The sequence below is a fragment of the Trifolium pratense genome, linkage group LG7 (assembly GCF_020283565.1).
Source record: "Trifolium pratense cultivar HEN17-A07 linkage group LG7, ARS_RC_1.1, whole genome shotgun sequence".
Lineage (NCBI taxonomy): Eukaryota > Viridiplantae > Streptophyta > Magnoliopsida > Fabales > Fabaceae > Trifolium > Trifolium pratense.
In genome coordinates, this window is record NC_060065.1 from 12,737,316 (window position 1) to 12,808,490 (window position 71,175).

General features: G+C 32.2%; 4 protein-coding genes, 1 long non-coding RNA gene and 1 pseudogene across 9 annotated transcripts; 1 reads left to right on the plus strand and 5 right to left on the minus strand.

Moving 5' to 3' along the window:
- Positions 1 to 9,578: 9,578 nt before the first annotated feature.
- LOC123897058 (F-box protein At1g70590-like) lies at positions 9,579 to 10,937 on the minus strand. Its single transcript, XM_045947558.1, has 3 exons — positions 10,928 to 10,937; positions 10,559 to 10,741; positions 9,579 to 9,984 (listed from the first exon to the last, which is right to left on the minus strand). Exons 2-3 carry the CDS (start codon positions 10,727 to 10,729, stop codon positions 9,820 to 9,822), a joined length of 336 nt encoding a protein of 111 aa, XP_045803514.1. The 5' UTR covers positions 10,730 to 10,741; positions 10,928 to 10,937; the 3' UTR covers positions 9,579 to 9,819.
- Positions 10,938 to 11,203: 266 nt separating this feature from the next.
- LOC123895867 lies at positions 11,204 to 12,804 on the minus strand. Its single transcript, XM_045946341.1, has 6 exons — positions 12,727 to 12,804; positions 12,545 to 12,674; positions 12,346 to 12,406; positions 12,199 to 12,270; positions 11,999 to 12,071; positions 11,204 to 11,731 (listed from the first exon to the last, which is right to left on the minus strand). The coding sequence occupies exons 1-6, from the start codon at positions 12,802 to 12,804 to the stop codon at positions 11,681 to 11,683; spliced, it is 465 nt and encodes a 154-aa protein (XP_045802297.1). The 3' UTR covers positions 11,204 to 11,680.
- An 11,171-nt stretch (positions 12,805 to 23,975) lies between these two features.
- Positions 23,976 to 26,757, plus strand: LOC123897059 (homeobox-leucine zipper protein ATHB-13-like). The gene is made up of 3 exons (XM_045947561.1): positions 23,976 to 24,637; positions 25,125 to 25,504; positions 26,274 to 26,757. The coding sequence occupies exons 1-3, from the start codon at positions 24,520 to 24,522 to the stop codon at positions 26,628 to 26,630; spliced, it is 855 nt and encodes a 284-aa protein (XP_045803517.1). The 5' UTR covers positions 23,976 to 24,519; the 3' UTR covers positions 26,631 to 26,757.
- A 5,681-nt stretch (positions 26,758 to 32,438) lies between these two features.
- On the minus strand, positions 32,439 to 34,238 carry LOC123895869 (annotated as a pseudogene).
- A 6,024-nt stretch (positions 34,239 to 40,262) lies between these two features.
- On the minus strand, positions 40,263 to 41,620 carry LOC123895870. The gene is made up of 2 exons (XM_045946343.1): positions 40,378 to 41,620; positions 40,263 to 40,303 (listed from the first exon to the last, which is right to left on the minus strand). Exons 1-2 carry the CDS (start codon positions 41,618 to 41,620, stop codon positions 40,263 to 40,265), a joined length of 1,284 nt encoding a protein of 427 aa, XP_045802299.1.
- Positions 41,621 to 48,220: 6,600 nt separating this feature from the next.
- On the minus strand, positions 48,221 to 52,937 carry LOC123897060. 5 transcript variants are annotated; one of them, XR_006804773.1, is made up of 9 exons: positions 52,521 to 52,937; positions 50,626 to 50,765; positions 50,335 to 50,484; positions 50,115 to 50,189; positions 49,795 to 50,027; positions 49,579 to 49,704; positions 49,265 to 49,329; positions 48,827 to 48,963; positions 48,221 to 48,623 (listed from the first exon to the last, which is right to left on the minus strand). It is a non-coding gene; the product is annotated as an uncharacterized LOC123897060 (long non-coding RNA). The 5 variants fall into 5 exon arrangements; XR_006804771.1 differs by lacking the exons at positions 48,221 to 48,623; positions 48,827 to 48,963 and having other exon boundaries at positions 49,016 to 49,332; XR_006804774.1 differs by lacking the exons at positions 48,221 to 48,623; positions 48,827 to 48,963 and having other exon boundaries at positions 49,019 to 49,329; positions 50,458 to 50,484.
- Between the last annotated feature and the right edge of the window lie 18,238 nt (positions 52,938 to 71,175).

Sequence of the window (71,175 nt, forward strand, 5' to 3'; positions counted from 1 at the left end):
ATCTCTTCCCTTAACTGCTTCAATTTCTTTTCTTTCCCAATTCCATTGTTTTGCTTCATCAAATCTCACATCTTTGCTCACCACAATCTTTCTTTTCAAGGGATCATACAGCTTGTAGGCCTTGGATTCATCACTTATGCCCAAGTGAATGTAGACAATGCTTTTGTCATCAAGCTTTTTCCTCAGATTATCTGGTACATGAACATAAGCAATGGAACCAAAAACTTTAAAGTGGCTTACTGAGGGTTTGATTCCACTCCAGGCCTCTTCTGGTGTGACATCTTTTACTGCAAAAGTAGGGCATCTATTGAGTATATGGACTGACCATTTGACTGCTTCAGGCCAAAAATTCTTTGGTACATTCTTGTCTGACAACATGCTTCTCACCATATTCATAATAGTCCTATTCTTCCTCTCAGAAACTCCATTCTGTTGAGGTGTATAGGCAGCTGTAAGTTGTCTTCTGATCCCTTGAACATCACAGTATTCATTAAATGCAGTAGATGTATACTCACCACCTCTGTCAGTTCTCAAGCATTGTATCTTGAGTTTAGTCTCATTCTCCACCATAGTCTTGAACTTCTGAAAGGCAATGAATGCTTCAGACTTTTCACTCAAGAAGTAAGTCCATGTTTTTCTGCTTAGATCATCAATAAAGGTGATGAAGTATCTTTTCTTGCCATTAGATTCAGGATTGATAGGGCCACAGATGTCAGAGTGTACCAGCTGCAATTTCTCACTAGCTCTCCAGAGGGTTTTCTTTGGAATGGATTCTCTCTGTTGCTTTCCCTTCATGTAGCTGTCACACTTTTGATCTGGTTCCTTCACATATGGTAGGCCTTGTACCATTTTCTTCTGGGCCAAGATGTTGATCCCTTTGAAACTCAAGTGTCCATATCTTTGATGCCAAAGCTGAGCATCATTGGATTGGGTTGCTTTGTAACAATTTGGAATCAACACTGGTGCTTTGATTATGTACATTCTATTCATTGACATGTGAGTGAACATAATTAATCCCTTTTCTTCATGGTACACCTTGCAAGTGTCATTCTTGAACACTATTGTGAGATTTTTCTGCTGCAGTTGGCCTATACTTAGCAAATTGTTCTTCAAACCAGGAAGATAGTACACATTGGTGAGAATCTGAACATATCCTGCAATGTATAATCTCAAATTCCCTTTTCCAACTACAGCCATTTTGGAATCATCTCCTAATTTTACTGAATCTTTGAAACTATCATCATAGTCAAATAACCAATCTTTATTTCCTACCATATGATTGCTACATCCTGAATCTAGAAACCAAATTTCATACTTACTATCATTGCTGCTTTCAAAATCTTTAGTACCTTGAGCCATAAGCAAAATTTCTCCAGCCTCATCAAATTCAAACTCTGCATAGTTTGCATTATCTTCATCCCAGCTTGGACATTCAGACTGAAAATGGCCTAACTTGTGACATTTGTAGCATTCAACATTTTCTTTGTTGAATCTACCTCTGCCACGTCCTCTCCCTCTACCACCATCTCTTCCTCCACGCCCTCTCCCTCTACCACCATTGTTACTTACTTTCAAGACTTGTTCTTCATCTCTTTGACCTTTCATTCTATGTTCATGAACAAGCAAGCTGCTTTGCAATTGATCCACAGTCCAAGTAGTGACATCGTTTGATTCCTCAATTGAACAAGCTACATAGTTGAATCTTGAAGTTAAAGAACGCAAGATTTTCTCAACTACTGTACCTTGAGTCATAGCTTCACCGTGCATCTTCATTTTGTTAACAATGGTTAGGGTGCGTGAGAAATAATCATCTATTGACTCACCAATCTTCATATTCAGAGATTCATATTCTTTTCTCAGAGCTTGCAGCTGACCTCTCTTCACTTTCGATGATCCTTGTTACTTCAATCGCATAGAATCCCAAATATCCTTAGCTGTATCTCTAGAAAGGATGGTTTCAAGAATCGTGCGATCGATTGCTTGAAACAGATAATTCTTTGCTTTCAGATCTTTCAATCTACTTTCTTCAGATGATTTCAATTGCTCCTGCGTTGCATTTGCAGGTGTTACAAACACACCATTCTCGATCAAATCCCAATATTCCTTAGAACGTAACAAATTTTCCATAAGCATGGCCCAATGATCATAGAAGCCATCAAATCTTGGTATAGAAGGTTGCATATAGTTGCTTGATTCAGCCATGGAAGCTAGAATCGAAGCTTTCTTGAAACAGAAAAGAGGAAAAGTTTGTTGTAACTAACTATTGTTTTTTGTGTAACTAACTACGGTTATTATACAAAGAAGAGGTTTGGATCGATTCAAAAGGTATACTGATACCAATTGTTGAAGTAAACTGTACTTCTCATTGATCACTAATAACAATACAAGCCTATATATAGGCAAAGTTCCAAACACACAAACAGCTTTGGGCTTAGGCAAGGCAAGCCCACAGGCAAGCCAAGCAAGCGCGTGCGCAGGCAAGCTGCTATAGGCCAAGCTGCAGGCCAGCTTTGCTTGAGGGCCAAGCTATCAACTAAAACACAATTTATACATAACATTTGAACTATACTACAATACAAGTGATCATCCTAACAGATTATACCCGACGAAGCTTTGAAGAAGTAATTAATTTATTTTTTTCCTAATAAAAATTTGTTTACTCGTTCTTTAAATAAATCAATTTTATCTTTCTCAAGGACCAATTTTTCATATCTTTACAAGAGCATTTCCTCTTTTTGTCAAAAAGATAAATTAGAGCATTTACTCTTTAATACATTTCCCCCTCTTTTTGATAAAGTAATATAGTTTCTTGATCTATACATAAAAAAACACTTTGAAGATGTATCCAATCAACAAGTGAACTATCCTCCGCAATGGACGGTTCTGATAAATGGCCCATCTGTTATCTGACAAAGTGAAAATAAATAACATGGTCACGAGAAAACATTTTAAAAAATAAAAAAACATAACTGGTCTGGTAGTTGACATATCACTATCAATGTTCAATTTGTTATAGGAAAATACCAAAAATTAAATTATTCGAAAATTTGACACAAACACTAGAAAAAGATATGCCAAGCAAAGATAGCACATGGGATTTTGAGTAAACTGAACGCACTAGAAGCATAAGAGCATGTGGCCATAGATGAGAAGATTCATTAGCTATTTCTTTTCTTCTTTTTTTCCACTTCAAAATTGAATTTTTATTTACTTGTTACTTATTTAATTGATGAAATTAAAAGAATAATTAAGAGCATGGTTCCACTCAATTTCCAACTAATAAATGCATGTGATTGTCTTTGGCTGGTTTTTATTTTTTTTAAACAAACTGTGTTTGGCGCCTTATATCAAAGTAGTGTATGCACCTTATCCATGTCCCAACATCACAAATGTTTCCAAGACATTAAAACTTGACATCCGACATAGTATCTTATAATATGGTTTTTGCTTTTTTAATAAAGTTTAACTACTAGAGATATTATTAGAAAGACTAGAATTGCAAAAAGACAAGTCTTGAATTCGAAAGGTCTCAGGTTTGAGTTTCGCTAGTATTTTTGGAGAAAGATAAATGTTAATACTTTTGTAAGTGTTTTTTGAGCCCTAAAGTATTCTCTGCTTTAGACTGAGGTATCATTCTCTTACCCTAAATTTTCATAAAAGAAAAAGCAGAAAGACCAGATTTCAAATTCTGAATTTCACATTTCTCAACACTTATAATGTGTGAATTTAATCACTAAACTATTAAATATTTTTTTTTCTTCTTTCGTTCAAATCCAACCAACACGCAATCTAAAATATATTTTATAGTATTGAGTATACTGTATGAGATTTGTGTGTCTAAATATCATTAATATACACACATATTCATCACTCTATACTACTTTTCTCAAGACTATGTAATACAGTTTCCGTTGTTTTAAAACATACTATTCTTTTGAACCTGACTATTTCTAAGTCAAGTTGAGTCGGGTAAATTCATATAAAGGGACAAAAATATGTTAACTTTTATTTTTGTATTCACATACTCAAACAAAGACATAAGGACATTAATTGATTAAGGAAAATTTAACTCATTACCAGTTAAAAACTCACATATATACTATTCTTGAAGTTGAAGGTTTAATGCTAACTCCGACCTCATTAACGTTTGACATCCAACAAATAAGTAGTGCGCATTTTTTGGTTACAAGACATCACTATGCCATTATACTATTTATCCATCATTATAGAGTCTTAGTTTATTTCATAAGCACTAATTCAAATATGCTTAAAATACATGTTTGAGAGGTTGTTAAAAATAATATTTTTTCACATTAAAATCCACGTTTGAGAGATTGAAATTTTTTGAACGTACATAGCTGAAATCGTCTAATGCAGCTCCTGACGCGGTTATGATGTAGTCGTACACATGAATGAAAACCACACCACAATTGCGAGGCGATACGATTGTGGAAGCTACAGCATTAACAATACTACAATCGCAATTGCGGATGCGGACTGCAATTTAAAACCATGCTATATATACAACTTTCTTTTAAAAAGAAAATACCGAAGGGAGAAATTACTATTATTATTTAAAGTGATATTATTGATCATATTACTGACAATTTAGAAGAAGATTACTACATCACATGAAATGCTTTTCTTACCACTGAGCTAACAACATTGCAATGACAAGTAGGACTACGACATGAAATTTTCAATAAGAGATATTACTCTTATGTATATATAACAGTTAGTTCTATACAGGAATCAGTTTTGTAAAAATATCCGGATTTATATTGGTACTGTCAAAATCACACCATCAATTATAAATGTTAAATCAAGTGATGTACTCATGAGAAAGTCTCCAAGGCATCAAATCAAAGAGGAACTTATGGTCATCCATGTTTATGGCTGCTGATCTAGCGAATTTGGGACCATATATTACAAATTTAATTCCTTTCATGGGTCCTATGTGTCTCTTAAACTTCCTGTTGGAAATTTTAGATATATATCAAGAATAGATGGCGACAGAACAATAACGGAAAAAATAACAGTAGTAAAGTTGATTGTACTTTTTACTTTCTTAAGATTTATTCTGTAGATTAAGATTCATTTCCCCTATATTGACACTATCATGGTCATGTACTTATTGATCAGATACTGTTTTCATCTCCATTGTATGCAAATTGGAAAATACTACAATCATTCATAGCAAAATTGATCATGTTGGTGGCCGAGCTAGAAAAATTATAGAGCTTAGGCAAAATTTCACATGTAACATAATATATAAATAGTCCAACAAAAAATCTCAGTTTTGTCCTAAATTAACCTATAAAAATATCAGTTTTGAACAAAAAATCTCAGTTTTGTCTTAAACTAAACCCTAAAAATCTCAGTTATGCAATAAACTAACCACTAAAAATACCAAAACTTTTGGCCAGAACCCGAGCAACTGCACAGACTTTCTGGGCCTTGGCTCTACCCATGGCCATGAAGAGGAGTCTTATTGGATTGAATCAACATTGGACTAAGAGTATCTACAAGTGAGTTAGAAACCACAACATCACATCTCCACCACTTATTTATTAGTGGTTTTAGATTCTGATTCGACTTGACGAGGGAGCAGAAGAGATTCAGAGTTGGATCACGGGCCTAGAGAGTCTCACATTTAAGGGAGAGATGTTGTGATATATCAAGTGTAACTTAAAGTTTCACATGGATGAATTGCAGTTGAACAACATATAAATAAGAGAATTCATAAATTCAATGATTTAAAGTTTTGGTGAAGATGTGATGTTTAACCTCACATGTACGACTGCTCTTAGATCATAAGACATGAGTTCGAGTTTCGCTGCCAATGTGAAGACATGGATATACCAAATACGTAATATGTATTATGTATAATTATTTACGTGAGCTAGCGCTCTCTGAGCTTTTAGAATTTTTCTGACTCTGGTGAGAGCCATTGTGATCCAACTCATTATGGAAAAAATAATAGACCATAGACTCTAGCAACTTGTAGTTGAGGGGAAGCTACAGCAGTTTTCAACAGAAGTCAATATATAAATGTTGTTGCTTCGATAAATGAATGTAATTTTGTCCAACCTATGGTAGCCAAGCCCTGCATTAGTTGTGAACAGAAGAATTACGCAGAATACGGATTTGGAATTTCTATGATTGCAAGTATCCTGAATCTCAACTGTTAGATGAAGCCACTAGGATTGTCTAGTGGTGAGGGATTTGGTTAGTATGTTGTAGGTCCCGAGTTCGATTTGCAGCTCATTGTAAGCCAAAAAAAAAAGAAAATGAAGATCTCATGGTTTTTATTTTGAGTTATTCATCTATTGAATACAATTATATTGTTTAATAGGTACCTGCAAACAACTAAAACTTATTTTATTCAAAACTTTTTTTGTTTTTTTTGGTCTTGTTGTTAATGCATTTTCCTTGCACCAATAGGTTTTACCTTGTTATCTAATAAGAAATCATCAATTTGTTATAATATAAGTAATTTCAAAATATTATATTTTCATGGTTAGACGGAATATAAGAAACTTAAAATGTTATTTATTTAATTAAATAAGTGTAAATTACCTACTAAATGCATATTGTGTTAATTTTTCATTAAATCCGTGGTCTTTATTCTTTTCCTCAATTGTAGTAACTACCCATTTTGCAGGTTAAATTATTTTTGTAAGCAATGCAGTTTATTTGTTTTGTTTCCTTAATTATCTGACATCCCTTTCGGTAAAAACTTACATCATCATAGTGCAATTGTAGAAGGTTCAGAAGTGCATCAACATCTTCAAGCAAAAGCAATACAGTTTTAACCCTACTCTGAGTCATAATAAGAGTCACGTGAGTCACTTAGAAGACTTTTATAATCTCACTCCTTCATTTAAATCTAATGGTTGTAATTCATTCTCATATAACTTTACCATTCTCATAATATACATCATCTATATATATATATATATATATATATATATATATATGTTTAAATACAGTTTTAACCCTTCTATTTTAAATGTGTTTGAATTTCAACATCCTATTTTAAAATTCAGAATTATAGCCCCTATTTTGACTGATTTTGGATTTTAACCCCCTATTTTAAAATACAAAATTTTTTACCCTTATTTTGACTAAATTGAAATTTTAACCCTCTATTAAAAAAAATTATTAAATTTTTACGTGTATTTTTATGGCTTTTACAGTTGGGATAAAATTTATGTGTATTTTTACGTATTTTTTTAATAAAAATAGAGGGTTAAATTATTTTGTTCCATTTTTGTTAAATTTTTACGTGTATTTTTATGGCTTTTACATGTAATTTCTACCATTTTATAGTAATATACTGGTATTTATTTATTATAATTTTATAGTTTTTATTATTTTTATTTTTTATATTATCGCATAATTTTCAAAATAAGGGGTTAAATTCATAATCTAATCAAAATATAGCGTTAAAATTTAGAATTTTAAAATAGGGTGTTAAAATTCAAAATTGATCAAATTAGAGGGGCTTAAATTCTAGATTTTAAAATAGAAAGGTTAAAATCCAAATTAAGACAAAAGAGAGGGGTTAAAACTACATCTTTAACCATTATATCTATAGATATAGTTATAGACTAGCCTATAAATCTGGGCATAAATAAATTATCTTGGAGTATAACTAACCTTTAAAAATAAAACTGTACCAAGCCACTAGGTTTGGTCTAGTGGTGACGGGTTTGGGTAGTACGTTCTAGGCTCTGGATTCGATTCACAGTTCATTGTAAACAAAAAAAATTGTACCTTGTATTAAAACAAAAAATATCAATGACTAATGTTACTTGTTATGTATTTTCCTCTATTGCTAGAAAAAACCTATGAATGAGCCTACTCCAGTTATGAACCAAACCCTTTCACCTCCACTAAATGAAACTGAAAAGAATGTCAATATGGTGAATCTTCAAACCACAATGCCTCAAACAAGTCTATATAAGGGTTCAGCTTCTTTGAAATATTGACAGTTAATATAAGAGGTATGTATAAGGTTTTAAATAAAGGTCCGTTACCGTGAAAAGGCCGCGACAAAAAGGTATTGACACCTACCGTTACTATTTTTCACCGTTTTTATATGGTGAAAAAAAATAAGCCGAAACGCCGTTACGGCCGCGACGAAACACCGATACAGCCGCAAAGAAACGCAATACGGCTGCGACAAAATGATAATGGATAGAGACTTCTATTTTTTCCAATAGAAATGCATAAAAATCACATTTTTAGTACAAATATGAACATAAATTATACAGTGTTATATCTTTTAAACTCATTTATCTCATATTTAAGTTGTTATACATATATCATAGTACAAATAATTTTAATAAGATTTGTGCGATATTGTGATTAATTCACACCGCGACGACCGTGTTTCATAACGCAACAGCCGTAATAGCCAAAATTGCGAAATCCTTGACGCGACCGCGACCGTGACGTGACCGCGACCGTGACCGCTATTTAAAACCTTGAATTGTAGTTTATATGTTAGCTGCTAACTTGCTATATTGATTAAAAACTGGTCTTGGGATTATGTGGCTTATTGATGTTTCTTCTTAAAGTGTAGTGCATTATTGATGTTTGATAAATTGTTGATGTGGAGTTTCCTCAATATACCCTGATGCAGAAAAGTATTTAACTTGTGTGTGCATATGTTCTATGCCTTACACTTGAGTTTGACTAACTAATTATTGATGTGGAGTTAAGTTTTTGTGTAATTATGCTCTCTTTTCTCATTGAGAGCTTACTTCCTGAGTCCCTTTTTTGGTATTCTTGCAGACTCTTTATTAAAGTAAAGTTGATGGAAAGCATTAATGCAATTAGAGCTATCAACTTGTTTTTATCTAGGTTACTACACTAGTGCAGAAAGGAGATACAACTACTGGCCAAACAGACTTTCCACTACTGGCCGCGGCCAGTAGTAAACACAGTCGACGTTGTAAGTATACACTTTCCACGTCGGGTCTTTTTATACCCGTCGTGGTATGTAAGGTTTCCACTATAGTTATTATTTAAATTTATGGGGATTCCACGTCGGTTTTTACAAATACCCGTAGTGGTATGTATGAGATTCCACTACGGGTATTTACAATATCCGTAGTGGTATGTATGGTTTCCAGTTTTTTTTTTTAAGAATTTGGGATTCCACTACGGGTATTTTACAAATACCCGTAGTGGTATGTATGAGATTCCACTACGGGTATTTATACATATCCGTAGTGGTATGTATGGTTTCCAGTTTTGTTTTTTTAAGAATTGAGGATTCCACTACGGGTATTTACAAATACCCGTAGTGGTATGTGTAGTTTTCACTACTGATTGTTATAAATATCAGTAGTGGTATGTTAGTTTTATTTTTTATTTTTTTCGTTTTTTTGTAGCTTCCTGTGCATTAATTATATATCGTCTACACTTTTCCGGCGCAGAAATTATACAACATAATTTCAAGTCACTGATAGCTAATAACGCACAACAAAATTACTAGTAGCTAATAACTTATGCTTCTTGTAATAACTAGACTTTGGCACTCAAAGTAACCAAATTGAGAAGATCTATTAACACTAAAAACATTATACACTAACATGATTCAAGACAATGTGAGTCTACACATAAAGGAATACTTTGTTCATATGGCTAAAATTGCAACAGTCTTATACAAAAATCTACCATCGGAACTCGGAAGGGCTATCATTAGCACTGTATATTGCCCCCCGGAACAAAAGAAAAAACAATTAATGCCTCAATTAGTGGTAAAAGTAATGCGATTTCTTGCTCACTGATCATACAGATTTTAGCTCAATTTGATGGCAAAGCACGCCAACTATCAGCTAGAAGCATGGCATGATTGCGTGAAGCAGCAGAAAGCCGGTGAACAATTACATTCTTAACATGAGGAGCACCCTTTTCACCAGCACGGCTAGCAAGTTCCAAGTAAACCAAAGCCTTGATCATGTCTCCCTCCTGTGCAGATATAATTTAATACCTTAATTAGAAAGACATTATAATCTAACATTAAATAGTGAAGTCTCAGTTATTGTCCACCAGATCAAACTTGTTATTAGAACCTTTTAGTTATTAATAATCATTGTCAGTTTACCATAACTTTTAGTTATTGATGACAGCTATTCCGTTAGTATAAACGAATTCCAGATAAGATAGTCAGAATATATTCAACCCAACAGCAAATGTGAGGCAACTGATCGCAAAACTTTGAAGGACAAATGTCAGAATGCTGAATTGAAATACAACCTCAAATAAATATGCAATACAGGTGAAAATTGCATTATGCACGAGTTGGCGTGTATGCCTATAGCAATTGAAAACTACCTTAACAGACGTCTGGAACATAGAGATTAATGTAACCAAGAAACATTGAGTAGAACCAGAGCAGATGAGATGCAAAAGTCATACAAAAAATGACTAGAATAAGACCTCAGTTTTGAATTAACAAGCTTCAAAACAACAAGTGTGGCAAGAATATTGATTAAAAAGAAGTGCAATGATGACCAGTTTTCATAAAGGGATAAACACTTACAGAATAAAGAGCAAGTCCATGCTCAAATTGAGCTTTACTATGACCATGATCTGCAGCCCGCTTCATCCACTTTCTTGCTACTTGATGATTGCGTGACAGTCCTTCCCCAAATGAGTAGCATAAGGATATATTGTACATAGCACGCACATACCCGCCTTCTGCTGCTTTCATATACCACTTAACCTATTCCATGGAAAGCTTGTTAAAAGCAAAAATAGGAATATATTGTTGTGATAATAAAATAACCCAAAATACCCGATGTTATATTTCAATTCTCAAACAAAGAACTATGCAGATCTCCCAACCCCTCCCTGTTTATTTGTAATTTAAAATTGTAGTAGAGGAAATGAATAGAGATAGAGCACTAACAGCTTCTCTTATATGCCATGACAAGGCTAAAGTTTTCTCAAAATAACTATCCTCAAAATTATAAGTTAATATGCCATGACAAGGCTAAAGTTTTCTCAAAAACTATCCTCAAAATTATAAGTTAGAAACCCTCCATACTCCAATCCTAAAATAGTTAGCTAATTGACCGAGGAAAAATATACTTCAATAATTCTTTATCTAAAAACTTACTTGGATGCAGGCACCATAAGATACACCACATATGCTGCATAACAACTTCCAACGGTCCTGTTCAGATGCAAAATTTACATGATTAAGGGGAAAGCAATTAGAAAACCGGCTGATATATGTACAAATATAGAATATATAACTCAACATGATCAGTGTGACAGAAGCAATTGGACGAAAATAAAAAATAATAAAAATGTTCACAGCATGAAAAGACGAAAACCAGAATATTTGTTTTCCTTAGCAAAGAAAATAGAGGAAATCTTTCTTCTGATACTTATTTTCTTTAAGCAAAGAAAATATCTTTGAACATCCAAACAGAGCTTGTAATTGCACATTAAATTAACCACAGAAGCATGAGCTATTCACATTGCTTTTGAACTAAAGATATATGGATCAATTCTGGCTTATATGATAAATCGAATTTAAAGACCAAGATCTACAAAACTAAATCTTAAAACAACTTTAAAATACAACATTAAGATATGGTTTCTTCCAAGTGTTGTTTGCATATCACAAATGCAGCAAACATCAGTGCCTCTTATATCACACTACCTTGAGATCTGCTAAACGTGAGGCCAAAAGCTCTTCCTCCATCTACAATCAAATATACAGACAGATTAAGCTATTTAAAGCCCGTTTGGATAAACAGTTTTATTAAAAACGCTTATCATAAAGTCAAACTGTTTTTATATAAGCTATCATGAAAAACTTATGAAAATAAGCTGAAAACAACTTCCAGACATGATATAAGTTGTATCCGTAAGTTATCTCAAATAATTTCATAACTCATAAGTGCTTATGTTAGTAGATAAATTCAAATAAGTGAATCTAAACAGCTATGCAAAATTCTCATTTCCTTACCTTGAAAAGAGTCTCAAGCTTGCTTTTCACCAAGGAATACTCATGTTTTACTTGTTGCAAGCTTTTCAAACACCTAAATACAATCAATTTTCCATAGACATAAGTCACAACTAGGACACATGATATTTTGACAAGATTCATACATAATATCATATTCATTGCATGTAAGAATTTTGATATGAAATTGTCAAGATGCTTACCCTTCAACATTTTGTTCCGTGCAAAAGTTGCGAAAAGGAATGCAGGCTTCATGAACTCTTTGTGCACCAATGCTGCATAATTTCCCCAATAATCATCATAATAGTTGTAAAAACTAAAAACATTATATAATGTGACAAGATACTCACCATAGCAGAATTACTGGTAATGAATGAAGCAAAATTAGTTGGTACAAAACCAGGAGCAACACAATTCACACGAGTTTTTGGAGCCATCTCAGCAGCCAGGGCCTACACATCATATTTACATAATAACTATCAGATTTAACAAACAAAAGACAGTAGCAATTCATATGGTGTTTTGAAGGAACAATTGAAAGCCAAATACCAACTTTGGTAAGTCCAAGAAGGGCTGTTTTGGTCACTCCATACATAGCCATAGAAGCCACTGGGTTATAACCAGCAATCGATGAAATGATAACAACAGAAGAACCCTTGGACAAGTATGGACTTGCATCCTGTGTAAAAAAATATAACGTTTGAAAACACATCAGACACCGTTTTACACACGAGCACAACACCAAAAAGTTGGAATAGGGAAGCAGTATAATCAAAAAGTTGTTTCTGAAGCTGAACCTTACCATCCATTTTACTAGTTCTTCTACCCTCAGATTTTAAACCAACACCCGTAGTGAGGACCTGAACTGAAGACGCGAACTGAAGGATTAACGGAAGAGAATGGACGAAACATCGACTGGACTATTGCTGAGAATCGAAGAAACGGCGAGATGGAAGGGAATCGTTGACGGCGAACAAAAGGGAATCGAGGACGGGATGAAATCGTTGACAGTGAGCAGATTGAAGCAAATTAGGGATTTGGGAATGAAAATTGGGAAGAAATTAGGGACGATTTGGGATTTGGGAAGAAATTTCGCGATTTAGGGATTTGGCGATTTGGGAAGAAATTGGGACGATGGCGTACGTTCTCGCGTTTGGGATGGGAATGAAGAATGAGAATTAACAAATTAATTAATTAATGAACACTAATAGGGATTCCACTACGGGTGAATATCAAATCGGTAGTGAAATCCAATTAAAACAAATTTTAATGTAATTACAACATTGCCACCGTGTCTACTTTTCACTACTGATTTAAGAAAACCAGTAGTGAAATCTCTTGTCTATGAACGTTTCACTACTGGTATTCAAATATCAGTAGTGGAATTCTTTGGTCAAATGGTTTTAACTACTGGTATTCACATACCAGTAGTGGAATCTCTTAGCCAAAAGCCATTTTTCTACTAGTGCTAGCTAGGACTGAAATGCTTCGTCTAGCAATATTTGACAAAATGCATTGAACTACAACTATGTTCTTTATTTACATAGTGTTGATTTTTGAAGCATGACCATAATGAAATAAAGCATATTGTTAAGAAGTTGAAAATAATTATGTACTTGTGTAGAATGAATACTGTTGAAAATAGATATAAATAAATTTAGAATCTTGAGGATTGAAACATGGGGTCGTAATGCTAAGTATAATGTGATTTGAATGATTTCACTTTGGCTTCTAGTTTTTAGTTAAATGTTTATCTAATCAGTGTTGTATATGTAGGGAGGAAATCAGGAAAAGCATAATTTTATTTTTTTAAAAAATTGACGTTTTAAATCGGTTAATTATTTAACCGATTTCAAAAGTGTCAATATAGCGTCAATAACTAGTAGATGCTATATTTGCGTCCGCATTTGATACATATTTTAGCTTCAGTTTTAGCGTCAACAACAATAAACACTAATTAGCGTCAACATGGATGCTAATTTTGACGCTAAAGTACTTTAGCGTCCACGTTTTGCCCGTTAGCGTCCAAGTTCTTTCTGACTCTATAAAGCAATTTTCTTATAGTGTTTGTTTAAATTGTGAGGTAGAATAAGTTCGGCGTATTGAGAACTTTAATCCAAAATGAGAATCCATCTACTTATTCGCTCATTTTCAACACAAATGGATGGTAGACGATTTTCGTTATAAATGTATTGTACTTAACAATATTATATCTTATTTTCAGTATAATTTAGTTCGTTGTTTCTTTTCTTTTTGGTTACATTTTCTTTAACATTTTAGCCACACAAAATTTTTATGTCTGGATCCGTCCCATGGATTGACAATCATGGTTGAGCTTGCCATCTTTGTTTTAAAGGATGGTTGACTTTTCTTGTATTGTAAAACGTTAGGCACATTGATTTTGCATAAAACATATACTATCGTAGTATAATTAAACTATTGAATATAAAAAAGATGTTGGTTTTTTTATTTCTAAAAATAAGAAATTGTCACGTATGTATAAAAATAAATAAATTTTTGAAAATGTAAAATTCTAAACAAAGAGTTTTTTATTTTTTTTATTTTTATGTTGTTATGAATCCGTGGGCTTTTGTCATGTTGATTTGCACATGGATTCTGAAGTAATAGTAAGCTGCATTAGTGGCACGTACTGGGTGCTTGTCGTTATCGACTTATGAAGTGTATCAAGTGGCTGCTGCATGATTATTGGCAAAGTTAGGAATATTCATGTTTCTTGGGAAGTAAATCATGTTTCTTGGGGTTGAAGAAAAACAGAAAAGAGAATGGGCTAGCTAAGAGATAAATTAAATATATTTTTCTTGATTAATTTAGAAAAGGGATAGAGAATGGCTTTGTATGGATTTAAATTTGAGTTCTTTTGAAGAAAATTACTTTTAATATATGAAACAGAGAGAAATACAAAATAATTCTTTTATAACTTATGATCCTTCTGAACTTAAGATTTTTGAGTTGAAAGAGTATGAACAGTGGACCTACAAACACTTCGAAGATAAGTAAATTCCATGATTTGAAATTTTAGGGTTATAATCGAGCAAGAAAACTCCGTGGTTTGAAATTGTAATAGTAAGGGAATTAAGATTCTTAATTAGAATTGGAAGTTAGACATAACTCAACCCGACCCTATTGTGTTTGAGGCGTGAATATAAATGATGATAACCCAATAAGAAACTGATATCAATCAACCAAGCGGGTCGTGGAGGAAACTCTAATATCATCGTAAAATTGGGAGTTTGACCTACCTCGACCCTACAAATCTATCTAGTGTTATTTTTTAGATAGGCTTTGCAAGTTTCGTGATGTTATTCTCATGTTCTATTGATATAGCAGAGCTTCTTTTGAGCTTGAGATAACTTTCAATTTGTGTATTCTCAAATTAATTCCACTATTATAAGTTTATAACAAATCAAAGACTATAGTTTGTTCTCAATATAAAAATGTCATAGAAAAAATTATGATAGATTAAAATAGATATACACTCAAAATTTATAAGAAATTATTTTTTCATTAATATAAATAAATATATAAAATATGTAACAGTTACAATATGATATTCAATAATTTTTTTCATATAAAATAAATAAATATTTCATAGAAAAAGTACATTTATATTAATTAATATTTTAAAAAAACTCATGTTGTTTTATATTATGGAACAAAGAGGATGCGATTCAGAATATTTTATTTGTTGAGATTATGGCGCTTTGGTATGGCTTGAAGCTGTGTTGGGAACGTGGTTTCCGTAAGGTGTTTTGTTGCTCATATTCATTACTCTCTGTTAATTTAATTAAGGAAGGGGTCACAACACATCTTCGTTTTTCGAATGAGATTTTTTGTGTTCGAAAACTGCTTGCTAATGATTGGGAGGTGATTCTTACACATACTCTTCGTGAGGGAATTATTATGCTTGTGCGGATATGTGTTGGCTAAATTGGATGCTAGCTCTGACTCGCCGTTGGTGAATGTTTCTACTCTTCCAAGAGAACTGTTTAGGCCACTCTGGGATGATGTTTGGGGTGTAGAATAGATTTGAGGTATTGATTGGTATAAGAAAGAAGAAAAAAAAAAGAGAAATGTGTTTAATATTTAAAAGAACAATAATATCCTTGCATTCTATTTTTATTTTAATATAATTTAATTATTTTAATGTAGTCATATAAGTCCCACCATGTACATTAATGACTTTTTGCTATTCTCTCCTCATTTCTCACCAAAAAGGCATGAGATCCACCAATTATTCTTTTCACTTCTCAAGTTTTCTCCTTACCAAACAAGAGAAATTTCCAACTTCTTTTCTCTTTCTCTCTTCTCTATCTCTCTCCTCTATTTCTCTCGTACCACGCTATATGTAGAGTTGGGGGATAGGTCTTTGCTAGTGTGTATGTATATAATATCTTTGTAGATTTTTTTTTAAGAAGCTTAGAAACTTTGTAGTTTTTTTTTTAAGAAGCATTGTAACTAAAATGAAATATTTGTAATTTACACAAGTTTTTAATTATTAAATTTGTATATGTCACAAGATGTACTAGTTAGCTCCGGGCCAATTTGAAGGAAGTTGGCAATGACATGTAGCTATAGTGGGAAGAACAGTGGAAATGTGGGATGTAAATGGACATATTATATGGTAAGGGAAAAAGACAAATAAGAACAGCTGCCTATGGTAGGGTAAGGGTACGTATTAACAAAGCATAGCTTAACTTGGGGTTTTCAATTTCATATCAATGCTTCTTCATGCATATCACAATGACATAAAATTGTTAGGGGGACTTAGAGAGGCTGAATGAATGAAATCGATATATGATAGTTTGATGCGAAAGAGCTTCGTCTTAATGCTTGCTGGCACATTACTTGTTGGTGGGTTAGGTAACAAACCCTGCCCCTCTTCATTGGACCCATCCCTATGCTAGATATATATTCCTCTCTATCTTTTCTCTTTCACTTTACTTTCTCTTCTCTTACAACTTTTGTAATAAAATCTCAAAATTATACAATCTTCTTTTTTTTTTTCCAAGTAATCTATGTTAAGAACAAATGGCCAAGTCAATTTTATTGATCACACAAACCTTGCTTATATAGCAAGTCATTACAATTGGGCCTAACACACACTATATTGGGCTTAAGCTAATCAAGACCCAATACTAACAAACACATTATACAACAAACTCTCCCCTAATTGAACAATCCTAAGAGTTCAATTAAAGGATACTTGACAAGCAAGCTAAACAACATTCATACAAAAACTGAAAAATAAGCAAAGCAAAAACAGTGGAAAAACTGCAGCAATCCAAGCAATTCTGCAGCAAGAGCAAAACTGAAGCAGATCAAGCAATTCTGCAGCATTCACTTCATCTCCATTCCTAACCCACTTCTCAATTTCAAAAATGCATCCAACTTCAAAGGTTTGGTCATGATGTCAGCCAACTGGTCTTGTGATTTGCAATGTTTGAGTTCAATTGTTCCATCCTTTGTAAGATCTCTCAAGAAGTGAAACCTCACATCTATGTGCTTACAACGACCGTGCATAATGGGATTTTTAGACAGCTTGATGGAGGAGCTGTTATCACAATAAATCTGAGTGCAAATCTTCTGATTCTTAAGCAAGTAGCTTAGTATACTTCTCAACCAAACAGCTTGGCAAGCACATGCAGCAGCTGCAACATATTCTGCCTCTGTGGTGGACAAAGTGACAATAGGTTGCTTCTTAGAAGACCAAGATATGGCTCCTGATCCAAGCATGAATACAAACCCTGTGGTGCTCTTCCTGTCATTCACATCACCAGCATAATCTGAATCTGACCAGCCAACTAGCTCAAAACCCTTCTCAGTGTCAGATTTATACATGATTCCATTTGTAAGTGTACCTTTTAAGTACCTCAATATTCTTTTGACTGCTGTAAGGTGCATGTTAGTAGGCCTTTCCATATATCTAGCTACCAGACACACTGAATAAGCCAAGTCAGGCCTTGTAGCCAACAGGTACATTAGGCTCCCAACTATCTGCTTATACTCTCTTGCATCTGTAGCATCACCATCTTCATCTTTGTCAAGCTTACAACCAGGCACTATAGGGCTGCATACACTGTTGCAATTTTCCATACCAAACCTCCCTAAGACCTCAGCTGCATATTTCTGTTGACTGATGTATATACCTTCCTCAGACTGGATTACTTCTACTCCAAGAAAAAATTTCATCTTGCCCAAATCAGTCATTGAAAATTCCTTTTGCATTGATGTTTTGAACTCATTCATCAGAAGCAAATCATTTCCAGTGTATATGAGATCATCAACATATAGACTGACTATCAGAATCTTACCATTTGGCTTGTGCTTTATGAACAATGTATGCTCTGAAGGACATTTCTCAAATTCCTCAGAGTTGAAGTAGGCTTCAATTCTACTGTACCAGGCCCTTGGTGCTTGCTTTAGGCCATACAATGCTTTCTTAAGTTTGTACACCTTGTTCTTTTCCCTCTGATAACCTGGTGGCTGCTCAACATAGATATCTTCACTTAATTCACCATGTAAAAAAGCACTTTTTACATCCAACTGGAACACTTTCCAACCTTCTCTTGCAGCTATAGCTAGTATTGATCTAATTGTGTCCCATCTTGCCACAGGAGCAAATACCTCATCATAGTCAATACCATGCTTCTGATTGTACCCTTTTGCCACCAGTCTTGCCTTATGTTTATCAATTTCTCCCTTTTCATTGTGTTTAGTTTTGTAAATCCATTTCACACCAATTACATTGGCTCCATCAGGTAAACTAGTAAGCTCCCAAGTTTGATTCTTCTCTATGGACTGCATTTCTTGATTCATAGCTTCTATCCAAACTTTAGACTTAACAGCCTCACTAAATGATGTTGGATCTTCAGTAGCTACATAGACTGCAAGATTATGCAGCTGGTCAAGCTCCTCTCCTGTGACAAAATCATTCAAGCTCTGAGGTGGTCTCCTAACTCTTGGAGGCAAATTCACCTCAGATTGGAAGTCAATGCCATCACTATCATCACTTGAAGTATTCATATCAACTTCAGCTTGAACCTCATTGTCATTTGCTGGAGCCTCATAGTCATTTGCTGGAGCTGATGTACTATACTCTTCATCACTGAGAACATCATTGCTTGACTGGTTTTGCTTTTTGTCTGAGATCCTATTCCAATTCCAACCTTTATTTTCTTCAAATACCACATCTCTGCTGATGATTATTTTCTTCTTTTCAGGGTCATAAAGCTTATAAGCTTTTGACTCTTCACTTAGTCCCAGAAGAACACATTTCACACTTTTGCTATCTAGCTTGGTTCTTTGACTGTCAGGTACATGAACAAAGGCTATGCATCCAAAAACTCTGAAGTGATGCACAGAAGGTTTGACTCCACTCCAAGCCTCTTCTGGTGTGATGTCTTTGACAGATAGAGTGGGACTTCTATTCATCACATAAGTAGCCCACTTCAAGGCTTCTGGCCAAAATGGTTTTGGTACACCCTTTCCAGCCAACATACTCCTCACCATATTCATTAGAGTCCTGTTCTTCCTTTCTGAAACACCATTCTGCTGAGGTGTGTATGCTGCAGTCAATTGCCTCTTGATTCCATGATTACTACAAAAATCATTAAAAGCATTTGAGGTATATTCACCACCCCTATCTGTTCTTAGGCATTGAATAGAACAACTGGACTCTTTCTCAACCATAGCCTTAAACTGTTTGAAAGTTTCTAGTGAACTAGACTTCTCTTTAAGCAGGTATATCCAAGTTTTTCTAGTTAGATCATCAGTGAAAGTTATGAAATACCTGTTGCCACTGTTGGATTTTGGATTGATAGGTCCACAGATATCAGAATGAACAAGTTCAAGCTTAGAGCTGGCTCTCCAATTTGCTTGCTTGGGAATGGCATCTCTGTGTTGCTTGCCTTCCAAGCAATCTGCACAATTCTCATCTAGCTCTTTCAATGCTGGTAGACCTCTCACCATATCCTTTTTAACAAGAACATTCAATCCTTTGATGCTTAAGTGGCCATATCTGCTATGCCAAAGCAAAGAGTTGACAAGTTTTGAAGCTTGCAGACATCTTGGAGCAATTACTTCTGCTTTGACAATATACATTCTATTTGTTGACATGTATGTAGCAAAAAGTAATCCCTCTTCTTCATGATAAACTTTGCAGCAATTGTTTTTGAACACAATTGTAGCCTTCTTCTGCTGAATTTGGCCAATGCTGAGAAGGTTTGTCTTTAACCCAGGTATGAAATACACATTGGTGAAAACATGAACTCTTCCATTGATACTAAGTTTCACATTTCCTTTTCCCATCACATTCATCCTTGAGTCATCACCCAATTTCACTGAATCTCTATAATTCTCATCAAAATCATAGAACCAATCTTTGTTACCTGACATATGATTGCTGCACCCAGAATCCAAGAACCAATTTTCACCAAACTCATCATCATTGGTTTTGGCCATGAGGAGCATTTCTTCTTTAAACTCATCCAATTCTGCATAATTGGCATTTTCACTCCAATTTGGACAATTACTCTGATAGTGTCCCAATTTATGACAGTGAAAGCATTCCACATTCTCTTTGCTTTGCCTTCCCCTACCACGACCTCTAGCAGGATTTGAATTTCTTCCCCTACCTCTCCCTCTGCCACCATTAGTGACCTTGAGAGCTTGCTCTTCTTGCTTGATCAGTTGGCCTTTCATACGTTGTTCATGAACTATCAAGCTACACTGCAGCTCATCAATGGAGAGTGTGGTAACATCAGAAGATAATTCAATAGAACAGACTACATGATTGAATTTTGCAGTCATTGATCTAAGAATTTTCTCAACCACAGTACTTTGTTCTACTCTTTCACCACAAGAAGTCATCTTGTTGGTGATAACCATGGTTCTTGAAAAGTATTCTTCTACTGATTCACTCTCCCCCATTTCAAGAACCTCAAAATCTTTGCGCAATGCTTGAAGCTGTGCACGCTTCACTTTGGTTGAACCTTGATACCTAATTCTCATAGCATTCCAAATATCTCGTGCAGTGTCACGATTAAGAATCGTTTCTAAGATGGATCGATCAATGGACTGAAACAAATAGTTCTTGACTTTCAAATCAGTAAGCTTACTCTCATTTGCAATGCGCTGTTGTTCCACCGTTGCATTCGCCGGTGCCACTGTCACACCATTCTCGATCAAGCTCCAATATTCTTTAGATCGGAGCAAATTCTCCATCAACATTGCCCAATGATCGTAGTAGCCATCAAATTTTGGAATTGAAGGCTTCAAGAAGTCTGAATTTTCTGCCATTGTGAAGAAAATTGCAGTGGGAGGAATGAAAAAGATGAAGAATGTGGGTTTCTTTGGTGTGGTGAGATGAAGAAGATGAACGGAGAACAATCTTTTGGAACGGTTAGGACGGTTAGAGTGGTTGCAACCACCGTAACTAACTTGTTTCTTGCAAGAAACAGAATACAGGTGATGGATTAAAGGCTCATGATACCACTTGTTAAGAACAAATGGCCAAGTCAATTTTATTGATCACACAAACCTTGCTTATATAGCAAGTCATTACAATTGGGCCTAACACACACTATATTGGGCTTAAGCTAATCAAGGCCCAATACTAACAAACACATTATACAACAATCTAAAGATAAATTTTACTTTTTAAGGTAAAATAATGGGAGTACCAGAGTTCTCCTATTTGGAATTAAAAAAATTATAACCCACTATTTATCATTTTGTTTAAGAAACATCTCTTAAAAGAGTGCAACAATCGTAGATTGTTACATGCATGCAGTATATTCAATTTAAATTAGTAATTTTTTTAAGGAAAATAAAAATAAATTAGAATCTTAAGTTAAGTTTTGAGATCTCTTTATTATTTTTTTAGTGTTAAATATATTATATCACGAATCTTAAGTATTGAAAAGTGAAAACATTCAACTTCAAACTCAGATTTTCTTTATATCAACATCTTTGCGGCTATCAAGTGCGAGTATAGACATTTTTTTATTTATTCTACTTAAGAAATAAATAGACATCAAAAGAGAAGTTGCGTATCAATATTTTTTTTTATTGACGATGATGTATAAATATTAATTGTTTTTTTAAAACCGTTATATACATACTACTTCAGTCTAAAATACAAGAAACAATTAAAATGTATGTGGTTTAAAGTTGGACTAAATAGATTTTAACATTTGTTTATATTTAAGACCAAGACCAAGACTAGAGTGTATATTCGGTTTAAAAACATAGATGACTTACGTTGCTTGTGGCTTAAGACTCGTAATTAATTTTCCTTCCACACATAATTTAATCTACATTGCTCTCATTCCTAAAGGCAATTAGGCAAAGATAGTTTCTATGATAGACGAGAGACATATTTTGTCTGTAATGTTATTGGTGAATAGATTGTAAAAAGATAGATTGATCGATGTATCTCGAATAATCAATCAGCTTTTGTCGAAAGGAGATCAAATTGATTTTGGTTATGTTTCAATGGTAGCTATCAAAGTTGTACATTATATATGAAATCAAAGAATTGAAGGAATCCAGGTGATGTGGCCCTTAAATTGGTCTTTAGTAAAACTTAAGATCAAATTTATTGGGATTACCTGCATGGTATTGGCTCTGTTTGGTAACACAAATAAGCTAGCTTATAGCTTATTATATGAGCTTATAAGCTTGTTTCAAAAAATTAGAGGTGTTTGGTAACAAGCTTTTTGTACTAGCTTATAGCTTTTTTTCAGATGCTATTTCAAGTAGCATTTGAGCTTATAGCTTATAGCTTTTTACACTTTATTCCATTTTTACCCTTTAATTTAATAACTACCCACTCTAAAAAATAAACTACCCACTATCAATTATGTAATTTTATATTTAATAACCACTTTAAAAGCTAATTTTACCAAACACTTTAATTTCAATAAGCTAGCTTTTCAGCTATCAGCTATAAGCTAGCTTTTCAGCTATCAGCTATAAGCTAGCTTTTCAGCTATCAGCTAGCTTATCAGCTATCAGTTAGTTTAGTTTATAGCTTATTTTTACCAAACAGACCCATTATGTAAAAGATTAGGTTATCTGATCAATGGGTTCGTAAATCAAAAAGTGACAAGTTATACTACTCAAAAAGTGACGGTGAATAGACTCTTCTTCGATAAGAATTAAGATTTGATAGAGTTTAATGAAATTATTTACAATTATAAAATTGTCATTTTTATATGTAAACTCTATTGTTAAGTTTAATAACAGATACATAAATGAAATTGTTGATACTTTCAACAACAATTTTTTTTTTTGTCACGACACCATGTAATAAGTTTCTTCTCCCAACAGTAAGAACACCTGCCACATCTACTGCCAATTGTTTATAATTGTTATGCAATTAATAGTAATATAATATCTCCTTATTTAATTTCAAAATGAACCCACTGTAGATTAAATAACCATATTATATGAATCTCCATTTCCTGGCCTTTGATAATGGAATCAAGGACATGCAATTACATTTCTATAACTATATAATTAAAGACAACTTTATTAGTAAAGGAAACTCCACTTCTTTGTCTCCTAAGTAAGAACCTTATTTATCATTAGGAAAATAATTGCAAGTAATGACCTTACACATGCACTCACTCCAATGGAATATTGGACAGGTTGATACAGAGTAGCTAAGATTTTTTTAATTGTTTCTAAAAAAAATAAAAAATAATTTTTTCTTTTTCTAAATGCTAAAATCCATTTTTTTCCCATCACAAAGTGACAATCACCATAAAAAATACACACACAATTCTATAGATTAAAAGTCGTAAATCCGATCATCAGCTTAATTGTAAATCAAAAAACCATAAAAAATACACACACAACAGTGAAATTCTAAATTTAAATACAAATTAAATGTATGACTTAATAATATTAATATTTATCGGTTGAATTAAATCTTACATACTATACTACTAAATGTAGTTTTTGAGATCTAATAACCAACATGTATATTCTGTCTAAAAGAAAGCTCATCTGGCTGTTTTCCTTTTCCATGTACATAGAAGATAAAACAAATTAAAGTTTTTTTTTTTTTTTCTCTCTCCCTCTCTGCTTTTTTTAGTAATTTAACAGTGGCAACTTTACACACAATGAGAAAAAAAATAATCAGTGATATATATTGAAGTTGAAGCATAGAAATATAGATTCAAACATTTCTTCTCCTATCCCTTACACTCTTTCTCCTCTCACCATATTCTCTCAATTTCCATTTCATTTTATAATATTCACATTCAAATAATAGAACAAAATCTCTTTCTTAAACTGATATTTTTCAGATCAATTTGTGCTTCCTCTTCAATCTAGTAGAAGATGTTAATTTAGCATTGGACTTTAATCTTTCTCATAGTTGCTCCTTCAATAAAATGGTTCTTATCTTTCCAAATATGCACCAAGTTAACAGAAGCTATATTTCAAACTGCTAAGTGTAAAATTCAGCATGTGGATTTGAGTTTCATTCAGATGATATGGCTTTTTTTCCAGCAAATTTCATGCTACAAACATCTCATCAAGAGGATCACCATCATCAACCTCCACCTTCACTCAACTCAATTATAACCTCATGTGCTCCTCAAGATTACCATGGTATACTCTCTTTCTCTATAACTCTCACATAAAACCAACCTAGTGTAATCAAGATTTTAATTAATGGTCGCGGTCGCATCGCAATCCTTGATATTGCTGAGAATTGCAGTCAAATTGAGATTGATACATCCTCAATCACAGTCGCGTCATGAGTTGTGGTTACAACTTACCACAACATTAGAAACTTTTATGTCATAGCCTAGATCGTGGTTGCAGACCTATATTTATATCTCTATGAGTGAGATATTGTTAATTGTCAACATTAAGCACTTTTATGATTATGCCACGGCCCAGATCGCGGTTGCAGACCTTTATTTAAATCTCTTGAATGAGATATTGTTATTATAAATAACAACATTAAGCACTTTTATGCTTATGCCACGGCCCAGATCGCGGTTGCAGACCTTTATTTAAATATTTTGAATGTAATATTATCATTATTTATTTATGTGATGAAAGTAATAACTTGTTTGAAATGTTGATGTAGGAGGAGGAGTATCTTTTTTAGGAAAGAGATCTATGTCATTTTCTGGTATTGAACTTGGAGAAGAAGCTAATGTCGAAGAAGAATTATCCGACGATGGATCACAATTAGGGGAGAAGAAAAGAAGGCTTAACATGGAACAAGTGAAGACACTTGAGAAGAGTTTTGAATTGGGAAACAAGCTTGAACCTGAGAGGAAAATGCAGCTAGCAAGGGCTCTTGGATTGCAACCAAGACAAATTGCTATATGGTTTCAAAACAGAAGGGCTAGGTGGAAGACAAAACAGTTGGAGAAAGACTATGATGTTCTTAAAAGACAATATGATTCTATTAAGGCTGATAATGATGCACTTCAAGCTCAGAACCAAAAACTTCAGACAGAGGTTTGTATTGTAAATTTTCTGTTTATTCATGTTTTTTTTTTTTTGTTTACAACAGAGCTGAGGATCGAACCCTAGCATACTACTCAAATCCCTCACCACTAGACCCTGACTTGTTTATTGATGTTTTTTTCTTACGAATCGAAGCGATAAAGATTGAATACCAGTGTATATTCATGATCCAATTTGATGCTTGCATATCAATGACCCATTTTGATGGTGCTCTAGAGATTTGGTTCTAGGAACAATTTTACTTATACAACTAAAAAATGTCAAATAATAGATTGACAACAAAATTTTGATGTCAAATACTTTGTTTCTAATTTTTATGTTTACTTTTAATAGTGTCGGTCAAATATGATTGTATTTTGATATTCAAATAACGAAAGTAAAAAATAGGAAGAGATCTTCAATTTGTGCTATATGAGATGAAATTGTTTTGATTCTGTACAATAAAGCTTGAAATCATGATCATGATGAGTAGCATTATGCATATTTTTCAGATCACCTTTATTTCCTTTCATCAATTTCACCAACTAATGTTAACTTTTTAAAAAAGCTGCTTTTTTTCCTATCATTACACAGTTACTTTCCACTCAATGACATATTTTTCTTGCATGGTTTTCTTTTCCTTAGTTTGGAAAAAAAAAAAATTAAAAATCATATATTTCATCAATTGTTTTAACTTTATAGTCCAATCCAAGCAGAAAAAAAACTTTTTACTAGTGGTATTTTCTGACTTAATAATTTTACTGTTTTTCAATGTTTTCAGATATTGGCTCTGAAAAGTAGAGAACCAACTGAATCGATCAACCTTAATAAAGAAACAGAAGGATCAAGCAGTAACAGAAGTGAAAACAGTTCAGATATCAAGTTAGATATTTCAACAAGGACACAAGCTATTGATAGTCCTTTATCTACTCAACAAACAAGCATAAATCTTTTTCCATCTTCTTCTAGACCAACAGGAGGAGTTCCTCATCAACTCTTTCAAACTAATTCAAGACAAGACATTCAGTGTCAAAAGATTGATCATATGGTCAAAGAAGAGAGTTTGAGTAACATGTTTTGTGCCATTGATGAACAATCTGGATTATGGCCATGGTTGGAGCAGCAACATTTCAATTGATCATTGATCAAATAATGGGAATTGAAAGTTAAAAAGAAAGAGATTTTCGCGCATTGGAATTTATTACTTTCCCGGATGAAATCAAGAGTGTATGTTTGGAATTCGATAAACTGTGAGTTTAGTAGAATTACGGTGTACTGGTCACCGATTTTGACTAAAACTACACTTTAAATCTTTAAAAAAATTACGGTATTATTTATGTGATTTTGTCAAATTTACCGTGATTTTATGATGCATTGAATGAGTTACTAAAGTTATAAATCTTGTTTTGCTAAATAGGATATATATCAAGCATAATTTTTCTTGTTGAGGTTGAAAATTTTTATATAAAAGAAAGAATAAAAGTGTTCTTACTTTTTATTTCATTTGGTTATTTAATTTGCCATGTTATATTGAAATGTGATAGTAATGGATCATGGAGAAAATTTCCAATTAAATATGAAATAGTACTAGTTGGTGTTTGATTGCATGCAATTATATCATGGCCCACAGAAATAAAAGGAGAGATTCTCATGTAACATTTTTTTAATCCAATAATTTTTGCTTGCTTTTGAATCAAACATTTGTACTACTAATTTAGAGAATTATTGTCCCGGCGAATTTAACTCATTTGATAAGACATCATATTATTATGTATACAAGTGTTGTGATTTGAGCTTCGAATGTTTCACTGATTTATTTTAAGAGTGAAATTTTTAATCACCGAATTATTTACGATTTCTTTTTAAGAGAATTATTTTCCTAGCTATTAGTGCTAATGAAGCTAATTAAAAGAGCTATAGCTAAAGCATGTAAAGAATATTTTATGGTGATATATATCAACATCATTTGATGAAGAAAATCCAATGGAAATTGACAAAAGTGTAGATAAAAAAGGGAATAGGGAATCAAACACACATTCCAAGAGAGAAAAAAGACAAAGAGATGAAAATGTTGGAATGAAACAAAGAGAGTTGGAAATGGTCATATTCTCGTGAATAAGACGTTGTCGATTTTTTCTTTGTTTCATGACAAACCAAAGGAGCGGGGAAGTGGATCAGTTTAGTCTTCATTCACTGTTTTCATGTGAATTGTCACTTGTCAACTACTTTCAATTCATGTCTTATAGCATCTTTTTCATTGTTTGCGGATAATATAGAAATTCGTTCACTATAGTTTTCATACAATTGGATCTAAACTCATTCATTCATTCATCAACATTTTTGGGTACATCTGTTTCATCATGATTAAATAAAATAGGTGGATCCAAAAACACTTAAATGAGATGATATGAATATCTTTTAATTTAACTAAAGTATAAATGAGATGATAAAATATAAATGACTAATTTAAGTTTTTTTTGACTAAAAAAAAAAATGGATTCATTCATTCAAATTGAAAGTACATCGATCATTACAAATTCAAGATCGCTAAAAACTGAAAAAAGTAAATCTACAAACAATCTTGCATCATCTAGGTTAATAGCATACAACAGCATCATGAAAGTGCCTACAAATATGATAAAATAAAAGTAACCGGAATCTTCATACTCCCGGATCTGCACGTTGACGTCCAAGTCTTCATCAAATCTGTAATGAGTTGAGGTAGATATGTCAATTTGAATCAACGAAATACCGTACTAAAATGAACCACCAACAAAATACGCACAAGACGACGCCAAACACAACGCCGCACAAGACGACGACAAACTTAAAAAACAAAAACGAAGAAGCAAATCTGTGTGGATAATCACTTATTTAAATGAAAAAGAAAGAAAAAACAATTCATAGAGGTGATTTTGGATCAAAAAATGATCTTAAAACCACCCCTCCTTGATGGATGAATAAAAGAGAAAAAACTAGGGTTGAGAGGGAAAGGGATGACAGCTCTGAGAAGAATTCGAAGAAGGAAAAATTGAATAAGAACTAAATTTAGAAGATTACTATTTTGTAATAACAAAATCATAAATGACTACTTAGATAAAACTTATAAAAAAAACATTACAATAACCGTTAGAAATATACTTCTAAAGCTAGAGAATAGAGATAGAAAAGATGAGAGTTTTGTATTATTCTCTTCGCGTGTGTGTATTTATATCATAACAAGAGTCCTATATAGGACACAAATAAGCAAGTGAATGATCAAGTACATTTAAAGGTCACTTACTATAATGGGAGTTTCTAGGAAATGGAAGAGATAGAACATCCACTAAGGTCACTATCCTAATTATTCATAACAATAACGGAGTAATACATCAAAGGTACAACGACTAGACCAAAAAATGTCACCCTTGCAAGTGTATGAGCAACCATGTTTGCATGTCGCTTAATAAACTTTACCACAAAGTTAAACTCAAAGAAATGAGTGAGCTAAATTTTGAGTTACCACCGCTTAAATTATTTCTTGCATCTACCACCTACTACAATATGTTGTATCCCACTGCTAGGCTTTAGTAACAGAGTCAAGGGTGCAGAAGTTATAATGTATAACAAATTAATTGGACATTTCCTCCGAGCCATAAGTTAACAACCCCTAGAGTGATAGCACCTAAAAGGAATCTTGTCACCGAAGAACCTTCTCCACACATTGCATCTAATAGGTGTTGGGAACACAATCCATCTCTACGACATGATGTCCATTTAGGGAACGATTGAATGCACTTGAGAACAGTGGCACAAGGGGAGCTTCAACAAACATAATGGTTGGCGAAGAGGGCCGGAGGTGGCATGTACAGGTGTTAATCCCCCAAAACTTTTGTGGTGTCTTCGTTATAGGGGGCCACTCCGAATGATTCAACACCTCAAATCATTTTTTTATAATTGAATTAGACATGACCCAAATTTCATTATAATATTAGAATCTATGTAAAATTTGTTATCAATTCTTACCTCATGAGCCATATTTGGTCACTCAAGTCACGTTGCTCTAAATTTCAAGTTCTAAACATGAGGAGTGTGCTTAACCATGTGGATCATCTTCTATATATCCGGTCCTTAATTTAGGTGAATTGAAAGGTGTATTGACATGCATATTGATTAAGAAAAAATCTATCATTCTACTAATCAATATTTATCCACATATACATAACTTCATACATCAACTCAACCTTTCAATTATTTCATCTTTTTGCCTCGTTGCTTTTCTTAATCTGATTGAGTGTTTTCTTTTCATAGCGTCAATGTTGCATGGGAAGCATGGTACCATACCCCATCATATATATATAATCACATTAGTTGTTTATTAGTGGGTGGTGTCACAAAAGAATCTCCTCCTTGTGGTCCATGATTGTGTTTCCCTTACAAGCATATCCTTCAACACACAACTCGTGGTCAAAATTGATTCAACGCTCTTACTTCAACTAACCTCACCTCATCCTAAACTTTGTTCTTGTAATGGAACAACGTGTTTGTGGTTTCTCATAGGTCCCTCAAACGAAAGTGGAAATTAGACCCATTTTGATCCTACCTTACAAATCCAACTTTTAAAGTGTAGATTACTCTTATAAATAGGTTATCATACACTAAATATCGTATTTGAGATTGAGACTATATCGCATTCGACATTTGAGATAATATCGTACATTAATTATACATTCATGACCATGGGAGATCTACCGTCCGGTCAGTCCGAGCATTTGTCCAGGCTCTGATAAAAAAATTTGGTATTTTAAAGGGCAAAATTGAATATTTTTTTTGTTCAAAACTGAGATTTTTCAGTAAAAAACTGATATTTTTATTTTAAACTAATAGCATATTTTTATTTTTCTGCTACTCTTAGCATATGCATATTCTATATGTCGAATTTATTTTTCCATGATATGAAGATTTTTCTAAATGAAGGAGTTTATTTCTACTTATATCTGAATCCACTATGTCAGAGTTTATTTCTCTCTAGTTGTACTGCATGAGGCAAGTTGTGTTTCCATCCGCTGTAGCATGCCTCTGATGTTACTAGCTCGTTAGCTTTCTCTTAGAAACAACGTTGCTATGATTATACTTTCTTTCTTAGTTGTGTGTTCAAGTTGAGTTGAAGGAAAGTGTTCTCTGCATCTCTCCATCAACATTGGTCTAAGATTGTTTTAGCCAAAATTTGTCAAAGGAGGAGATTGTTGGATTTTGAATGTTGGCTACAATTTTGCAAAAACAACAATAGCCAACTGTTGGACCAAAGATGTTGTAGCATGTCTGTACAACATGTGTCTCCTGAAGCTTAAGCGCGTTATACTCTGTTTTGAATCTTTGGAAGATTTGATTTACAAATAAAGTTCGTGATCATCCAGCTGGCCAAAACGCGTCTTCCACTGCAAGTAAAATAAAAGGTGGTTTGTTTTATTTGTTACAAAAATATGTTTCAATATTTTTGTATCAAATCTTTTAATTGAAGAAAGATTTTTTTTGGAGTAAATCTTTTCCCAAAGAAATATTTTTGGGACTGAAGAGTTTGTTGAAGATTTATTTTTCTAGCAAATCTTGCAAGCTGTCATTAAAGATTTAATCAAGATATTCTGAAGACCTAACTTGAAGACCAAGATTATTCAAGTCTATAAATACAAAGTCCTAAACGTTGTTTTACTCATGTAATCTAAACCAAGTCTACAAAGCGTGAGTTTTAGGGTTTAGAGTGTTTTAATTGTGAGTCTTTCTTGTATCACGTTGATGCAAGCTTAGGACTGTGTTTGAGTTGTAATTTGTGTACTAACTCCAAAGCTTTTAAGCAAGGAGGTTAGGTAGTGTGTGATCGTAACCTTAAACTTTTAAGGACAGGTTGCTATTAGTTTATGTAAACCTACTCTTAAGCTTTGAAGTATAGAGTTAGGTTTGTCTTTGAAGAGTATCTTCACAATTGGTTTGTTACTGAGTTTAAATCACAAGTTGTGTGATTGAGAGGAAGTGATAGAGGGGTCTCATATCTAGGAGTTCCTATGTAGAAGTTAGCACGGGTAGTGATTAAGTGAGGAGTTGTAAACGGGGGAGTTTAGCTCTGAATTAATACTGCTGATAGTGAATTTCCTTCCTGGATTGGTATCCCCCAGATTAGGTGTGTTTACACCGAACTGAGTTAACAAACCTACTGTGTTCTTTATCATTCTGCACTTTATTATTTTGATAGTCTGCTGCGTTATATACATAAAACAACTGCTGTAGCATCTGTCATAGCACTTGTCCACAGCGTGCCAGAAATTTCAGAAATTATAAAAAAAAATGTACACATATTAATATATGAATAGAAATATATATCCATGTAAAAATTTTAAAAAAATAAAATAAACACACGTATTTATATATGTGAGTAGAATATAGGGCCACATTGAAATTATAAAAAAAAGTAAACACATGTATTATTATATGATTATAAATATAGGTACTTATAGAAATTATAAAAAAGTAGACACATATTAATATATGAATAAATGGATCAAAAAACTGGTTTTAAAAATTTAAAAATAAGGCGACTATTAATTCAAAAATACCAAAATAGATGGATAAAAATTACATTAAGCCAATTTTATTGGTTACAATATTCAATACACAATTATATAATGTCATCTTTTCAAAAAAAAATTATGTAATGTCATTTTTAATACATTAAATTTAAATAAATTTAAATTTAGAATTTATTTATAAAGGTATCAATAGTCAGTATCCATCTTTTTAATGGCTGCCAAATTAAGATCATTATTCAATTAATAAATAGTACATATTTTAACTATCTAAAATAATAAATAAAAAAAAAAAAATACTTCACGATGTATATTTGGCCACAAGATGCACCATGATTGCATGCAATCTCTAATATTCATCTGAAAAATCAGTTAAACGATTGCGACATTCATAAAGAAGACCAACGTATAAAATCACGACAATAATCATAAACAATCAATTTTGAATATATCTCTTTGAGCTTCTTCCTTGTTTCACCACCAAGACCTTTATTTTCTCCACCATTGAAACCTAAGCAATTATTTGAGGGACTAGGAATGCATGCATTGACATTGAAGTTTCTAAATCCAGCTGTGAACGGAGCCTTTGACCAATCAATTTTCACTTGTCCCCCTCGTGTTGCCCATGAATCTTCATTCCATAGTGTTGTGTATAATTTCATTGATTGCCTTGTTGGGAATGGAACACCATCCTTTTGTCTATTATGTATCACTCTTATGAGTATGTTATCCACCAATATTCTGCATAGATCTCAAACGCATGATATAGTTATATATACACATTGTTTGTTACATGTATATAATTATATTTTTTTCATTGTTTTAGAAAGAATTTTGGGTTACTGGACTCAAGTTCAGATCAGGGGACATAGATTAATAATAATGATAGAATAGTGTAATCTTAGGATTTAGATTATGTGTTGTGTGATTACAAGCGGTCAGCCTTGTTGATCAATTGGTGAAGGTTCTAATTCACGTTTAATTTATAATCGGTATTTTTTTTTATACTTTATTAGATAAGTTAATAGAATATCGGGTATCAAAGAATCTTATGTAATCAAATATTGAATATGTAATAAGGGTTAACTCGAGTGTTAAGTCTAGAACAAAGGTTAAATGGCAAACCAAAATTCATATTTAACGACGAGAGGTGCCACATTTAGTGGATGATATGTCTTGAATAAAATTACTAACTTTATAAAGTTGAGGAAATCCGTGAAAAAAATAAAATAAAAAATCCTTATAAGTTTAATGAAAATTTACTTATAAAATGAAAAACTTACATTATGCGTTGAGGATTCCAATCAATAGAGTAAGTGTGAAAATTTTGTGAAGAATCAAACCAAAGATAGAATTGGATCTCATGACCTCCATTACCATTGGCATATATATTGATTGAGAGAATATATGGATCACTAAGTTGCCTAAAAATTTCATATCAATCTCATCATGGTGTGATCCTTGAGAACTTAGCTGCATAAATACACATATAAAATTAAATAGATATACAATAAGTAAAAGTTACTAAAATCATGCAATGTGCGTAACCATAATAGTTTTAAATTATTTTCCATAGCTTTAATTGCTTCTGCAATATAACGGTTTGAATTGGCTATCGTCGCAAATGTTTCAAATTCATGCGATTAGCGCTCATCAATGACATTTGGGGCAAGATCAGACAATCCATACTTCAATCTCAATATTTTTAGAGTTAAAAGCATCAAAATCTACTTGATTCATGAATTGTCTGATCTCGATCTAACGGTCACCAAACAACAACATCGCAACTATAATTCTAGCTATCAATCACATTTACCACATTATATAGGTTTGCGGTGTAACCTCAATTGTAATATAAAACTATTTGCATATATAAAGGTAATTTTGGAACAAAATGCATACATAATATGCAGTGACAGTACCTGCAGAGTTCTCTGGCACAAGTTTGATTTGCAAATCAAATCTTCCGAACAAATATTCATTCTTGGTACCATTGCCAATGCCAGAGCCAGAATATTTATTCATTGTAAGTGTCATATTATTGTCACCGCCTTCTATGTTAGCCCTTTTATCTCCAAATAAAATGTTAAAATCAGTGTTGAAATTTCCGCCAAATGCAATTGTTCTATAGGCTAAGCATATACACAAAGCAAGAGAAAAATAGAGTTATTAGCATATAGAGAAGCCATAATTAACTAATGTTTCACTTTGTGTAAATTGATAAATTAAAATTTTGAAAATGAGTATTTAAATTGAAGTTTAAATTAATAGAATTTGTCATAATTAGTATAAAATGCAATGAATTCAGAATAATTTAGTTGTCTAAAGCTCAATTTACAATAAAAACTCACAAGTCGCTATTGTTGAAAGTTACAACTCATATGTAATGAGGAACAAAAAAAAGGTTTTAATTAGCTTAATTTTATGGCAATAATATTTATGTTGTCTTTATTCAGATGTTTTAATGTTTAAAAAACGGACTCAAGCCAGAATCCCAAAATAGTTAAATATTATACTTGAAATAGGAACATCGTGGAAGGGGTTCTTGGCATCGAGGCTTAGCTAACAAATTAAAATAAAAAAAAAAATAACATGTTGAGAAATTGTTCTCCCAGATAGCAATTTTCAAAGGAACATTTATTCACAACAAATCAATGATACATTGTTACATAATCTGAAGAAGAAGAAGAAGAAAAAAAAAATGATATTTTGGTACATAGTTTTTGGAACAGTGTTACGAATAAAAAAAGCCTAAGTATGACATCAACAAATATTTTTAACTTGTATGATTAAGTATATTTTATGTTTATTCTTATAATGATTTTAATTTACCAAAAAAAATTATGTTCAGTTGCCACAATAAAATATATTTAGTTATTTAAATCAATTTATTTGTCAAAAGGTAGAAGAAATATAATACTAAAAACATTATTAGTTGTTTAATAGATTTGTACACTTCTATCATCTTAAATAATTATAGAGATTTCTGTTAACGAAAAAATTCAAAAATAAAATGAACAATGAATTTTTTGAAAATGGCCTAGCTGTTTATATTGAAAATATATACAAAATCAACTATATATGAAATTTAACTCTCTTTGTATATAAGATTGAAACAATAGGTAAAAAACATAGCGTCTTCTTTTATTAGATTTACATGTTCCCTTTTTTGAAAAGGGCCTAGCTGTTTATAATAAAAAGCCTTGATTGTACATTTGGTCTCTTATTTTTATTTTAGGTTTCAAGTAGGTTTTTTATCTTTTAAAAGTTTCAAATTGATCCCTTATATTTTCTTCTGTTTACTAAGTTAGTCTCTCACATCAATTTTTTGACTAACACCGTTATATTTCGTCACTTGAATGTTTATTCTTAAGCTCAATATAAATGATTTCTGACTGTCCGCTTGTGACCCAACAAGTGACCTGAGGGAGTATACATGAAAAGAAAACAACGCGTAATCTCAAAAATAAAACAAAAATTCGTTGAATGATTTTAAGCTGTGAAGCCCCGATGCTCCAAAAATGACAAAGTATCGTGTCCGATACGTACTCGATACCGATACTCGTCCGATACTTTCTGATACACGTATCGGAGAAGTATCGGCAATTAATATTATTTTTTTAAATAAAATATAACCAATACTTGTCGGATACTTCTCTGATACGCGTATCGATCGAAAAAGTATCGGACAATTAATATTCTTTGATGATGGAAACGTAGGAGAGGAGACTGATACAATTCGTATTTTCTCTTAAGTATTGAATGTTAGAGTATGATGTTACCAACTATGTCTTTATTAGTTTTTCTCCTTATCATGACTCCAACTCCTTAACCCTTAGCTCAACTAGCTTAACCAGTTAAGCTATTCATTCCACCCCCTTTTGAGTATTACTTAACTTAATATATGTAATTGTCACTTGTTTTCTTATTTTGAGTAATTTGAATGTTAATTTTTATCATTATTGATTTTAGTTATGCTTATATATTGTGCATTTATATATTTAATTTTAAATTTAATTTTTAAATAACGTATCCCGGACGTATCGTATTGGGAATTTTGAAAAAATTTCTATATCCCCGTATCAGTGTCATATCGTATCGATATTATGTCACGTATAAGGGTTTCATAGATTTTAAGTCACTAGTTCGATTGTCATTAGTAATACTTCTGGGAGTAATTGATAACAAAATGCTCTCAACATGTAAAACTTGAGAGTATAACTCCTAAGTCCTAACCTTATCCACGATTACACAATGATAAACCCATATTAATATTAACAATCTATTTGTGTGTGAAACAACAAACGCATGTGATAACACCTGCATATGCTTCATAACTACCCATTTATAACTTAAATTAATAATGTGCTGTTATGCTTATGGGATCATGTGACCGGTTTAAAAAATGCTTTGCAATTGGCTCATGATTTTGGCATTTGATGACAGATTCTCATACGCCAACTATGATTTTAAGTAGAGTTTTTGTAATTTTGTCAGTCGACATAATAATAAAAATCATTATTTAAAAGTAATATTATAGAGTTCCTTAAGGTACTTCCTGTATATTTAAAGACCATATTCAAATGTTAAAAGGGTTCTTTTAATAATAAATGTTTTCTCGATTTAAATTGTAATAACATAAAAAAAATTATTATCCTTATAACTAATATAAAAAATATTCATATTCTAATCAATAATGATATTATATGTTATCCAAAACATCATTTCAATGGAAATGGATTATGTGCAGTCAAAATTTCAATGCAGTTGATTTATAGCCGTCCGATCACAATCAAGGTTTTAAATTGCGGTTGCGGTCATGGATGCGGTTGCAGGTGTTGCGATTGCGGCTAATGCGGACACTGCTGTGAAGACAAGCTTCTAAAGTGAAGTTATTTTGATGACGACAAACATGCGAAAAGAAGAAAGAGATTAGTCATGATCAAGTGTTCAAGATTGAAGATGGCGATCAAGTTCATGAAGAAATTTCAGAGGTACAATATATATAATTCATTGTTATAAGCTTTAGGTGCTCATAAACTTTCATTTAAATAAGTTAAAAGTTGTTATAACAATGATACACCTTTTCAATCTTAAGTATTTTTTAACTTAGAAAATTTTCATGTTTTTAAGTATGGAAATCGATTTACCTTGGTATGGAAATCGATTTACATACACTCTGTCGTTTCTGAACTTTCTGAAAACCAATATAGGGTAAATCGATTTACCCATATAGAAAATCGATTTACCTAAGTGTAAATTGGAAATTTTTTAAACGTTATAACAGGGGAAATCGATTTTCCTCTTTTGGTAAATCGATTTACCTCTGTTTCTTTGAAAAATTCTGATACGTAAAAACACACCTCTTCATAATTATATCCTTTCAAAACATTGCCATATTATTTGCCAAGAGGTGTCTTTATTCAATATAAATTTCAATCAGAATTTTCTTGAAATTGACTCATCATTTTTCATTATCATTATTATAACAATTCTCTAATCAAAACTTTCAAAAAACTCTTTAAAAGTTTCCTGAGCACTTAGAGTTTAATAATACTGAATTGTTATATTGTTAGAATTTTGTTGTATCAAAATTCTCTATACTCAAATTTGTATCCAAACTCTTGTATAAATTCAAATTAGTGTGAACACCTTGCTATCCAGGATTGTTGGAAGCAAGAGAGTGAAAAAGAGAGGATTGTTCTCTTGTTTCACTTTGTAAGGGGAATCACCTTGCTGTCCAGGATTGTTGGAAGCAAGAGAGTGAAAGAGAGAGGATTGTTCTCTTGTTTCACTTTATAAAGATCATAGTGAAATCCTTCACGGGGTGTGAAGGGAGTGGACGTACCATTAGGGGAACCACTATAAATCTCTTGTGTCCATTTTCTCTTTCCCTGCACTTTTATTTTTCTGCACTTTATTCATATATTCATCACAAACCTTCAAGAAAAATAAAATTACCATAACATCTCAAAAATAAACAAAAATTCTCATAACCTAATTCACCCCCCCTCTTAGGTTGCACTCTTAAACTTACAACTGCGATGCAATTGCGGCCGTTGCAGCGTGAAATAATTTTTTATCCGCACAAACACAGAAAAAATACTATAATTATTGTAATTCCTTACATATCTTTTACTTATAATTCTATATCAATTTTAATTCATTTTTAAGACATTGTGTCTTATTTATGAATAATATAACCTTGACTGGAATGGAAGAAACATTAACATAAATAACATTCATAATTGTTTATGCAAATACTAACACAATTAATACATCACAAATAGATAAATGCACTAAGTTGCAATTTTGACTTTGAAAAGCAACATCATATTTGTCTCCATATAAATATATGGTCTTCGCTGCAAAAAAAAGAAAGAAAAATTAATAATCAAATATCTTAATAACTCAAGAGTATTTAGATTTCCCATCATAAAAATTAACTGAATATAAATTTAAATTTTTTAAAATATAACTTACATGATACTTTTTACCACATGGTGGAATGACGTGGAGGAGCATTACTTGTACTTTCACTCTGGCTATCATCTTGTGTAGCTCCTTGCCCAAAGACGTAACCAAAAAATCCACCACTTGATTGTTCATAATAAGGATCTTGGTAATTCATTGCTTGTTGGTAGTTGGAAGGAGCTTGATCACTTGCATATTGGTTATATGAGTTGAAATAAGGATATTGATAAATAGGCGGATAAGATTGTTGACTATTTTAAGAAGAATCACCAATCCCAAAGTCACTAAAACTTTGAGCAATACTAGAAGAAGAAGAATCTTCAAGTGGAACATTTTGTTTCCTTTTACCTCTTCTTGATCTAGAATGTGACACATCTCTTCCACTGTTAAGTAGTGAACCATCAGAACGACCCATATCAGTCAAATTTCTATAACGCCTATAAATAGGTGGTGTTTCACTGTATGGATCATGGTTTACTTGTGCATCTTCTTCATCATCACCACCACCACCTTCGCCAGCTTCTTCATTACCACTGTTACCACTTGGTGGACTTAAACCACCACCATCACCATCATCTGTATCTTCTATATGCAACCATTCTGCATTTTGAACTCCATCCAATAATGGATTTTCTCTCTCTTCTATCCATTCAGATAAATGATCTCCTTGAAATATATAGTTAAGATTTATAGGATCAAAACTTGTTTCTATTTCTTCTTGACTTCTCCTCATTTCTTGTCTCATTTTCAGCTTCATGTTGTAATGTGTGAAGACAAGTTTATGTAACTTTCTATACTTCAATCTATTCCTCGTCTTTGTGTGAATATAACTAAATGTACTCCAATTTCTCTCGCAATTTGTAGCAGAAGTTGTTTGACTAACAACTTTTATAGCTACAAGTTGAAGTTCAGGAGCACATGTACCATAATACCCCCACCAAGAATCTATGTAAATAAACAATAAAAAAAGCAAATTATTGGTTATAATTATATATTAAAAAACAAAGTTAATTTTGCGAAACTTATAAAAAATGGATTAGTATTTTACCTGCCCTCATCTTTGACCAAGAATCTTGAGTCAGACGTGTACCAAATGAATCACTCTTTTCTCTGTAAAGAGTCAACTAAATAACATAACAAAATACATTAATATGTAAACATATTTTTTATAACAAATAATTTATCAGATTAAAATATTTCATTTATTACTAACCTGATTCAGAGCTTTGATTTGATCATATATTCTTCTTACTAATTTCGTTATCACTCTAGCCGTCCCTTCAAATGTTTCCTCATAGACATCATCTCCATGTGCAACTCCATATTGAAATTGTGGATTAAGAAAATAACCTAATTAAAAAAATATAATCACAATGCATGAAAAAATAACATGACATGAAGAAACATATTTTAAAATTATATGAAGAAATTAAAATTAAAATATAGACATACCAGCAGAATGAAGATCAGAATGCATGAATTTCCAACGCTTGTCAATTATATCATTATAGGTGGAATGATAACGAGAATTTTGTTGAATTGCCTGTTTTGCTCGATCAATGGCTTCATATAGGAAACCCATTGTTGGTTTCTCGTCACCATCAACTAGTCTTAAAACTTGAACAATAGGCTCGTACACCTTCAATATATCTTTGGCTTTACTCCAAAACTCCTTGCTCAAAACAATTTTCCTTGCTTCATATCCTGACCCATTCTTCTCTTTGCCATATTTTGTTTTTCTAAACTCTTCCGAATGAAACATATTTTTCAGACCTTCCTTCTGATTCACAATTGATTGAAGTTGTAGAAATTGTGTTGCAAATCGGGTTACACCAAGACGAATAATCTCTCTACCTCCAGTATATTTTTTCATGAGACTCACAATATATGTATGGTTGTAGATGAATGTTGTCACCAACTTTGCTTCACTTAATAACTTTTGTATATTTTTTTTCTTCTCTATATCCTCTAAGCAAAGATCTAAACAATGAGCCGCACAAGAAGACCAATACAAATGTGGCCTCTTTTCCATTAGTTTGTGACCGGCTGCTTTTAGTGCAGCTTCATTGTCTGTAACCACCTGAACAACACATTCTTTGCCAATTTCGTCCACAACTTTATCCAATAATTGAAAGTAGTACTCTGTGTTTCTACTATCAACATCGGAAGCATCAACTGATTTCCAAAACACTGTTCCTTTTTCACAATACACTAAAAAATTCATAATATGAGAATGGTTGATACCGTCTGTCCAACCATCACACATTATTGTTGCCCCTTTTTGTTTCCAAGTTTTTTTCATACCAGTTATCCATTGCTTCATTTCTTCATATTCAGCCTCTAAATACACATTTGAGATTTCATAAGGAGTTGGGAATTTAGTTTTTCCCACCTCAGAGGCTATATAAATCAAATTATGCAACCAGGGAGAATTAGATAAATTCATAGGCAAACGGTCATAAATTATAAATTTGCTTACGGCCGCTCCAAGCCTCTTCCTCCATGTGTTTAGCATGCCCTTATTGACTTTAGGTTGCTTCATGCTTTTGGTCCTCACAAGATCAACGTTGGTAGACCTCAAAGAAAAAGTTAGATCTTCTAGTCTTTCACCTCCGTTAACACTTGCACGAGAACTTCCACCTTGGTCATAAACATTTTTATATCCTCCTGTTTCATGTCTGAATTTTTGCCTATTTTCCCATTCATGATGTGATCTGAGACTCTCTTGTGTAGAAAACCTTAATTGATCATCACTAGAATGATCCACATTATCTACTTCAACAACATCTCTCCTTAAATGTTCTTCAAATTCTTCTTTCCTTCTTTTAGAATCGTTTCTCTTCGCTTTTGCATCAACTAGAAGTTTCATCATACTTTCCCTAACTATTCTGTTCACTCTAGGACAAGGTTTGACTTGTCCTGGCATATGTGCTATATGTTGCTTCAATCTCGTAATGCCGCCTCTTATTATTTCTCTACAAAGTTCACAACGAACATTGTTTCTATTTCCAGATACCGGTGTTCCAAAGTGCCATCCAATATCATCACTTGGAGCACCCTCTAATCTTTTTGTAGGAAATGCTTCTCTTGATGGCATTGTGTATATTTAATCGTACCTATTAAATTAAATATAATAATAAATAAATGTCAATCAATAACATAAACTAACTAATAATTATCTAAGAATTAAAAATATAAACTAACACAATTTTTTTGTTTACAACTAACACAATAATTTTTTTACACCAAGGATGTATCAAAATTAATTTCATTTATCTAAATAGTAAATAAAAAAGAGTTAAGATAAATATCACTTACTATATAAAAAATAAATTGCCTCAAAAAAAATATAAAAAACAAATTTTTTTTTTACAAAATATATAAATAAATCTATTATAAAATTAGAAAGAAATAAAAAAAAAATCCATATCAGATAAACAAGGATTGATACAATGAAAAGGTTGTTTAACCACAATCTAAAAATAAGGATTGTAGATACAAATAAATTTTTTTTGACAAAAAAAAAATCTATTATAAAATTACTAAAAAAAATAGCTCACTACCAATTTTTACTCCACTTCCATTCTTTCCCCCACTACATTTTCGTTTCCCCCCCAATTTTTTCTTCACTTTCATTCTTCCCCCCACCCCCACTAAAATAAAATAATTATTATAATAATTAAACACTTCTATTTATTATTAAAACAAAAAACTCATTCTCTCTCTCTGTTCTTGAATTCTCGATCGGATTTTCTCTTCCCTATCTCTGTTCCTCACTCTCTCAGAACCACAAATCCCAGATTTTCTCTTCTCTATCTCCTTCCTCACTCTCTCAGAACCAACTCTGCTATTTCTCTCTACAAAGAATCATCTCATTCTCACCCACTCACACAAACACCCAAAGAAACACAAAACCTAGAATTAGAAATCAAATTTCCAAATAAAACCCAAAAAGCCAGAAAGAGGAAAGAACAGAACTTGAATAAGTAGTTAACAATAACAATAACATACCTTGAGAGATATCACATAGCATATCAGACCGATTGGAAAGAGGAAAGGAAGGGAGGACACATTGAATCAGAGGAACAATAAATTGAACTCACTCACTGCAAATGCAACTCTTCACAGCATCAAGTCTATGATTTAGAGGAAAAAGAGATTCTAAAATGAATTGAATTGACGTAAAGGAAAAAAAGTAAGTTTACTCTTTCTAAGATTCTGATTCTCTGTGAAAAGTTTTTGCTTTTTGTTTGTTTTTTTTCTATTTTCTGAAATTGATTCTCTGATTTTAGTTTTACCTTTTTTCCTTGATTTGGGGCATAAATGACTGTTGCGGTCAAAACGCCGTTGCGTTGCGGAAAAACGCCGTTGCGCGTTGCGGTTGCGATGTGGCATCACTTGTAATTTAAAAAAGAAAAAATGTCAGAAGAAATAGATCTAGTGGCCATGTTCTTGGTGGTGGTTCCTAGTTGGACTTGGACATGTATATAAAATATAGGTACGATAGGGTGGTTAATTAAGGTTATTCTCACAAAGTAAGATTTGCAGAATAGTGGCATTTCCAACATATTTGGGAATATTAGTGTCCACGACACGTATAACATGCGACTCAATGTGCAAAATTTCTTTTGTAGTATTAATTTCTGCAAGATATTTTTTACTAATTTGCATTGACGGTTAATTTTTTCTTTTTACATGCATTCAATAATTTTTCTAATAATGTCTTATAATATGTTGTTTTATAATATAATATTAAAAATATATTTTCATAGATAGTTAATTAATAATAGGGTTAATAGGTCTTTACCCCCTGTAATGTGAGTGAAATTTGCTTTACCCCCTACAAAATATTTTTGTTGAATTACCCCCTTGTAATATCAAGATTTCATGGTTTACCCCCCTCAGTTGACAACTTGAATGCTGAATGTGTCAATCTGCTTATGTGGCATGCTGAGTGGACTTTTAATTTATTTTTTATTAATTTATTTGATGACACATAGATAAATTAATTATATATTATTTTTTAAAAAGAAAAATAAATTGAAAAACACTTTTCCAGAAAATTGTAATCTTCTTCATCTTCTATATACAGTATATATCTACAAACCTAGAAATCCTAATATTAACATATCTTCATCTTCCATCTCAAAAAAGAAAAAAAAAACATAAAAACACACATAATATTTTTTGAAAGATTTTTTTTTTCTTTCTTAAAACACATTACAACAGTTCATTGTTCATCTTCTTCAATACAGTTTACTGTGCATCATCATCATCTTCACTAAGTGTCTCGATCGTGGAACAATATGTTCGCAGTTGCTACGGAGATGATGAAGCAGTAGCTGCGGCCGGCAAGCGACGGAGCCGCGATTGCAATCTCGTGGAGATAGAAAACCCCAATCGAATCAAAACGAATCTGAACCCTATAAAAACCCCAATCTGATATGAAGAACAAACAACAAGAACAATAAAATTGGATGAAAGGATCACACGAAAAGTAAGAAACAAACAAAAATCACGATGAAATCGAACACAGAAATACAAAAAACATGGATGAATACCTAAATTGAAAATAGAAAAATATGGAGAAGAATATGAGAGGTACAGCTGGAAGGGTTTTGATCCTCTTCTCAAGCAATAATGAGTAGCTTGAAAGTTTTGATACTATACATCACAGATTCACAAGCATACAAATTATGGACTGTCGAAGCATACAAACATACAAATTACTATCACAAATTTATGGGTTTAAATAGTAATGAATTAGATGATGAAGGTGGGAAAGTTAAAGAAAGTGATTTAGGTGTTCTTCAATTTGCTGAATTTCGATGCATTTGTGTTGAATTTTTAATTTCATTTTTTTCTTAAATAATTAGGTGGAATCATTTATCTATATGTCACCAAATAAATTAATGAAAATTAAATTAAAAGCCAACTCAGCATGCCACATAAGCAGATTGACACATTCAGCATCCAAGTTGTCAACCGAGGGGGGTAAACCATGAAACCTTGATATTATAAGGGGATAATCCAAAAAATATATTTTGTAGGGGGTAAAGCAAATTTCACTCATATTACAGGGGGGTAAAGACCCATTAACCCTTAATAATATGTCATTGTACGAAACTTATAGAAAAAATAAAATTTAAATAATTCAAGGAGGAACAACCTATAGTTGAAACTTGAAATATAAAAAAAAATCAAGAACATACTATTTTTTTAGGCAAGGACACACATAATTTATTACGTTTCTTTTTGTACAAACATAGTTCTTCCAACTTTATAACCAAAAGTCAGACAAACAAATCAATTATTAAGTATAAAGAGTGTCAATTGCTTGGAGAACTTCTAATCTCTTATAAATGTTTGGTCTATCAAACACAATTATAATATAAATCATGTATACATATAGATAAAGTATATCGATTTCTAAATTAAAATCAAAATATATATAATGCAAACATTAAAAAAAAGTATAAATAAATAAATAAATAAAAAAACAATACACTATTTGTCCATCTTACATCAAACACCACCAAATATTTAATATATAATTTGGAGCCACGACATTTTTACTACAAATACTATATATATATATATATATATATATATATATATATATATATATATATATATATATATATATATATATATATATATATATATATATATATATATATATACACTTATCTTCATGATCTCTTCAATCCATACACATTATTCTTGTTCATATCATATGAATGTATAATCTCACATGCAAAGGCAAATGCCCCCTCTCAAAATCGATAATCTATATTTCATACAATTAATCTAGAAACCCAAAATATTTAATAGCATATAAAGGCAATTGCATAATAGTACTATTACAATACAAATATATAAGCAATCACACCAAATTATATTTACATGATGATAGCAACATTTACCTGGACAAATATTAAAATAAAATATATTTGTTAAATCAATCAATCTAAATTAGTATCTACCAAACAAAAGATTCTATAGATATTCAAAGCATATGAATTAAACCTACTATACTGCAAATATCTTGAAGGCAAGTAAAGGGAGGAAACATAAATAGTTAGAGATTAGAACAATATCATCAGTTTTTTCTTGTGCACATTTAAGATCACAAACTATTACTTAATATCATGAGCAAGAAAATTAAAAAGGAACAAGATGAAAAATTAAGAAGGGTTAAGAGGTGAATGTGAATGAAAGATAAAAAAAAAAAAAAAAATATATATATATATATATATAGGTAGAGAAGAAAATCAATTCTTTCGAAATGACTCAGGTGGTGGAAAGAATTGAAAAAAAAACAAAGAAATAGAAAAACATTTATAATGTCCACCAAAAAAATAGTGGTTATATGAAATAAAATTTGTACAACTTTTCATTGTTTGAAAAAAAAATTAGATTTATTGATAATTGGACACTTCAAATTAAATTGGGTATATGAAAAGGATAATGGTGTATGAAAATATAAATGAAAATGGAATGAAAAGGTATATGAATGCTTCAAATTAAATGTGGCATATATGACAAATCATTAGAAGTGATGCTAAATAAAAAAATATCATTACTATTGTTAATTTTTTTATTATTTGTTTTTTAAAGAAAATGATTTAAAGGTTATGATTGGTTGATAGAATTAGGGTTAGGATTAGTGGTAGGAGAACTATTCAGGATTTATATATACTAGTCCCACACCCGTGCGATGCACGTGTATTATGCGGTATTTTATATTGTAATGTTGAAAAATTATTCGTATAAATTGAAACAATAAGTATTATGAAAATTATAATAATAACATCAACAACAACAAAATAATAATAATAAAAAAATGATGTAAATATAAGATAGATATTAAAGATGTGTTTATACATTTCGAAAAGATTATAATGGATCCTATTGCATCTACCAAAATAAGTTGGTAATCCATAAATTGTCATGTCGCTATGAAAACGGTTTGCGGTCATACTCATACACTGTGTATAATGAAAAGTCGTGGGTATATAAATGTAGGCATATGAAAAAGTGTATAGAGATAACAATGATGTAAGTAGAAGTGATGTGGCATTATTGAGTGATTTAATTGGATATAAGTGACTGACGTGGATTAGGGTTAGATTGGTGGTTGCACAACTATCTAGGAATTATATATATAGATGTTTATACATTTAAAAAACTTATTTATACATCACATTTGAAGTTACTTTGGTATCTTCTTCATTAACATTGATTAGCAATATCTTTAACTCATTCTTCAAAATAACTATGGAAATGATAACTTATAATTGACCATGGAAAACAATCGATGTTGAAACATAAGTTTTTATTTATATTGTAAATCTCATTGGAGGATTCTGAGTTGGATAAACTACTTCATTATCTCTTACCAAAAAACTATTGTATTATCGAATTTGACATTTATATTAATTTGAAACTTATTGGAGCAAAGATAAACCAACTTAACTCAAACTCAAATATCGAATATGATAAAAATCAAGCAGGGCATAACAATCATTAGTAAAATTTATTTTATCTTTTTTTTTACTAACATTAGAAAGTAGTCCTGACAATCGACCAACTCCTTATATTTATAAAGATTGGACAAAAGATTATTAGCAAAAACAATAACTTTTTTGAAAAAAAAGACAATAAAATACACAAAATAATAAAATGAACAAAAAAATTTAAAATGAATAATAACCCAAAATAATAATAATAATAATAATAATAATTACAATTAGTACCCCACATTAAATGGATGTAAGTGGATGATGTGGCTAAATGAAAAGTTTTCATTAGTTTGTGGATTAGGGTTTAGATAGGCAATTCCACAACTATCTAGAATTTATATATATATATATATATATATATATATATATATATATATATATATATATATATATATATATATATATATATAAAATCCCTTATCTGTGCGATGCACGGGTGTGAACACTGTTTTATACTAAATTAGACACTTGTTATATCAATGAATAGATTAAATTTTATTTTGGTTTGTAAATGAGCATGAGAAAACTAAATTTTTTTCTATAATAATGAAAAAAGTAAGGTAAATATTTCTAAATTGATATAATATATATACACTTGCCTATATATGTGTCTTGAGAAATGGATTTGTGGAGATGAAAACCATCACAACATTTCACCGAAAAAATGATGAATATTTATGCACCGTTTATATAGCCATATAGGTATAGAGTGCATAGGAATAATTTAAAAAAGAAACTGATCAATTTAATAAAATATAAAGGATTTTTAATTCATTAACTATGGAACATGCATGATGTAAATGGATGGATTTTTTTTGCAACCGATGAAATATATGGTGAGTAAGTAGTAAAGTGTGGCTCTTTAGTATAAGTTCCTCATGTATCACTACAAGAAAATACGGGATTAGCTACGATCGCTTTTTTAGGTAATCCGTAGCTAATCTCTAGTAAAACAGAGTTAGCTACAGATTTGTTGTGAATTAGCTGTCATATAGGGCGTAGCATGGATTGGGTGGCAAATCACCTATCAAAAAATTTCCTAGCTAATTTGCAACTAATATACAGTAAATCCTAGCTAGTTCCCAATTAATACCTAGTTAAATAACGTTCAAAAGTTTGTGTTTCCTAACTAAATCGCTAGGATATTGTCATAACAATTTGGCAATAAAATGGCTATATCCTAGCGATTTCGCAGCTATATCCAAGCCATTTAGATTTTTTTTATAATTATAAAATGGCTTTCTAATCAAAACTGATTAGGCTAAATTGTAATTAACTATTCAAGCAGATATGATGCAAATGATGCAAAACACAATTTATTTCCTTTATAATATTAATATTATAGAAACCTAGGAACTTAGAATTTTAGAATTTCGGCAACAGGATCAGTAACTCAAGAAACCACTACTTATCTAACTCTGATGTACTGTAGCAGCTAACAAGTTCAATTTCACTACAAAATGCAATATGCATGTATAAATAAAAACCTACAAGTAAAAATACAATTAAAAAACAGATTATATGGCAAAGTACCTTCATAGTGCAATCTCAATATGCATATGCATAAATAAAAACCTACAAGTGAAAATACAATTAAAAAATAGATTATATGGCAAAGTATAAAGGCATTACTTGAGACTGCATTGTGAAGGGAGGCTACCAAATAGTTGAAAGGAAGATTCAGGCAACCATTCATATTTCATGGGAGTACGATAATATACCATCCATAGAGTAGTATCTATGTATTGTATAGAGGCTGTTTTAGAAGATTTTCTCACCTTGAAATAAAAGACATGGTAGCTAGTAAAGTAGTTGCTGATGGGAAAGCATATGAAGATGATTCATTGTAGCTCTATGCACTACAGTTTCTTTAGCTATGCCAAAGCCATTGTGGAGTCCCAAAGTTAGCAGCTTCCTTGCATTTAAACACATGAGAATTATATTGAAGATTGAAAGGGAGGTAAACCTCACAGGACAGTATAACACAATAAAAATAGTGACCTTCTAAGATAAATTATTCAACTTCCGATAAGATAACCATTCCTTCATTTTTTACATTTGGTCAATTAATATTAATATTAAATTACAAAAACAGTTAATACAACAGAATATTTACTCCTGTGCTAGCAAGGAAACTAATGAGAAAGATGCATTGAATCATCTACTGTTTATTTTCTGAACCAAAGTTCTCAATGTTCTTGTTACTTGCACCTTACCTGTTTGTTTCTTACATCACACGGTGCAAATGAACTTCCATAAGCATCGGCTCATATTATCCAACCTGCTAATAGAAAAAAAAATCACAGGTAACCAATTAATTCAATCATAAGAATGAAGAAAAACATTCAATTCTAATAGGTTTTTTGTTATATAGCACTATAGCAGTTGGTTCTATCAAACACATACTTATTCAAGAATCCTCTTATTTCTAAGACAGTGTATCTCAAATTGTTAATTCTCAACTGCTATGAAATTATCAATTTAATTAAAAACTAATATGTATATGATCAAATGGTATTAGAGGACAAACTCTTGAATGAAAATTCCTCCTTGTTAAAAGAATCAGTCTCAACTATAAGCTCTAAACTTCATTGTATTTGATTAAACAATCATACATCCGCGAACCAAGAAATTCTGCAACCTCAGGATGTTTCACCTGTAAACAAAAAATGGCAACAAATGAAATATAAGAAAATAACATCACCAGTGAGAGAAAAAACTTCAATGTGAAATGAAGAACTTATACTAATAGCAATTCAAGATCACAATTAGCAAAATTCCATTTCAAAGTGAGTAGTAAAACAGCTTCAATGTGATATGATGCAAATGATGTAAAACACACTTTATTTCCACCAATGCTGTTAATCTAATGCTGTGTGATATTGTGGACTTCACACTTTCACATAAGTCACAGTGTCTCACACCACCAAATTCAAAAAGTTGAACGAGATCCTTGTTTCTTGATTTAATGACTTCTTTCTGGAATGCATAAAAAGAAAATCTATAACTCGTAAGTTCAACAGATATCACAATAAAAATCGGGTGAAAAATGTTTATTCTAACAACCTTCATAAAGAAATAATGTGGATTTGTGTCATTATTGAAGAGTTCCAAGTCTTCATTCATTCGTGCAAGTTCAGCCTGTTGAACATTCATTCGTGAAGTGTATAATACAAAATAATGGTTTCAGCAAACCTGCAATATAAGGAGAAAGAATTTTAGATCAAATAACGTGACTATATAAGATGAAAGAGAGTAAAAACGGATAGTCCGTTCATGGACTTACCGGCATCTGGATAGTCCATTCATGGACTTGACCACTGAGGTCAAGTTTGGTCAGAGGAATGGTGATTTGTGATTAGAGGCATTCATTTTGATTTTTGAGCAATTAATTTAGTATTATTAATACCTAAAATATCTGGGTGTTGTTTGTCCCCTGCGTAGTAAAAATAAAATGCAGAGTAAGACAATATAGTAATTCTTAGAAAGAGACAACCTACATCTACTCAAGATAATAAACATACGTAAACACTTAGAAAACTTAAAAAGCTAACCGTTTGATCATAAGCATTTATACCTTCAATGTCTAATAGCAGAAGACTGTACAATATTCCATCAAGAGCAGTCCTCTTAATAAGTGAGCTCCACAACCAAAGACCTTTAGTACAGGGTCGAAGTGTAGATGCTACCTTGGAATCCACTACTCCATCCTAAGAGCTACAATACGAAAACACATAGGCCGCATATTAATCAGGGTTAAATAAGTTTGTTTTTATCCACCTCAAGTTAGGAAAAGTTCCACAAATATGCAAATGGAAAAGAGAGAGAATGAGAAACATCAATGTATAAATTCAAGCTAATTCACCATGTCTAATAATTTGATGTTTAAACTATCCATACAATCCATCAAAGATAAATAATCCCTTCAAAATAAGTAAAGCTATGAAGTAGTTTGCAATTGCAATGAAGACTTGATAGAAGAAGTGTTATTTGGAACGCTGAAAGTTATACATTGGATAGCTATATATATACTGTCATAACTGCACAAATATATTTATACTAAGGGTCTGTTTGGTAAAAATAAGCTATAAGCTAGCTGATAGCTGATAAGCTAGCTGCTAGCTGAAAAGCTAGCTTATAGCTGAAAGCTGAAAAGCTAGCTTATTGAAATCAAAGTGTTTGGTAAAATTAGCTTTTAAAGTGGTTATTAAATATAAAATTACATAATTGATAGTGGGTAGTTTATTTTTTAGAGTGGGTAGTTATTAAATTAAAGGGTAAAAATGGAATAACGTGTAAAAAGCTATAAGCTATAAGCTCAAATGCTACTTGAAATAGCATCTGAAAAAAAGCTATAAGCTAGTACAAAAAGCTTGTTACCAAACACCTCTAATTTTTTGAAACAAGCTTATAAGCTCATATAATAAGCTATAAGCTAGCTTATTTGTGTTACCAAACAGAGCCTAAGACATACATTCCTCTAAGCTATGTAAGACTTTAGTCTAACTATCAATTCATTTTTTATTAAAAGACAAAGCTGCTAAGGTTGATATGAATAATCTATAAATTAAGTTTAATTGGTTAACTTACAAATCACCTACACTAGAAAAAGGACGATAACATATAAAGGGGACAACGACTCATTGCTCTGCCCAATCAGAAGTCAGCAAGCAATATACAGAGGAAATTATTGTCTCACAACAAATTTTGTCAGTAAGAATAAGAATCGTGTATCATCTAAATACATGCCATTTGAAATGTGACTTATAGAATCAATCAAATAAGTATCATCTAATTCTATATCATACAGTAAAGTAAATTTGGTGAACAAATTGAATAACCTGAATTCAATTTGTGCAAAACCTAATATATTTAAGCCTAATATGCAAAATAAACACAAATTCACAGCATTCAAATCAAATCCAGAGTTCAATTAGTGAACACAAACTAAATCAGAGAAAAGAAGCATAAAAAATGCCAAAGAAATAATCTGAATTAGAGTTTTGAAATTCAATTTCATACAGTAAAGTAAATTTGGTGAACAAATTCAATAACTTAAATTCAATTTGTGCAAAACCTAATGAATTTAAGCCTAATATGCAAAATAAACACAAATTCACAGCATTCAAATCAAATCCAGAGTTCAATTAGTGAACACAAACTAAATCAGAGAAAAGAAGCATAAAAAATGCCAAAGAAATAATCTGAATTAGAGTTTTGAAATTCAATTTCATACAGTAAAGTAAATTTGGTGAACAAATTCAATAACTTGAATTCAATTTGTGCAAAACCTAATGAATTCAATTTGTGCAAAACCTAATGAATTTAAGCCTAATATGCAAAATAAACACAAATTCACAGCATTCAAATCAAATCAGGAGCTCAATTAGTGAACACAAACTTAATCGGAGAAAAGAAGCATAAACAATGCTAAAGAAATAATCTGAATTAGAGTTTTGAAATTTAACTTACGCAGAAGTAATCTGAAACGAGCACAACATCAAATTTCAACTAAGAATAACAATCGCGAGAGGATCGAGTCTATGTTGGAGTGATATGTGTTCGAGGATCAAGAGCAAGATCGGACGGAAAGTGAGATCGGAGCAAAATCAGAGGGAGAGTTAGATCGGAGCAAGATCGCGGCGGAGCAAGATCGAAGGAGAGAGGGGTTTCACGATACGTGTTATGAGATTTTGTTTTATTGACAGTCAACAAATTAATAGTAGCAATAAAAAAGAATAGTAAAAAATAAATAAAATAATAATAATACTGTGATTTGTTAAAAAAGTAATATAAGATTAATTTCAGTCAAATGGTTGTTAATATACTTGAATTTAACTAGAAACACTATTTGTAGCAAATTAATGGTAGCAAATCACGTTTTTTCTTGTAGTGTATTAATGTGGACGATATGAAAAATCATCTATATAAATGTAGGTATATGAAAAGTAGATAGAGTCTAGAGATGATAATGATGTAAATTAAAGAGGAGTGATGTGGCATTGTAAGTGGCTGACGTGGCTAAATGGAAAAAAATCATTGGCTTAAATGGATTAGGGTTTACATAAATAGTAGAAGAACTATCTAGGAATTATATATATATATATATATATATATATATATATATAGAGAGAGAGAGAGAGAGAGAGAGAGAGAGAGAGAGAAATTTTCGCGTAACGTATGCGTTTGATTCATAAAACAGCAAGAACCGAACATGACAGAACAAGATAATACATGACAGGACAAAAATGTACCGGAGAGATATAAGACGATAATATTTTTATATTCGAAAATAAAATGGATATTTTCTTAATTTTTATAGTTGTACTGTGGACAAAAAGTTGTCATGTGATTTAGTGAGGACAAAAAATCTTGTTTTTGTTCTGTTCTTTGCTACCTAATTTGTCTAGTCTCATAACCAGTTTCAAATCAAACAGACAATTTAGTTCTCATTATCTTAATATTTACAAGGTAAGACAATTTTTTATGGTAAGACGATATTGTCGTAAATATTTAGAAATAAATATTAATACTACATTATAGAATTTTTTTGATCAGCTACATTATAGAATTTAATTTCAACTTACACATTTTATTTATTAAGATAATGCAATAAATATTAACAGAGTAAATTATAATAGCTTAAATATTGTATAGTAAAAAATTAGTCTCATTACAAAATTACTCGCCAGTGCAATATCGTTGTCCCGTGTATGATAATTATATATTGTAATATTTATTACTATTTATCGCCAGTGCAATATCATTTTAATAGTAGCAAATTTTCATATACGTGTCGTACAAAACATAAAAGTAAAAAAAAAATTACTATTTATTAAAGCTCATTATAGATTTTTAAGATACAATAAAAAAATGACACGAGTTAAAATTTTCGGACTATAATTCATAGGAACTGACCCTTATTATATCTACCTAGAGTGAGGTAATATTACTTGAGATAATATGCTTGAAAACTATTTTTGTATAATTTTGAAACAGAGGGAGTAGTAATATCAATTCTTACTACATCGTGTAGATTGTATTTTTTTTCTTTGTCCTTTTTTATAAGATCTCTTTCAAAGAACAACCAAAGACATATTAATATATGAGTATAAATATAGATCCACGTAAAAATTATAAGAAAATAGACACACATATTAATATATAAGTAGAAATATAGGTCCACATTAATATATGAGTAGAAATATAGATCCACGTAAAATTATAAAAAAAATAGACACACATATTAATATATAAGTAGAAATATAGGTCTCTAGAAATTACTACTTTCATCCCTCTTGAGATTTTTTATTAGTAAATTTTTAGAAATTATAAAAAAAAATAGACACGCGTATAAATATATTATTTAAAATATAGGTTCCCATAGAAATATAGGTCTCCGGTGAAGTTATAGAAAATAAACATTTTTTTTGTTGATATTGGTAGAAAATGGATTGTGATTTTGTGATGGGATTGAGTATTTCTTTTAAAGGCCTCTCTCATTATAATCATCACTGTAATAATCAAAAAAAGTAGACACTTGCATTAATATATGAGTAAAAATACAAAAATTATAAAAAAAATATATACGAGTTAAAAAATATATATTACTAAAATAAAGAAATATATATAAAGTAATTTTGGTATGAAATACTTGCAATGCCCTTAAAATAAGAAGGTGCCAAAATTTGATGGATTTTGAAGGGGGTAAGCTTGAAAATTTATATGTATCTTCTTTTCCTATGTTTATATGAATGATTTTTTTTGATAAATTAAGGTATTCTCTACACGCATCTGTAAAAAATAATCTATTGAGAGAACTAAAATTCATTTAAGGATCGACCTCTTCCAACATTTTTTTGCCTTCACATTTATTCTATATATTTTTATTTTCTATTTTTAAATATTCTTTAATTTGGTATAAATATCTCAACAAACATTTTATTTTTCTTTCTATTGTTTCAAACCTTAATTTATTTTATTTTTGATAAATTATTTCAACAAACTACATGTATTACTTTCATCATATCCCCTTAATATTCATTTAAGCTTTTGATTATTTTTTGGTGGAATTAATTTTTAAGTTTTTATAATGTTGTCTAATTTTATTTTATCATAATTTATTTCAATAACCTGTTTATTTTTATTATTTTTTGAATTCTCAATATTTTTGTCGTTCACATTTATTTTCATACTTTTTATTTTACATTAAATGATCCTTTTGTGTGCAGGATATTTTTTTTTTGATAAACAAACAATATATTATAAAGGAGTACAAAGGGGTACTCAATCCCTCACAATATAAAGCATATTATAGTATGCTTTGAAGACAAAAATCGACTAAAAATGATCCTTTTGTGTGCAGGATATGATCCAACCTAAAATCGACTAAAAATTATATTAAATCATCGAAAGATTATTGAGAATGTACAATCCAACTTAAAACTGACCTAATAGTCCATTAATATGTTGGAAGACTCGTATAATGGTACAATCTAACCTAAAACCGCTAAATAGTCAATTAATTAATGGAAAGACTCTTATATAATTACAATCTAACCTAAAATCGCTAAATACTCGTAGTACTTTAGTTGACCAAAAGACTATTTAAAAGGTAAAATCCAAGTTAAATAGAACTAAGAAGTTCATTAATTGATCGAAAGACTCTTGTGAAGATACAATTTAACCTACGAAATGACTTAAGCAATCTTATTTACAATTATTTTTTAATATTCAATTGTATCGTTATTTATTTTTATGCTTAAATGAATTTTTTTTTGGTAAATCAAGGTATTCTCCGCCTAATCGTCTACAACCGTAAAGATTAATACATTGAGATAACTATGGTTCATTTAAAGACCGACCTCTCACGAAGACACATGTTGAAGACACATGTTAAAGTATTTAAAAATATATATTTTATATTAAATAATACAAAATATTTAACATTTTAAAAAATACACAAGTTTATAAAAATTCTACTACATTTTACTCCTTAAGAACATTTATAGTGGAGCTACTCATTTTTTAGTATTTATCTGGGTTTCTTGTCAATACATCACTCATTTTATAATTTTTTAATAATAGTACTTCATAAACACTCAATCTCTCAAACTCATCACATCTTAAAAAAATTTAAATTAGTTTCACTAATAACTCTACATCTCGCAAATAATTTTACGTCATTATAAATGGGTCTCACCGAAATTTATATGTACTAATGCTTGTTTAAGAAGCAGTGTCTATTAAGTACACAAATGTATTTTGCTCCAATAAAAACACCTTTAAATACTACAATACTACTCCAGCGTCTTTTGTAAGCAAAAATTCTTTTTTGCACACTTATTAAGAGTACCATTTTTATCTTAATTTTATGTGATATTTCTATTGAAATTCCTAAAATGACCTTACAATATATTAAATATGCATCGAGATTCTACAATCATGTTAAAAACTAGAACAATTAATAAGGGTACTTTTGGAAGAATAACATTAAATGAGATTGATTTTTGTAACTTTTGCTTATATTTGAGGCCAAAATATTTTGTTGACTTTTGTTTATAAATAAGGCCGGAGGGAGTAGTATTTATAAAATAAGGTTTAACTACACATTTGATCTTTACGTTTATTTTAGATTTTAATTTGGTCCCTTAAGTTTTTACTGTTTGTATTAGTTAGTCTTTTCCGTCAGTTTTGTCACAAGTGGTAACCAGTTTGCATACGTGGACATACAAGTGGACACTTGGACACACTGACACGTGTATAGTTCTAACGGTGTTAGTGACAAAATTAACGGAAATGATTAAATTGAAACCTAATGAAAACGTAAGGAATCATATTGATACTTTTTAAACGTAAAGTACCAAATTTTATTTTTGACACAATCATAAGGGATCAAATTAAAACTTAAAATAAATGTAACAGACCAAATTTATACTTAAGTCAAAAAATAAATACCCACCATAATTGTACAAAAAAAAAAAAAAAAAAACCCACCATAATTTTCCTTCATTTTAAATTTTTAATTAATGGGTGAGCAGGTGAGAGAGTCTGCAGAGAGAGAGGTTGGAGGCGCTGACAGGATGGGACAAAGCAAAGAGAGAGTGAAAATAGATTTTATTTGGTGTTTGAAGTCTATGATAATCATATGCACATGTTTCATCCAATGGTTATAATTGAAAAGGAAAATGTGAAAATTAGTGGTCCATCATGGACCATTTGCTTAACTAGTCCATGGAAGCATTGGCCTACAAAACATGCTAGAACCAAATTAAGGGTAATTTTGAATTTTTGGGGGTCTGGAAGCAACTCAGGGAGCTAGAAGAGCAATTTTCTTATTCAAATAAATGTTTTGGGCCTAAGCCCACTACGCTTTTGGGTTTAAGTTCTGTTTACATGCTTGCATTCTTCGGGGGAGGGGTGGGGTAATGAGGTTTAAACTTCTTTTTTTTTTTAAACATGGAAAATAAAATTTTAAAAATGTAAACAAACAAAATAAATTAATGTATTATTTTAATTTTTAATAGTGTGAAATATTTTTTATATAATTTTTTGTGTAATAATATTTTTTGGGTCAGGTAGTTTAATGGCTAAAATTATGAATATGTGAAATGTCTGAAATTCAAACCTCAGCTTCTGCTTATAAAAAGTGACGTCCCTATCAACTATGTTTCTTAGATTTAAATAAGGGTCATGTTAACTTGTGCCCTAAGGTCACATGTTAAGCTACCTAAAAATAGAAATATATAGCATTTAATGATACAAAGAATTTAATGCTTAGATAATAGAACATTGAAGACCCACTTTGGTTAGTCCGGTGGTATTGACTTGAGACTTGGGATTGTGCCCCTCCTTAAGGTCTCAGGTTCTATTCTCTCTAGTGCTAATTTGAGTGGGTTAATTTAACTTCTTCATGTTAGCATTAGCTGGCAACAATCTCGTTCGTTGTGGCTTAAGGAATGGGATGCAAATTCTAAGTATTTTCATTCAGCTCTGGCGAGTCGTCGTTGAAGGAATGCTTTGTCTGTCATTCAAGTTGATGGGGTAACGTTGGAGGCTGTTAATCCTATTAGGCAGGCGGTGTTTTCGCATTTTGAGTCTCATTTTCAGGCTCCTAATGTGGATAGGCCTGGGGTTGACGACCTTCAGTTCAAGAGGTTAGATCTGATGGAGATTGGAGGCTTAACCAAACCTTTTTCGGAGACTGAAGTGAAGCTAACTGTGTGGGATTGTGATAGTTATAAAAGCCCAGGCTCTGATGGAATTAATTTCGGCTTTATTAAAGATTTCTGGGTTGAGCTTCGAGGCGACATGATGCACTTTATTTTTTATTTCCATCGGAATGGCAGGTTGACGAAAGGTATTAACTCGACTTTCATTGCTCTGATCCCCAAAACGGATAGTCCTCAGAGGCTGAATGACTTTCGCCCTATATCGCTTGTCGGAAGCCTCTATAAAATTTTGGCGAAGGTTTTAGCTAATAGGTTGCATCAAGTGATTGGTAGTGTTATCTCTGAGTCTCGGACTGCGTTTGTAAAGAACAGACAAATTCTTGATGGTATTCTCATTGCTAACGAGGTAGTGGATGAGGCGCGAAAGTCTAAAAAGGATCTTTTGTTGTTCAAGGTTGATTTTGAGAAAGCTTATGATTCGGTGGATTGGGGGTATCTTGATGCTGTTATGGGGAGAATGTCATTTCCGACTTTGTGGAGGAAGTGAATTAGAGAGTGTGTTTGTACGGCTACGGCTTCAGTGCTAGTTAATGGCAGTCCGACTAATGAATTCCCTCTTCGGCGAGGGCTTAGGCAGGGTGATCCGCTTTCTCCTTTCCTTTTTCTTCTGGCGGCTGAGGGCCTTAATGTGCTTATGGAAGCTGTGGTGGCGCGTAATTTATTTACAGGTTATAGTATTGGTGGACAGGGGTCGGTCTCGGTGTCGCACCTTCAATTTTCTGATGATACTCTCTTGATGGGGGTAAAAAGTTAGGCAAATGTGCGGCCTTTGCGGGCTGTTTTAGTGCTTTTTGAGACTATGTCTGGCTTGAAGGTTAATTTTAATAAGGTTTAACTACACATTTGGTCCCTTACGTTTATTTTAGGTTTCAATTTGGTCCCTATACGTTTAAAAAGTATCAATTTGGTCCCTTACGTTTATTTTAAGTTTCAAGTTAGTCCTTTCCGTTAGTTTTGTCACTAACACCGTTTGAATAGTACACGTGTCAGCGTGTCCAAGTGCCACGTGTTAGTCCACGTATGCAAATTGACTGCCACATGTGACAAAATTGATGGAAAGGACCAATTTGAAACCTAAAATAAACGTAAGGGACCAAATTGATACTTTTTAAACGTAAGGGACCAAATTGAAACCTAAAATAAACGTAAGGGACCAAATGTATAGTTAAGCCTTTTAATAAAAGTATGCTGGTTGGCGTTAATATCCCTGAGTCCTGGTTATGCGAAGCTGCGTGTACTCTGTGTTGTAAAGTGGGAAAGATTCCTTTCCTTTATCTGGGTCTTTAGATTGGGGGTGATCCGCGACGTTTGGTGTTTTGGGAACCAATGTTAAATTATTTAAAGAACAGATTGTCTGGGTGGAAGAGTCGCTTTTTGTCTTTTGGTGGTCGTCTGGTTCTGTTAAAGTCTGTCTTGACCTCTTTTCCTGTCTACGCCCTTTCTTTCTTCAAAGCTCCCTCATGTATTATTTCCTCTATTGAATCTCTTTTCATTAAATTTTTTTAGGGGGGTTGTGAGGATTCTAGAAAAATTTCTTGGGTTAGTTGGAAATTTGTCTGTTTGCGTAAGGAGTATGGAGGTTTAGGGGTTAGACAGTTGCGTGAGTTCAACATAGCGTTGTTGGGGAAGTGGTGTTGGAGGATGCTGGTGGATAGAGAGGGGTTGTGGTTTAGAGTGATGGTAGCTAGGTGTGGGCTTGAGGGAGGTAGTCTTCGGGCGGGCGGTCAGAGAGGGTCGGTGTGGTGGAGGGAGCTAGTGCGTATTAGGGAGGGTGTTGGTGAGCCAGGAGGCAGTTGGTTTAGGGAGCATGTTTCGAGGAGGGTGGGGGATGGGTCGGATACTCTTTTTTGGACCGATCTGTGGTTGGATGAGATTTCGTTGAGGGAGCGGTTTGGGCACCCTTTTGAGTTGACTGTGACCAAATCTCGTTCGGTCACAGAGATGTTTGCTTTAGGTTGGGGGGCAGGTGGGGGGCGTGGGAGTGGCGGAGGCGACTGTGGGTGTGGGAGGAGGAGATGTTGGGGGAGTGTCAATCTTTACTTCTTGACATTTCTTTGCAGGATCAGGCTACTAACAGGTGGCAGTGGAGCCTTGACCCTGACACAGGTTATACAGTTGGGGGAGTTTATCAGTTTCTGACGTCTCAGGATTCAGTTACTTTGGATGATGCGGATAACCTTATTTGGCATTCTCAGGTTCCTTTGAAGGTTTCCATCTTCGCGTGGCGTTTATTGCGGGACAGGTTGCCCACGAGAGCAAACCTGGTTACTCGTGGCGTTTTGTCTACTACGGTTGCCACTTGTGTTTTTGGATGTGGAGCGGTTGAGTCGGCTCATCATTTATTTCTCTCATGTAGTATTGCTGGATCGCTTTGGGATTTAGTTCGTGCATGGGTTGACATTTCCTTGATGGATTCTACTTCTCTGCGTGATCATTTTGTTCAGTTTACGGCCTCATCAGGTGGATCTCAAGCGAGACGGTCCTTTTTGCAGCTTGTGTGGCTCGCTTGTGTTTGGGTGATATGGACAGAGAGAAATCATCGGTTGTTCAAAGGCTCAACGGGCACACCTCATATTTTATTTGACAAGATCAAGTTTTTCTCTTTCCGGTTGTTGAAGACGACGAACATCACGTTAGCTTTAAACTACCATAGCTGATGGTATAATCCACTGTTGTGTTTGGGCCTTGTATGATTTTACTTTGATTGTATCTCTCTGACTCTCTTGTATTTCTTATAGTCTACCTTAGTACGTCTTGTGCTAGGGAGACTGTTTCTGTTAATATATATCATTTTGACTTCTTCAAAAAAAAATTAACTTCTTCAAAAAAAATAATAGAACGTAGAACTCTAAGATTTTATGTGGGTTTAAATTTTTAATAGTGCAACAAAATTGTAAATATTGTCTATTGTTTTTGTTTATTACTATTTTATGTATTATTAAAAAATATATAATGTATATATTCAATTAAAAATGGTTTAAACCAACGATTAATTGATCCAGGTGATAAGGATTTTGGTGGGGATTCGGTTCTTAGCTCATGTGTTTAGAAAAAATTTCGGTGGGAGAAAAGAATCACAAATTTCCAATGAGCCAATTTAGTTCCTCACAAAAATAAAATTCAAATTAATTTCTATCATTTTTATATTGAGGACAAACTAGTACCGATTCTTTCCAATAGAGGGAGCAACTCCAACGGGCCAATTTTGTGTTTCGCCCGCCAGTTGGAGTTGGAGATTCAGGAAAGCAAATATTTTGCATGTATGACCACTAAAGTCCGCGATCACTTCAGAATGCAGCGTTTTTTTTTTTTTTTTTTTTATAAGCCCTTCAGAATGCAACGTTGCTTTGTCTGTCTATTCACTGTCCACTCAATTAAATAGTAGTATTATTTTTCATTCAGGGCAATTAAAATATTAATAACTTTGTTACCGTTTTTTTCTTTCATTTCTAATAATAATAATAACTAGTATAGATGTACCAAAGAAAAATAATAATAACTAGTATAGATCAATATAATTGGCAGCAAATTAATGATCTTTATAACAATTTTTTTTATTACCGTTTTTATTGACTAGTCATTCAATGCTATTTATTTTAGTTTAATTTATTTTGAGTTTTTTAAATTAATTTTACTAATTATTCAATGTTATTTATTTTATTTATTTTGAGTTTTTTTTATTTATGTTATTTCATTTATTTATTTTATTATATTTTTTTTGAATAATTTCATATTAATATTAATTAAAAATACTGAAATTAATATTTTAAGTTGCAATAAAATTAAATATGAATAAAATATTAAAATTGAGGAAAAGTTGTGGGACCCAATATAGGTTCTTTAGAGTTGCACCATTGGAGTAAAAAATGAGTGAGTTATTTCAAAGAGTTGGTACGGCGACAACGTCTGTCTTAGTTAATGGAAGTCCAACAGATGAGTTTCCTTTTGAGAAGGGTTTAAGACAAGGGGATCCATTATCCCCTTTCCTTTTTCTTCTAGCTACGGAGGGCTTACATGTGTTGATGGAGGTCATGGTGGAGCGCAACTTATTCACGGGGTATAGTGTTGGTGACCTAGCCCCGGTGTTGATTTCGCACATTCAGTTCGCCGATGATAACTTCTGATCGGGACTAAAAGTTGGGTGAACGCTCATGCTTTGCTGGTTGTTCTTGTGCTTTTCGAGACTATGTCGGGGTTGAAGGTTAACTTCAACAAAAACATGTTGGTTGGGGTTAATATTCTTGCTACCTGGTTAGGTGAGGCGGCGTCAGCTCTGTGCTGTAGAGTGGGAAAGATTTCTTTCATTTATCTAGGCCTTCATATTGGGGGTGATCCGCAACGGTTGAGTTTTTGGGAACCTGTGTTGTCTCGTTTAAAGAATCGTTTATTTGGTTGGAAGAGTCACTTCCTTTCTTTTGGTGGTCGTCTGGTTCTACTTAAGTCCGTTTTGACCTCTCTGTCTGTTTATGCTCTTTCTTTCTTCAAAGCTTCTTCGATACTATCCCCTCTATTAAATCTATTTTAATTAATTTTTTTTGGGGGGGGGGGGGGGTGAGTACTTTAGGAAAATATCGTGGATTAACTGGAAAACTATTTGCTTATGAAAGGAGAATGAGGGTTTAGGGGTTAGGCAGTTGAGGGCCTCAGTTAAGGGCGTGGGAGGAGGAGATGTTGGGGGAGTGTCAGACTTTACTTTTTCATCTCTCCTTGCAGGATCTTATTCTAGATAGATGGCAGTGACAGCCAAACTTGGATACAGGCTATACGGTCCGTGATGCATATCAGTTGTTGACGGCTCAAGACGGGGTAATTTTGGATACTACGGCATGCCTTATTTGACACTCTCAGGTTCCTTTGAAGGTTTTCATTTTCGCGTGGCGACTCTTGCGGGACAGGTTACCTACCAAAGCAAACCTGGTATCTCGAGGCATTTTATCTCAGGAGGCTCATCATTGTGTTTCTGAACGTGGAGTGATCGAGTCGGCTCAGGATGTGTTTTTATCTTGCAGCACTTTTGGTTCTCTTTGGTCTCTTGTCAGTTCGTGGATTGGCTCCTCTTTAGTGACTGCTCAGACTATTTTGGATCACTTTGTGCAGTTTACTAGTTTAGCAGGGGGTTCTCGTGCATGACGCTCTTTTATGCAGCTCATATGGCTTGCTTGCGTGTGGGTTATGTGGACCGAACAAAACCACCGATTGTTTAGAGGCTCGACAAATTCAGTACATCAGATATTGGACAAGATCAAGTTTTTCTCTTATAGGTGGTTGAAAGCGACGAGTGGTACTTTAACTTTGAATTGCCATATTTGGTGGTCTAGTCCTTTGATTTGTATGGGCCTTGTATAGTTTTCTCTATGGTTTTGTTTTGTATTTTGAACTCTCTTGTAACTTTATAATCTCCCTTGGCACGCATTGTGCTGAGGAGATTACTTTTTTATATATGCATATCTCATTTTAGCTTGTTCAAAAAAAAAGTTGTGGCTATAATGAGACCCACAAAATACATTTGTGATGATTGCACCATTGGATATGCTCTAATTTGTCCCCAATATAAAAATATCAAGAACTTCTTTGTATTTTAGTTTTGTTAGGGATGAAATTGCCCCGTCAAAATATTTTAAAGACTGAAATGAATGTTCACTCTTATTAAAATTTAAATGACATGTTCAACCTAATCCATATTAGAAACATTTTTTTTTATAATCATAGATATATCTCATATATGTATTGAAATACGATGTTTATATATATAAAAAAAAAATACTTTGATACACAATTTTCTTTTACGAAAAAACAATATATACTCAAAAGAATCAACGTAATGGAAAGAATAAAAACATATCAAATTTTATAAGTAAATTTCGATTTTTTTTGCTTTTAAAGGACATTCTATACAAAAAATATATATTCCACTTATTCACTTTAAGAGTGAATTTCCTAGCCATCAGATTACTTGACAAAAAAAAAAAAAACCATGTTCGAACACACTAAGAAAAATAAAATTTATTGTTTTTCAATAATAAGAAATTTGAACCCTAAATGGAAAGAATGAAGTTCGTTCTTTTTTTTCTTTTGACCAAAATAATAGCATAAATGTGAAGTTAATGGTTAACAAATATAGATCTAAGAAGTTTGAAATATATATGCATGATTTGTCATAACAAAAGCCAAACTAAGTGAGATGGAAATTTCAAAGGTTTATTTGATTGGTGTTATATCATTCTTATTAATTTCTTTTGTTATTGGTGATAATAACTCCAATTATGGTTTGAACAATGAGATCAGGCGTGGAGGTCCTAGACGAACACCCGCAACAAAAGGTTCAGACCCAATAACATCACCTGATGCACCATCAACACAAATCAAGAAGCTTGTCCAATCAGGTCCAGATCCAATAGAATCACCTCCAACACTCGATAATCTCCCAACCTCCGATTATGGTTTGAACTATGAGATCAAGCGTGGAGGCCCTAGACGTTCACCCCCATCAAAAGGTTCAGACCCGGTAATATCACCCGATCCACCATCAAGACCAGATAGGCCTCCTACACGAGATTATGGCTTCAACTATTAAATCAAAAAATGTGTTACTTAGGGCTCTCCAAGTCCAATAGATTCTCTTCAATATCATAAATAAATTTTGTCTCAAATAAAAGTAGTTCGTTATATAATTTAAGTTGCTGGTCAATTATATATTTCAGTACTTACAAGGTGCGCATAGATATATTATATAATCATTAAATTTTGTAACAGGAAACACACATTTAGTCAGAAGTGTCTATGCAACGAAGCACATCATAGTTTCATAGATGTGTCATGTCAACAAGAGAACAGATCCTCTTCTGTTGGATTTAGGTCTGACAATAAAACTCATAGCCGCGGGTACCCACCCAAATTATACCTGCTTTGATGGGGAAAACCTGAGTTGACTGAGTTTGGGTTTTTCCCGATTTCAAAAGATGGGTTTGGGACGGGTAATGGGTATATTGATACTCACCCGAACACGTCCCCGAACCCACCCCACTTATACTAAAAATTAGATTTCACCTCTTTTAAATTAGAAACGCTTAAACAATCTCTTAAATTACGTTCATATATTATTTTTTATTTTAATTTGAGTATTAAACAAACCATTTTCTCTATTTTTTTCTTTATTTAAAAAAATATTGTTGAGAGAAAATAATTTTAGACATTTTATTTTGTTTTTTAATAAAAAAATACTAAAATATAAAGTAAATTCATGTGGAAAGAGGCGTAATGGGGATACCCGAAACCCGATGGGAATACTCGATCCCCATTGGGTATAGGTTTGGGGTTATCCTTTTTATCTCCGCTCGAATTTGGGATGAGTTTGGGGAAACCCGAACTTTATGAGTTTGGGTTTGGGGAGGGCAAAACCCTTCCCCGCCCCGCCCCATTGCCATGCCTAGTTGGATTTCCACCGGAAGGAGTAAATTTTTTATCATGACCATTGAGGCAAGATTAAACTTGAGGCCAAGATTAAACTTGAGGCAATTTATACCGGAGAGAACCCACGCTCATATCAACAAGAGTAAGAGAATTGGACGTTATGTTTTTTTTTTATATATATATAATTTCGGAGCTGCTTTTGATTAGTACTATAATATACTTCGTCAGTCCCTAATTATAAGCATCATTTTAAAGAAAAAATTTGTCCTTAAATATAAGCTCATTTTCAATTCCCTAAACACATTTATTATTACTTTTCTAAACATAACCATACTTTGTATTGGAATATGTAAAATTAACTACAAATATATCTTTTCACAAAGGACAATATAGTAATTGTAATAACCAAAATGTATACATTTATTACACTACCAATTTTTCTTTTTATGCGTGAAAAATTGTAAAGGGAGCTTATATTAAGGGACGAAGAGAGTAATAGTTAACATTGGAAACATATCTGACTATGGAACATCCATATTCTGTATTTTATGAGGATGAAGAGAAAATGCAGAAATTTTTTAATGTGACTAATAAAAAATAATGGGTGAGGGATACGTTTTTGGCAATGAGAGAAAAAGGGATACGTTTTTGTCATAATCATGGCAATGATGGTAAAAAATAAAAGCCTTAAATGTAAGTTCGTCAGTTTTTGGTTTTCGTCCTGTATTTTTTTTTTGTTTTAAAATAGTTCCTGAATGTGCAAATCATTTTGGTTTTAATCCCTAACATTAAGTGTCGTTTCAAAAATGATGACGTGACAAACAGAGGCTGACGTGATGTGTCGTTTAAAAAATGATGACGTGGTAAACAGAGGCTGACGTGGCGATGTGTGACGTTGCAAACGAGGATAATGTGTCGATGATGATGCCCAATCATCCACTTAGAGAGACCAACTCCAAAAAAAAATTACAGAAAGGGACCAAAACCAAAAAAATGAAATTAAACCCAAAAACATATATTTCTTCTTCTTCTTTTTTTTTTTTCTAAACCCACAAATGAACTCATATTTTTCTGAACCCATAAATCTATGTTGAATATACTAAAACGATATTTTCTTCTTGTTTTAGATTTAGATTGTTAGGATTATCTTTTTACCTATAAATCAAAGGTGATCTTCTTCATGTTCATAACTTTTCTTTCTTTTTTTTCATCTTCTTCAACGGTGCTAGATTCAACATAAATCATTTTTCTGTTGATAAATTCAACATAAACTTATATTTTTTCTTAACTCCCATATTCGAGTTCCCTAATTTTTTAACATAAGCCAACAATGTTTGTATTTAAATGGAAAAAAGAAACAATTTTTGTGTGTGTATGTGTACGTGCACGCGTGTGAGGGAGGGAGAGAGAGAGAGAGAGAGAGAGAGAGAGAGAGAGAGAGAGAGAGAGAGAGAGAGAGAGAGAGAGAGAGAGAGAGAGAGAGAGAGAGAGAGAGAGAGAGAGAGAGAGAGATTCAAACGTTGCTATTGTTGTTATAAGCCTCAGATCCAAATATGAAATCATCACCGACTTTTCCAATTAAAAACCCTAAAAACACAATTCAATTTCTTTCAATTATCAGATGAAATCATCGTCCACCAGCTAAACATGTTTTAATGGATGCAATTTGGGAAATTCAAAAGAAAAAGAAAAAAGTTATTTTATCTTAAAAGTTTGCGAATTTTTTTGTTGAGATTTGAGGATGATGAATGTCTTGAGTTGGGTTCAAGGTGTACAATATGGTTCATAATGGAACTCAAATTTTGCAATATAAAATTTGTTTGATTAAGAATTCATGTCAAAATTTTGAAGATAGTAATTAGTAAATGAGCGTTGCTAAATAGCGCGACTGATTTGCCGATGAATTTCGAAGAATACGCATGCACGTGCTACATTCCCTTTTCGCTGTGAGTTTAAATTCTTAAATATATTTTTTCTTCTTTTTTTTGTCACAAATAAATGGTAAAAAATACTTTTAACTGTGTCATCCCTTTCCCAAGCATTCTAGGTAGATAGTATGGTTTCATCCTTGCCATATCGAAATCTCATCAATCGGTTACCACTTACCACCATCATCCAATGTCATTTGAACAAATATTTCAATCAATAAATCACGATCCGTCGATGATGAATCTGCTAAAAAAAAACTAATCGACACATGAGAGAGATCTCACTATGATAAAGGCCTGGGTTGGGAGGATATTCAGTGTTTTGCGATTGTTGGAGAGGTGAGTTTGATGATGAACCTCCTGAAATTCATTGCTATTTGCTAGGTTTTGAGGGCTAAATTGGTCATTTCTTGATTCATATCAATTAAATTTAATTAATTAATTAATTAATTAATTAATTAATTAATTAATGTAGATGCCAGCTCATTCGTGCTGTTAATGCGAAATATGTTGTCGCACCATCAAGCATTTTTCTTAGTAAATTAATATGGTCTTTTGATTAAATCAAAATAAATGGTGTATCGGTAAACTCAATTTTTTGTTGGTTAAAAAGTTTTATTGAATTTTAGGTTGGGGGAGAAGAAAGAAAATTGAAGAAAGAAGAAGAAAATATTGTTTTTTACCTTCAACACAAATTTCTGGATTTAGAGAAATATGAGTTCATTTATGGGGTTAGAGAAAAAAAAAAGGTTTTTGGGTTTAATTTCGTTTTTTGGATTTGGTCCTCTCTGCAATTTTTATTTTGGGTTTTGGTCCTTCTAAGTGGATGACGGGGCATCATCATTGATACATCATCTTCGTTTGCCACGTCATCATTTTTGAAACGACACTTAACGTTAGGGACTAAAACAAAAAAGATTTGTACATTCAAGGACTATTTTAAAACAAAAAATGATACAGGTACGAAAACCAAAAACTCACGAACATACAAGACCATTTGATCATTTAAGCCAAAATAAAATAAGATCATGGCAATGAGAATTTTTATATTTTTTGGTACAAAGATTGGCAATGAGAATTTAATACGTGGAACATTGTAACGCCCTTAATTTACCCCTTTATTTTATTTTTAAAAAAGTTAATTTCATTTATTTAATAAGGATGTCACACTTACTCCAATTAACTAATTCCTCAAATGATTAAAAATCATGCAGCGGAAAATACAAAAATAATATAAGTTTCAAAGTCCGAATTGAAAATACTGAATCAAATGACATAGTTCAATTGTTATAAAAATTTAACATCATAATTAAATAAAATTTTCTCCCAACAACATCCTAACAGAGCGACTCCAATTAAATAGCAAAACAACAGCTATCCGAACGCATCAACTATGACTCATTACCTACCTGAAAATCTACGGTTGCACACCGTAGGGCCAAGCCAGAAGGGGGAATGTAAAGGTGAGCGACAATACATAAAGAAAGTAACTGAATTAAAATGTAATAACTAGCAACATCATAAACAACAACAAGACCACCTAAGCGGATGGCCATGCGCATTCATCAGTCAACCACAATCATCAATCAACAATTAAATAAAGAGAAATAACAACAACATTTAAATAAAGAAATATAATTGAAATGCATGCAATGCGCCTAGACTCGCTACATGCATGTGGTACCAATAGCAACGTCATTTCTAGTTTTACATCATAGAGGATCAACATCATTATAAGCAACATCATTTTCAACTTCATTAGGCAACGTCATTTTCAACATCATTTATACAACTTCAATAAGCAACGTCATTACATGTATGAATGAATGCATGTCATGTTATAATAAACAACGTCAATAGGCAACATCATTTAACAAATTCAATAGACAATTTCATCATCATTATAACAACATCAATAAATAACGTCGATAAACAACTACAACAACAACAACAATTACAACATCATAATTTCGGCACAACTCTGACATCATTAAACTAGATAATTCAACATAGTTATAACCACATCGTTCAACATCATTATTCATCAAAACAACAATTCAAACAATACAACTACTTTAAACGAACAACGGCTTAAAACAACATCGATATACAACAATTATTAACAACTTCGATTACAACGCCAACTAAAACTCCATAACTCAATTAATCATTCACTCCTCTCCAAAACAACAACCTATTACTTCTTTTTAACAGTGCACATAACCCAAATCATCTTGATTTAGTTTACCGACGAAACGTATGAATTTTAAGTCAATTTAATTAATAAAATTAAGAAATAAATTCAAATCTTAATAGCATATAAAACTAGGGAGAGTGAGATACACCAAAGGGTTCCAAAATATTTAAAATACTCTACATAAACTTTTGGGAAACTTTTATAAAATTATAATATTTTTAATCATATTTTTACCTCAATTAATTAATTAAAAATAGTTACAGGTGTCCAAAAATTCCCAAAAAGGTACCAAAATTTCAAGAAAATTATTTACTATTGGTTTAATTAGTCTATTGGTCCCTTAAAGACATTTTAGGTTTTACAATGGTCCCTTAAAGAAAAAACGGCTCAGATTGGTCCCTTAAAGAAAAAAAGGTCCGGATTGGTCCCTTAAAGACATATATGCTTGTCATATTGGTCCTTTCCGTTAAATTTTAACTCCAAATATAACAAAAATTTCCAATGGTTAAAATTCTAAAAATTAATAAGGTTTTTCGTAGACCACTTACACTTAATGGCATCCACAATCTAGTCAATTAAAACTAACGTTTTTTGTAAAAAATTGACAGAAAGGATCAATTGAGAAACAGATGTGTCTTTAAGGGACCAATCCGGACCTTTTTTTCCTTTAAGGGACCATTGTGAAACCTAAAACGTCTTTAAGGGACCAAAAGACTAATTAAGCCTTTACTATTTATGTATAAAAACTAAAACAACAATGGAGTCTATATGACTCTTCACGCGCTCCCACGCGCCTGTTCCGCGAGTGGGCGAGGTCGACGACACTGTTCATCATCTTCCTCGCCCGTTTCCCTGTAAACGGGTTGCCCGACCCAGTTCTGACCCGTTTCGTTCTCCATGTATACTCCACGAAAACCAACGTTCTTTATACCGTTTTGATCCCCATTCAATTTTAGGAAGATACCCGGTGTTTGTTTTTAAAATAGGCGATAAAATCTTATTTGAAACTAAAGGAATTCACACTAGAGTTTTGAAGATTTTTGTGATTCAATACTTCTTAATTCTAAACCACACGACCCAAAATCGATTCTCATTGATTTAAAAACTTCCCAGGAACGTTCATAAACCGATTAGAACATTTAAATCCATATAAAAACTCAACTTATGAATTAACAACTCAAAAATCATATTTTAAGTAAAATAGTTATTTTTCTTTTTATAACTTAACACAACACCATGAACTCAACAAAACTCACTCATAATCGGTAACAAATAAGGCACGGTTTTATCCAAATAACAAAGCTCATCATCATCATCATATTAAAATCCAAATTACAAATTCAAATAAATTCAAACAACAA

Excerpts from the sequence above, each read along its gene's own strand:
- LOC123897058 (XM_045947558.1), bottom strand. The coding sequence starts at position 10,729 with ATGAAAGCAGCAGAAGGCGGGTATGTGCGTGCTATGTACAATATATCC. Across the intron at positions 9,985-10,558 it reads ATGGACTTGCTCTTTATTCT|GAGGGAGACATGATCAAGGC; the intron begins GTAAGTGTTTAT and ends ATATCTGCACAG.
- LOC123895867 (XM_045946341.1), bottom strand. The coding sequence starts at position 12,804 with ATGGATGGTAAGGTTCAGCTTCAGAAACAACTTTTTGATTATACTGCT. Across the intron at positions 12,271-12,345 it reads TTACCAGTAATTCTGCTATG|CATTGGTGCACAAAGAGTTC; the intron begins GTGAGTATCTTG and ends GAAATTATGCAG. Across the intron at positions 11,732-11,998 it reads AGCTTGAGACTCTTTTCAAG|ATGGAGGAAGAGCTTTTGGC; the intron begins GTAAGGAAATGA and ends ATTTGATTGTAG.
- LOC123897059 (XM_045947561.1), top strand. The coding sequence starts at position 24,520 with ATGGCTTTTTTTCCAGCAAATTTCATGCTACAAACATCTCATCAAGAG. Across the intron at positions 24,638-25,124 it reads TGCTCCTCAAGATTACCATG|GAGGAGGAGTATCTTTTTTA; the intron begins GTATACTCTCTT and ends ATGTTGATGTAG. Across the intron at positions 25,505-26,273 it reads ACCAAAAACTTCAGACAGAG|ATATTGGCTCTGAAAAGTAG; the intron begins GTTTGTATTGTA and ends CAATGTTTTCAG.
- LOC123895870 (XM_045946343.1), bottom strand. The coding sequence starts at position 41,620 with ATGCCATCAAGAGAAGCATTTCCTACAAAAAGATTAGAGGGTGCTCCA. Across the intron at positions 40,304-40,377 it reads CATGAAAAAATATACTGGAG|AAGGAAGGTCTGAAAAATAT; the intron begins GTAGAGAGATTA and ends ATTGTGAATCAG.